This window comes from Ascidiella aspersa, chromosome 8 (genome assembly GCF_963924565.1).
Source record: "Ascidiella aspersa chromosome 8, kaAscAspe10.2, whole genome shotgun sequence".
Taxonomy (NCBI): domain Eukaryota; kingdom Metazoa; phylum Chordata; class Ascidiacea; order Phlebobranchia; family Ascidiidae; genus Ascidiella; species Ascidiella aspersa.
In genome coordinates this window covers 24,469,187-24,541,275 of record NC_139454.1, presented here as the reverse complement: position 1 = coordinate 24,541,275, position 72,089 = coordinate 24,469,187, and the positions used below count along the sequence as shown (strand labels likewise).

The following is a 72,089-nucleotide window of genomic DNA, read 5'->3' as shown; positions in this document are numbered from 1 at the left end:
TATTGCCGCCAAGTTCTGTCAATTTGACCCAATCAACCAGCGGCGGAAAGTCACAAATAACAGTTCAATGGACTGCTGTCGGTGGAGCTACATCTGGATATTCGGTGACTTGGACTCCAAATGGTGGATCCACCCAGTCTAGAAATATTGCAACTGGCACAACTACAACCACCATCGATGATTTAACACTTGGACAAACATACACCGTTTTAGTTATGGCTAAGAGTGTCACAGCAACTAGTGTCCCTACTACAGAAAGCATAACAACAGGTTAGTTTAAATTATAAATAAAATGTTTGACAGAGTCCGGTTTCCTTTTTGGGCTTTGCTGAAAGCCTAACAATGTTGTGCAAAATGTTCATTTCTGTCATTTTGACAAATAAGTTAATCTGTCTGCAGTGGACATATATATTATATATGAAATAATAAAAACACTTTAACTCCAAGTTGATGTAATATATTTTCCTTATAAGTCCACATTCTTCCGCTTTAAGCAATTAGTGACGTCACGTGGTGACGTTCGCGCCAGATGATCAGTGAACTTATTTTATTTACATCAAAAAGTTTAAATTCGCACGACAGGATGAAATACATTTGTACAGTATTTACAGATATTTGCAGTTTAACATTGGTGGCATTTTGACCAGATATAACGGCTGAGTTTAAAAATGATATTAATCAGAGGTATCGTCACCGCTTATTTCAACGACGGCTGCTTCAACGACGGAAGTTTACTTGGCCAACCAAACATTTGTAGCCGTTCCAGTGGGCATTTCCTGCGCTGTAATAGTCGTCATATGTGCTGCTGTTGCTGCCTTCATTAAAAGGTAAACATTAGACACCAGATAGAACTATTTTACTGCGTCTCATAATAATTTATCTTTTGATGCAGAAACCAAATGCTGGCGAGTTGTCGAAGAACTTCGAGCAACGATACGAATTCCGGATCAAATGCACACAAAGGTAAACACCAATTACCTGTGGGGCTTTTTTGGCTGAATGTATTGCTATTAAAACTTTCTCCGAACTTCTATGCCAGGGATGGCGAACCACTGACCCGCGGCTCTCAAAGAGACCTACCACAGTTTCTAATGACCCACTTGTCTCTCTACAAATACCGAAATGTTGTCAATCATTTTCAGGAAATGATAAATGTAAAAAACAATTCTTTGTTAGATAGCACTATACTGTTTAAATCAGGCCTGTCCAATCTATGGGTCGTGCAAAAGTGTTTTAGACGTGATGAGAAGGCCTTCATTAACTGCACTTCAACAAATGCCTGCAGAGAGAAGCAGACAACAAACAGCATTTTTTTATCGCTTTAAAGCGTAAGGGTGGACATCCTTTATGGAAAATTAAGAGCTCGGAGACACACAAAAAAAAATCTAAAAACCCTGCTTAAACCATGCGGAAAAGCTTTTTGCTGAACTCCTATAATCCCATGCAAAATGTCGCAGCATTTGTTAACTATCTAGGATTAGGTTCTTGAATTAAAACCAACCAATTCAATAACACTTTAAACGATTCAGCAGCAAAGTTTCGCATAAAATTATCATGTAACCAAAATGGCCCACTTGTGCATTTACTAAGGACTGAGGTCGTGTTTGTGACCCGCACGATAAAAGGTTCGCCATTCCTGTTCTATACTGTTATGATTTTTCACCTTTGGACGTTTGAAATGTAAGACTTTGCGAACACAAACATCACCCAATAAATTCCCTTTAAAGTGGATACATCTACAGCAATATAAACAACACACGTTTGAAGTGATCTGTAAAACTTATATTGTTTGATTTTAGCGAGTTTCGATTACCAAAATAACTTATCCAATCAAACCAGCTTTGAACATATCCACAGTTTTTCGATGTTCACATTTATTGCAGTCTACGACTACAATTCCAGCAAAGCTCAAAGTTCGCGTCACAACTACGTCAACACCAGCTTTGCAGCTTCCCCAAATGATGACGTCACCAAATCGCTCGCTAACGATCCCGATTACGTCACTCCAAATGCTTTGTCACCAAACAATGTCGCTTACGAAAACAGAAATATCCAAGCTGGAGGAGTTGGTGGAAGTGAAAACACAGCATACGAGCAATTTGGTAATAGTGATGCTGTTGTTGTGCAATCTGTGTACGAGAGAGTTAAATAGAATTTCGGGTTAAAATCTTGACGACGTTTTGATTTAAAAGAAAAATATACAACCCTTTGGACATGTAAATCAAGTTACTAAAAACGTAGCCAACATACTATTGTCCAGTTTCTGTTATTCCTTAAGACAGTGGTTTTTAACCTATTTTTCTTTCGTGGCCCATTTTCGTTGCACAAAAATTATGTGGCTCAATAAAATGTTAAAAAAAAAAATATAGGTTTACACCAAAAAACAGAAGAACATATTTCAAAACAGATTATATTCAAACGTGCATTAGTAAAAAGCTTGCTGCTGAACAATAAAGTTATTCCTTCTTAATTCCCCCTCTTGTGTTTATGTTGATATATAATAATCGTACTTATATTTTTACTTGTTTGTTGAACACATTTCATAGTTTAATATGTTCATTTTTGATGCTTTTAATATTTATAACCTGCAGTTCAGTTATAGGCCAATTCAGCTATGCTGTGTTATGTACTATTTCACCCTAAAGCACACACACAGACATGAACAAATTTACAAACCGTGTAATTGAGTAACTTTTAGGTTAAAAAACATTTATTTGCTAAACCGCATCGCCACTTTCTTATATATATAGAACAATTGTTTTATAGTTATTTTTCTTTAAACACTTGGCTAAACAATATTTCAAAACTGAGTAAAGAAACAGTTCTATAAATTACTGACTTTAATATTGTTTTATGAACTTTGTTTTCTTCGATTGCTTTCTCGTTTTGTTCGATTCAGGGTTTACACAAATGCCCATATCAAATAAAATTTACCAAGGTTACCCTTCGGCTTGAATGAAGCATCCAGATAAATACATTGCTATCTAAAATACTTGAGGAGAATGTTGCTATAGGTAAACTTTGGTAGCTTTTATTTTCTGGTTGTCTGGTATAAAGCTTTAATCAGTTTAGATTCAGTAAAACAAAAATGCAAAAGCCGACCTTCTGTTCACGGTTTAAATTAGCTTATGGTGGACAACTATTGTTAGTGTATAGTAGGTATGTCAGTCAACATGCAAATGTCGACCTTCTGTTGATAGTTGTTTATGTTCGCCTATAGTCCACAAGGTAGAACATGCATTTTGTAACTTTGTGTAATTCAGGCCAAACACAAACTTGATTACGAGTTAAACGCAGTAGGATCAAAACGGAAACAATAACTGAATTAAGTGAAACCTGATGCCCAACTTAATACACTAAGCTAGAGCTTTACTAATGCCACTTTAAAGAAATAAAAAATACGCACGGCTTGAAGAATGAAAAAATAAGAGTTCGTGAAATTTTACACCAGGATGGTAGTTTTCTTTGTTAGTAAACGCATTAAAAATGAATACAATTAGCAAATTCCTTTTTGTTGCGATCAACATTGTCTCAAAATTTTTTGACATATCATGTTAAGTTATGGTAAATTGCTATCCAAGTTTTATTGTATTACATTTGGTTTTCGACATGGTGTCTTAATTCAGAAAAAAGGTTCATAGTGAAACACTTTTTTTATTTACAAAATCGTGTTAATCATTTCAATTTTTGCACATAAAATAATTTGCCTGCTATATGTTGCGTTTTTTTATTTGAGTTATTGCTTATCAGACGAGTGTACTAATTTTAATAGTTTAACGTTTATTTTGTATGAAAAGGAATTGACTTGCTCTAATTATGATTTGACTGATAATTAACTTGTTATTTATTCAAATAGACTTGACTTGGACCTGTTATTTTACAGAGGATTGGATTGGGACTATTAAGTCCATTAGAAATGCCTGTTTAGAACACAGCTTTGCAAATCAATTTGGGGCAATAGCTTACATTGGAATACAATTGTAGTGTTACAGAAAACAAAAGTTATTCCACTAAACATTTCACCATTATTACTGGTATTGGATTTACTATAGAAACAACTTTCGCGGGTTGAGTCAATTTCAATCAAGGTGGTTGATCGATGCCTTCTAAGGCCAAAGCACCATTGGAAGTTCCCGGGTGTGCGATGACCACCAAAACCAATTATATTTCAACGACACTTGAACATTGTTAGTAACCAATTAGCGTATATAAGCTAGGCGAAGTCGCGCCATGCAAATATGCGTGTAATGGATTATTGTTTTTTCATGAAAAGTATAAACTTGCGATGAACACTTTTATTTAACGGCTGTATCAAATTATTGACAACCCGGGCCCAAAACTTTAGTCCACCGCGGGTCACACGTTACCCCTCTTCGTACAGTTTTAGCCCACAAACCATATTGTACTGCAAATTGCTTTGTGAAAACTTGGTTAAAAGTTAGAACAACCAAGCTATAAGTCCAGCATTTTCCGATTATTGCTTCAGTAATGTAAACAATAATATCGAGCAGTGGGACCTTAAACGCACAACCTTGGTTAAAAGGACTGTTGTTAACATGTTATGATGTTTCTTCCTCGCTTGGCACAGAAGTGATATTCGTGATAGTCCAAAATAAATAATAGCCGTAAAAAAAACGACGCAAAACTGAAGGCCTATATACAATCTCCCATGCTAAAAAATATATTAGAAGTAAATAAACCACTCCCACGTTTATCTAGCTTCCTTGCTGAGCTATTTAATCAGGACTTTCAGTGGGATGCATATTCAGTCCATTGCAGAAAATATATATTGTTTATTTTTTTCGCAAAGCTTAGAAACTCTGTTATATATCAGTTAGAATAATATAACGTTTTTAATGCAGGTATATTAGACTTTGTATAATGCTATAATGGACATATTAATATTTTGGTCTCTTCTTATCGGGATTGCAGAAATTGGTTTATCAGGTCAGTTTGTAAGTCGACCATTTAAGACAACACACTTTTATTTTGAGCAATTTATTTCGCATAACTCAAGTCAGCATATAATTTCAAACTATATGCCTTTATTCCAAAACTGTTGGCCTTTGAAAATCGTTTTTTTGGGTAAACCTCAAATAACATTTTGTTTAATCGGTCCAGCAACAGGGTGCTATATTTTACGTCATGGCTGTTGTGTTATGTCTTTTTCTCTTTTTTTGCTTGTTTACTTTATGTAACACTAATTCAATTAAAAGAAAAGCCCTTTAAGTAAATATTATCATTCCAATTTTAGTGTCATCTTTCGAATCAACCATGGGTGGAAAGTCACAAATTACAGCAAATTGGGAGGCTGTTGGTGAAGCTACATCTGGATATTCGGTGACGTGGACTCCAAATGGTGGATCGGCCCAGTCTAGGAATGATGCTGCTGAAACAACTTCAAACACCATCAGTGATTTAACACCTGGGCAAACATACACCGTTGATGTTAAGGCAAAAAGCGGAAAAGGAACTAGTGACCCTTCTTCAAAGAGCATAACAACAGGTTGGTTAGATGTATTGGTAATCGTATAGCTTCCATACTAAACTAAATATTTTTTTAGTATTTACTAGTTTATGATTTACATGTTACAACGTTATAGGTTGAGCTCGTACTTCGTTTTGCTTCAGATGGTCGTATATCTTTAATTTGATAACATTTTTGAACAGGTTTTACCGTGTCTTAGCCGCAAGTTTTGGTGCACATTTGCAATTAATTTTACAAGCTGTTTCTGTCTTATAGTTTAGTTATTTTTTTACCTCGTATGACGCATACTGAATTTCAGTAATCGGTTTACTCAGTATTTTCCAGGATATGCCGCATCTTGGATTTCCTTAAATTATTTTTTTTGTTCATTCCACAAACACCAAGTTATACGCATAAAAACAAAACTCAGATTTAACTTTTCGTAAAATTTTGCATATCCTATGTCCCATAACAACAAAAATTTAAAGCAATACAAACAGATAAAGAGACTGAACACACCTAGTCACTAATAATGCGTTTTAAAAGAAATATATTCAAAATAGATCAATGAAAAATTTTGAAGGTAAATTTGTCAATATATTTACTTTTTAGATCAAAATATTTATTTTTAGTAAAAAATACATTCATTTTTTCATTTTTCAAGTCGCTTTTTTAAACCCTTAGTTTTTGCCTATATGTTTGAATGTCAACCAAACAACGTAGTACATAAAGGTGGTATGTGCGAATGAAGCGGTCGCTATTACATATGGTTTACCATAGTGTAAGTTTGCTGAAGCCACGCTCGCAACCATTTAATTAAAATTTGTATTTGCCTAATTGTTTTGTAGCTTGTAGCCTTATGTTTTAGTTATATAAAAATACATTCGGTAAAGTACAAAAATATCTTTGCGTGTGGAAACGTTTGTTACTTGATTGGCTCGATATTAAAAGCAAAAGTTAATTGAATCTAGGACACTGAGCGAAAGTATTGCTTGAAACTGCTTAACAGTCTTCCTTTGCCTTAAAAGTTACATTATGTGCATTAAGGATCCGAGGCATTTGAAGTTATATTTAACCAAAAACACCACCGAGGTAATTATCGTTACAATGCGGTTCGGTAATGATTGAGTCTTAAGGACATTTTTAACGAATATCACTCTAAATAATGTTTTTGCCTAAATTATTCGTATTTCGCTGGAATACCAAAAACCAAACCAAGCGATTAGAATATATGTCGCTTGGAAGCGGCAACTATCGACTGGCGTGGTATTTATATAAATGGGCTACGTATTTCCAGTGCCAAATAGTTCAAGAAAAATGTGACCTGTGTTAATTGTGATTTATCACAACAATGCCGAAAAGTTCTTATCGTAAGGCACAATGAGAACTTTTATTTTATGTATGTTAATCTTTGTTATGTATGTTATGTCAAATGTTAAAAAACAGCGACGTTGTAGATATTCTCACAATATTCGACAGGTATACGTTCGACGAGCCATATATAAGGTCTACTAAAAACTTATAAAGGTAATTTAACGAAAATAATTCTGATGCGTATGGAAGTTTCGCACAATAACGCAGCACTTTGATAAAGCCCTGCGGATATGTGGTATAAATAGGCTCGGCACGCAGTATTCGTTAAACTGGTTTGACCTAATTCCATTGTCACATTGCCAAGGTATCTATATAAAAATAATTTTGAGAGGTCGTGTCAAATTTTGTCAAGTTGACTGGTGATTGAACTATACGTCAGGGACGCAAAGCACTAGAAGCATATATAATACTAAATTATTCCTAAAACAGTGATCCTAAAATGCTCGAACTTGGATATTTAGTTGTTCTCCCATTGATAATTCAACTATTGAACGTGAATTTACTATTCAAGCACTAGTACTGATTAGCTTACCTGAGAGTGGTTCTCAAAGGTGTTTCATATTCCTCCTTTACAAGCCCAAACAGTGTCAGTTACTTTGCAGCAAAAACGACGAAGTATACTACATTTTTTATTTAGCCTATAACTTGGATGTACCCTGCCGAAAAAAAAAATCAAGCGAACAGTAAAAGATGGACAAATTAAAAAAAATAAATAAATAGGTAAAACTACAATATACAAATATATGCCGAAAAGCCAAAACTTTTATTCGTAAAAAAATCTGTAAATAAGAATAATAAGCAACTGTAATGAAACAATAGACTTGGATTATGGGCATAATATACCTTTTACAATACCAATCATTAAAGTAAAATAAGTTTTTCAATGCGTACAACCGACAACCTTTTTTTACTACCAATAACTGTATATGGGATATTAACTTTGAAACTTTTAACGGAGTGTTGCTTATCAAGCAGTATTATATAATAGATCGACGTTTCGACGTGCCGTACAGAACGTTTTCATCAGGATAATGACGTATCATGTAAAACAAGATTACTTATAAATCGACAATAACAATTTGTGCTATTAAAAACTCGCACCAACGCTCACGCGCGATAGCTTATCAGCATTAGAACGTCAGTTTTGACGTTCATGGTGGTGGCGCGTGAATGGATATTCCACGACTCAAAAAGATTATATTTATTAGAGACTTCTACACCCTCTATTTCAACCCTACCTATTGCAACCACGAGTATTTCAACTCCAAACATTCCAACGTCAGAAGAACCGTCCAGTCCCAACGCTTCTGTGGGTGTACCAGTGGGTATTTCCTGCGCGGTAATAGTTGTCATATGTGGGGCTGTTGTCGTCTTCATTAAAAGGTAAATATCAATAATACATACAGAAGTGATTTGTATCATCCAGTAAACTTATCACGAGGCTATGTTATTGTAGAAACCACATTCGTTCAAGATTCGAAAAAGATCCAGGCAACGAAACGAATTCGGGAAGGAATGCAAACAAAGGTAGAAACGTATTATCAGTTGGGTTTATTTTGGTCTAAAATTTGAGGTGAAATTCTAAACTTTATCTCCTAAACTGAGGTTGTCGCGTAATTGTTCTTTATCTAGTTAAATGTTTTATCTACGAGTATAAATATACCTTAATTGATTCCCTTAATTTTACGTCCATCAATAACAGCAATATAGGCGCACGTTTAATGCATCTATTTAATTTTGTGATTGAAGTTATATCAAGCTTCGATTACAAATCTATCTTGTCATATCATTTATTTGTAAAAATGTTTTTGCAATGTCACTATTTATTGCAGGCAACGAACACAATTCCGACACTGACGATGCTCAATTTCAACGTCACAATTACGTCAACACCAGCTTTGCAGCTTCCCCGAATGCTGACGTCATCAAAGCATCCGGTGACGATCCCGATTACGTCACTCCGAATGCTGTGATGACAAACAATACCACTTACGAAAACGGCAATGTCCAAGCTGAAGGAGTTGGTGCAAGTGAAAACACAGCATACGAGCAGTTTGCTAATAATGATGACGCTGTTGTGCAATCTGTTTATGAAAGAGTTAAATAGAATTTCAAGTAAAAACCGCGACGTTTTGGTTTAAAAATTCAACCCTATGTAATGTAATCCAAGTAAAATTTTCCAGTTTTCTGTTATTCCTTAGGAGGGGTGTCCAATGTGGCACGCGGTCTAATAAAAAAGGCAATCAAGCCCCATCTAAAATACTTAATTTGTTAATCAGCCAATTTAAAAAAAAAATGCTAAATTTGTTAAACAGCCAATTGCCATTGGTTATTCACAATATTAAACAATTGCTACAATTACGACAACTATAAGAATTACGTCTGATATTAAAACATTATACTGTAGTGGAGGTTAGTATTCACATAATTAGCCTATATAAGCTTTTAGCAATATATGAATGGTTTGCTTGATTAAAAAAAAAAGTTTTTCATGTGCAAATAAACGTTTTAATTAATTGTAAAAAAGAGCTTTTAATATTCGAATTTAATTACTAAACTTTGGCACGGGAAGAAGTTATAAGATAAAAATTGGCACGCGGCATGTTTGAGTTGGGCACCCCTGCCTTAGAGAGATATGACGAATATAAACTTACCATTTAGTGGTGACAATAAAATACTGAAACCAAACGGAATTATGACTTTATGTGCAAGTGACGTATAGCTCCTTAATAATCCGTGCGTTCTAGTTCACTTCAGTTTTGTTGTGTCTCTACATTTTTACTTTTTTGGCGAGCAATTGGTAATGTCCTATTTCACACAAACATAGACGTGTAAAAATATATATATGCATTTTTAATTTGAATCAAGTAACTCAAAATTGAAAAAATATAGCAACTAAATTAAAACTTGTAAAGATTATTTTGTTGAGGCGAAATAGCCAGTTTTTGTTTAAAAAACAACAATACCTGCTGTAACTCTTTTCACTATTTTAAACGTTTGTATAATTGTCTTTAATATTGTTTTTTACACTTTGTTTGCTTCGATTATTTTCGTCTTTCGTTCGATTCGTGATTTAAACAAATGCAGTTTTATGAAAGCAACTGAAGTGCGTCAATAAAATTTACAGGGTTAGATTACTCTACTGCTTGACTGGAATACCCAGGTAAAGAAATTGTGGTCCCAAATACTTTAGGAAGATGTTGCTTGAGGCAAGAAATGGTTACACGTTTATCAACGTTTGTTGCGTGTCTGGTAGAAAGCTTTATACTCAGTTTATATTGAGTAAAACAACAAATTTGAAGGTCGAACTTCTGTTCATAGACTTAATTTGCTGATGGTGAAAAGCATTTGCGGCATATCGGTCAAAATGCAAACTAACTTGAATAGCGTGGAGACGCAGCATTTGCACAACGGAAACAATAAGAGCGATATGTGAAACCTGATCCACCACTTATTACACACGAGCTTTATTGTGGCCACAAGAATGAACGATAGGATTTGCTGATATTTTAAGGCTAGGCGATAATTTTTAGGTATTTAAGGTGCTTTATAAAACAGGAACCGCATATAGTTGATAATACTTTTATTGAAAAGTGAGTTTAACAAGTCTTGCTGAGCTGCATAGAAGACATTTGGCACAGCCCCGTTTGTATGGCGAATAACATAGTTCAATTTTTGAAAGTAAAAAAACATCTAATGCTTTAATTTAACAACGTGGCGATATATTTTTCTAAACTTTAAAAGCGCTATTGTTCGTATGTAATACAGTATGTATTTTAGACTGTTATCCTATGTGCTAAAGTTTTCACTAATTTATTTGCAACAACATCCTACGAGACCAACGCGTTCAACAAGTTGATATAAGCAAGATTTGGTCGAGAAGTTAACCTGTTTAACGTATATCAAGCAACAGCTTTTATCAGTTTAAGTATCAGTTTATAGTTAGGAAATCAGAAATTTAAATGTTCACCTTTGGTTGTTCAGCTTAAATTTACCTCTAGTAAACAACGACTAATTTTGTAAATTAGTGTGTATCAGGCAACGTGCGAATATCCACCATCTGTTGACAACTTAAGGTCGCTTATATGGTAGACAAAGGTAGATCATGTATTTTTATAACTTGGTGTAATTCAGGCAAGATTCAAACTTCTTGATTACGAGAAAACGCAGCAAGAGCAAAACGGAAGCTATAAATGCATTAAGTGATACCTGATCCACAACTAATGCACTAGACTAGCGCTTAGTAATGCCACTTGCAAGGTTTAAAGGATGAAAAATAAGGTTTCGTGAAATTTTACGTAAGGACGGTAGTTTTTTAATGTTTAAAATACTTAAAAACAGGAAGAGAAGAGTTAATTTCATTTTCAGCACGAGGTTTAGTATAAATACACTTATCACTTTCCTTTGATAAGTTTTTGCGGCGATCAAAATTTTATCAAAGATCCGCTTGGTCAAGTTTTTGACATATAATGTTAAGTTATGGCAAATTGCTATCCAGGTTTTATAGCAATACATTTGGTTTTTGGAAATTGGTTTCCTAATTCAGATTAAATGTGTATATATCACTTGATTTTAAAGAATAACAATAAGTCGGAAATATTGGTATAAATCTTAGTAGCTTCGTACGAACAGCAAACCAACGGTGAACGACTGAAGGTCTTTCAAACATAAATACAACTCGTTGCAGAAGAGATGTGGCGAAACATGTGACGTTGTGTGGCTGCATCGTTGTGAAATACATTGTTCATGTATCTCGGAATATTCGGTGCATCCATTTCAACTTGGTTGTAATATACTACGTGAATCAAGTAATTTAAAGAATGTGAGTACTCTTTGTAACTAGAAAAAATTCAACACATTCTTTTACTACTATTATTGTGCATCGTTTTCTAGTATATTGTGATTTACTTACTTTAAAAATATCCTAGTTTGAACATGTAACACAAAACGGTTGGTGTGGCATTGTGAAAAAGTGACACGAATTTAGCCCATGGTTTATATTGATAAGTATAATGCACTTTGTATATTTTTATCACTTGATGTCAGTAGAGAAAGGTATTCCCAAATTTTATGTAGGTTTACCTTACCTTAGCATTTTACCATTTTAACGTTTGAATGTCTTTATGAGGTTTCTTGTAACACCCTTCCACTGTTTTCTGACAAAGAGAAAACGCAAAACACACATATAGAAGTAAAATTCGCAATCGTCCCTTGATAAAGCGATGTGAGGCAAACAAGGCAATTGCGGTGGGCAAGTGCATTGGAATAATTATGGCGCGTGGCACAACTTACGCTTTTTGTGAAAGTTTTACGTCGATGTCATTGGAAAACACTTGCTTCAAATTAGGCCACTACTATTTCCCTAATATTTCCCGCATCGCATTTACTATATAGAGACAAACTTCCGCCGTTGAAGCCAATATCAATCAAAGGTGGTTGACCGACTTCTACTTAATAAAACAAAAAAATTGGAAGTTCCCGGATATGCGATGGCTAAAAAAGATTGCATAATTCGACGAGCCCTGTGTAGAAGAGGTTGGATGCTTAAGAAAACCAGTTAGCAACTTTGTACCAAGATATATCATACACCTTGTATTTTATAAGTGGTTGGAGTATTGTTTTATTGAGAACCTACTAATCATGTTAAGAATTATAAGCCAAGGGTTGGAAACCTTTTTTTAAATCGGAAAATAATCTGAATGAAGATTTGACCACAGGAAAACTGCTTTTCTTATCGACCAGATTTATCTTGAACTTTAAAATGCTGTCGACTTAACTAATATTCCCCAGGTATTTGTTAGTGGGTACTTTCGATAGGAATTCGTGAATCAAGTAGTTTGAAGAAAGCTCAGCGACGTAGTTTAAACATAGGCCAATGTTACAACCATGGAACTGCGAAACTATTTAAAGCAATAACAAAGTAAACGACAAGCTATCAAACAATATTAGTGCGCTCAATAGACTTGCTGGTATACATATTAAAATCCAAGTTTTCGGTTACATCGTTTGATTTAAATGTGCCATAAAGCGAAATTTATGGTTTTGCGATGTTTACATTGGAATCATACAGACTACGGCTGCTTGGTTCTTTGAAAAGTATTTGCAGTTCAACCAGTTTGAGCACCCCTGCAATAAGGTTTTGCAACGTCTGATTGTTACTTTAGTAATGCAAACAATGACAAAAGCACCGGGGCCTTTAAACGTAGAACTTAGGTAACAGTAACTGATATGATTAACAGTTTATCGTGTTTCTTGAATATCATCGCTTTGCACAATATTGATATTTCCTTATTGATCTACAACAACACCCCGCCATGATAAGAAGTAGATTAGAAGTAAACAATCTTCTCCCACGTATACCTAGCTTCCTTGCTGAGCTATTTAATCAGGGCTTTTAGTGAGTGGGATGTATATTCAGTCCATTGCAGAAAATAACTATCGTCCGTTCGCTTTACAAGGCTTGAGCAATTCTTTTATATATCAATTAGAATAATATAACGTTTTTAATGCAGGTATATTAGACTTTGTATAATGCTATAATGGACAGATTAATATTTTGGTCTCTTCTCATCGGGATTGCAGAAATTGGTTTATCAGGTGAGTTTGATTCGTTTACTGTCAAGGCACATTGAAACGCAGGCCATTTTGTCAACAAACCTTAATTTAAAGAAAATAATGTTCTAATGACTTAGATCAACACATAATTTTAAAGCAACCCCGTGTAAATATTTGATAAACGTTTCTATTACAGACGTCCTTTAATATTTCGTTCATTAATATTACACGATGCTACTTAAGTGCATTGATGCTGTTTTGTGTTTAATTTTATGTCCTACTATGAGTTGTGAAACAGCTAGAAATGTTTTTACAACCTACTAATTTATTAAACAATATTATAATGATTATTAGGTGCAAACCGTATAACTAAACGTAATATAAATTTACCGTGTTGCATTTGTTTCCACTCTTTTCTGAAAAACGTCCAGGTAATAATATCCATAATCCCTTGATAAAAAACGAATGAAATTATACTCTTTTTATACTGATAAACATCAAAATAAATTCAGGGAAAAATAAATATCACATTAAATAATTTTTGGTGGTATTTTATTCTTACACCGATATATGATTATTTGAACAAATGGACGACCGTATGACCTACCCCAAATAATGTCATTAAATATCAACATAGACAAAATTTTAGAAAATAAATTTAAAGTATTTTTCGAAATTATGATATCAACATTCAGTTAGGCGTATGTAAATACAGCACAATTTTCTAGTTGTGTATCGTTGTTATTGTGCTATATTTCAATAAGTAATGTTCAAACCGTTGAAATCATTGCATCAAATAGTAACTGTGGAACGTGCAATGTTGATTTGGTACAGATAGCACTTTACATCAAGTTCACGATCTTATTTCATTGAACATTCCTATAGTATACTCCCCCATTGAGTCTTCACTGGGTTAGCTGGCCAAACAATCCAAACCGAAACTTATTTTATGAAATTGCATGTTTCCAATTAACATTTTTGTATTAAAATCATATGCATTTTTGAATAGTCCTTTTTATTTATATCAAACTTATCAAAAGAAAATCTCGATTCAAAGATATATTTTGTGATACTTTTATTGATGTACAGTGTAATTCAAAGACGAGATTTTTCTAAAGATATAAATATATGACAAGTACATTAATTGGATTTTGTATATCGTTTTATACTTTGTTCCACGTTGTTAGACGCTGCAACATGCCAGGGAAGAAACTTTGTGCTTTCAAGCAGCAAAGCAATTCAAGCAACCGCCAAATCAGCTTGCAATAATGCAGGTGGTGTTTTGGCAAGTATTCCTGACGAAGCAACACAAAACCACCTCAGCACTCTCGCAAGCAACAAGGTTGGAAACGGGTGGACTGGAGGTTCAAACGTTTGTAAGTAACAAGAAAACTACAATGTGCTGAAAGTAATTTAAATACAATTGACAGGTTGTAAGTAAATATTTTATGTCAGACGCTTACATCGGCGGGGAACGAACTGGAAACGACTTTAAGTGGCCAGATGGAATAACATTTTCAACCTTATCAGGTTTGGATACGAATTCAAGTACTTGAATGTAACAAGTATAATAGGCGACAGCTACGTTACGTATGTCAAAGATCGCTAATGTAAACCACGTTAATTAAATGACTCGTTGCTACCGAGTAATTTGGTCAAATACATATTAATCAAATCTGTGTTTGGCGGTTTTTCCTAACTAGAAATATAATATTGTTCTTTGGCCTCCGCTAATGATTGTATATAGGGTTTAGTTTCATGGTAAAAATGATACAGTTTTCCAATCAATGAGCGCATCCTGGTTCAGGCCATGCCAAAAAAACTTAATTTCCTAATTTTACGTCACGCAATTGCATCACGTATACTTTAAATTGGAAAGTTTGCTAATGTAAACCAAACAAACGTATCTTTTTGGATTCCAACTACATATCATCGCTCGAGTTTGTTTAAGAACAGAACGTGTTTTTAACTTTAGTTATTTTATGCTCAACCTCTGAGACGTCATTCCTGAAACTTTTCATGAACCAATGTGGCGAATTGTGTTTTCACCATTTTCCTAACATACAACTTTACATAGAATCGAATGACCACTTTAAATAAAAATGCAAAATAAATTAACTTTTAGTTTTGTTTAAAATGTGTTTGTATTGCACTCCATCTTATCCGGATGGTCGTTTTTTGCAATAATGATCATTTCCCAACAAATGTTTAAAACAGGCGGTAGCTGGTCAACATCGGGATATAACGGATGGACAAGTGGAAGCGGACCTTCAGGCAGTGGAACATGTATGGTGTTTACTGGAACACGATCCGGCTCAGCAGGAAGTTACACTTGGAAGTGGGGAGATGCGTTGTGCACTGGACCATTCTACTACATATGTGAACACCAAGGTAACATAAATGAAATAAGTGTATAGTCATAGTGAAAAAAAATATTGCTGTAATTGATGTTAACCGTTGTATAGCTTTAGATGGTTCATACGCAAAATATAAAGATTATTGGCCTTGTTTTTCCGTTTTAACAGAAATTAAGCTTTGTTGTTTGCGAGTTCAGGTATAGGCATATTTTTCGTACAATTTTGCAAAAAAATATTCAAACATTTTTTTGTTATGTAGAAGCATTTAGAAAAATATAAAAAACTTAGAAGTCACGATATGTATGCAGAGAACGTTATAAAAAGTGATGTTATATTATTTACTTTTTTACGGTTACCAAGGGCGTTGTAACACGGTTTAGTCCAGTGATGCTAAATATGTAAAGCGTAATTTATGTTTGATAAAATTGATAGTAATCTATCGCATATGGCATTGTTTGCGTAATATCGCCACTGCAGTTTATAAATTAACAACACTATGTAGGCTAATTGCCTCCCAGAGCTAAAAGAGGCGTTTATAGGGATTCTATCAGTCTAAATGGTTATACAAAGGGCCTACACATCATGAAAGATTTAGAACCACTTTGCTGAAATCTATTTATTCGACGTTGCCTAAAAGTTTTACATAAACGCATTGTAAAACGTTTAAGAAACAAATATGATTAATTTGAATAGCAGCTTTCTTCCATGTTAGGAATCGACTTACTGCCAAATTTTCATGTGAAATTACTAAAATGTAACCTGTAAATCACGAAGTGCCATATTGTCGTTTAAAGTAAAAGATCTGTTGTGCATTGAAAATTTAAAAAAGGTTTTTAAAGTGGTTGGAATCACTAGAAATTTGGCAAAGCATGGGAAACGCAGAGTCGCAGATCGTGGGAGCATTTCCGTAAGGCTGGGGACATTTATTGTGCTTCCAGTCAGAACGTCGTAAAACTTGTCTAAACTTGCACCAACGTTTGTTAGTTTAATTTTAGCTAGAAATATTCACTGCGATCACTATTGCTGCCAGTGCTTTGTAACCAAGTCAAAGTCGCAGTCGGCTTGTTTGATTTTACACAGGCGGATATGTCGGTCTCTTTTACATTCGTCATTAACTACTTTATTTTAAAATTTTAAGATAACTGCAAAACCAACGCAAATGATATAAACCTTGTAACTGGTTAATAAACTGCATAGAATTAACTGTTTGCATATTTTTCTTATAAAAGAAATTAAATTGACGAACTTTGTGTTTTATTTCCTATCAACGCAGTGGACCGGAACTTGGCTGTGACGTCATCAACCAGCACACCAACATTGGGAAGCAGTTTGACATTCACAGGAACCATCTCTGGCTTTTACAACGAACCTCTTAACGTGGTTGTTACTCATGGTGGAACAAACACCAACGTTAAAAGTAATTTCGTTGGAACGAGCTTTACTTACGTCATCAACTTCGTCACCTCGTCACACAACGGAGATTTCGTGTTCACTGCAAGCAATAATGCTGGAACTTGTTCTGATTCAACAACTGTTCAACTTACAGTCGGTAAATCACTTTCTTTAAATTAAATAAATAAAACCTTGGACATTAAAAAGCCTCATAGGACAACCACAATTAAACAGTTTGAAATGCAAAGAGAACATATAACGGTAGTAATAGGTGTACAGTATTTTATTGATTAAATGTGTTGACCGAATTATGTTAAACTGTTTCCATAGCAAACATCAATTTAAAAGTTTTGAGAAATTTCCTAGAAAAGAGAAAATATTTTAAGTTAGCCATTTTTGATTATTATTAGTTTTTATATTCCTTACTACTTAATAAAAAGGACACCAATTTAGTATAAATTGGATAGATTGTTTCTCCTTTACTCTTTTGTTTGTGCATTTTTCACTGAACACAAGGCAACCCTACGAAGCCGAGTTCCGTGACATTGACCCCTTCAACCACTGGTGGAACTTCAAAAATAAAAATTACTTGGACGGCTGTTACCGGTGTGACGGGGTACAGGGTTTACTGGAACCATGGTAGTGCTCAGCAAAGAGACGTTACCCCTGGCACAACTACAACAACCACCATCACTGGCTTAACACCTGGACAAACGTACACCGTTGAAGTTCGATCTAAAAGTGGATCGATTGTAAGTGGGTCAGCTTCCAGTACAACAACAACAGGTTAGTTTAGCATGTATAGAGTGGAAATCATGTAATTATTATACTCAGGTGGCGTACGAAAATCAGAAAAAAACAGTTTGGAGGGCGGGTACAAAAGGTTGACAAATACACAATGTGAATTAAAATTATATTTGTTTATAAAGATAATAGCTTCAACAGCATTGTGTCAGAGGCACATTCAGGATAGTTATTTTAGTTGGGCAGTATATTTTTATAGATGACGTCAAAAGTTACGTCACATAACTAGTAACCCAAAACCTATTATGCGCATATGCGCAACATAAATCGGCTTTATTAATTCAATTAAAAAAACACTTTTGAGTGAAAGTTTAAGGGAGAAGTTTCTTGCACAGAAAAATGTTACAACAGCAAAGCTGTTTGTTAGGGAAACGCGGTGCGCATTATTATGCACATCTTAAAAATAATGGTCTTTATGCTGGCAATAATGGCTTGCAAAAAACTGCACAAAAAAGGCTGCACAAAAAAGCAAAACCTTTGCGCGAAGCACAACAATAAATACGGCTCGTCTATTTTGTTTAATTTTATAGTTTGACATGTGATGTGCTTGTAATAGAATGTCATATTGCGGAGAGGTAGTATTAGCTTTGTGCAATACACGTTGCTTTAACACTTATTAGGTTCATTAAACTTATAGGCCAACACAACGTCTAATAAGGGTCGTTATGATATATTTGAATATGGCCGGTATAGTCTCAGATGTTTTGACTAATTGATTAACTAATATATTAGCCTGGAATGCAAATCAACGTTGAGAGACGTTTGTACATACTGCGCCTTTTGTGAAAAAAATCACCTAGATATAGGCTGAAAAAAATTAGTTTTTGCCAACAGAGTAATAACATCCTAAAGTTTATAGCCTATTTAGATATCTTTTAATAACCCTCACAGTATATAAAGTGAGGTTGTATAACAAGTTTACACTGGACAATGTTTCTTATCCTTTACTGTTTTGTTTATACTTTTTTTATGAACCCAAGTGCCCACGCAACCGACTTCCGTGACATTAACCCCTTTAACAACTGGTGGATCTTCACAAATACAAGTGGCTTGGACGGCTGTTACCGGTGTGACGGGTTACAGGGTGAACTGGAACCATGGTGGTGCTCAGCAAAGAGACATTGGCTCTGGCACAACTACAACCATCATCACTGGTTTAACACCTGGACAAACATACACCGTTCAAGTTCGATCTAAAAGTGGAACTGTTTTAAGTGGTGCTACTTCACAAACCACAACAACAGGTTAGTTTAACGTGTATAAAGTGTAAATCAGGGCGCAATTATTTTATTAAAGTGGTCGTACGAAAAACAGACAACCGTGAGGCGCAAATAACAGACACAAAAAAAGTAGCTTAAACAGCTCAGAGGTGCATTCAGGATTTTTATTTCGGTTGAGCAATACATTTTTTTTATAAACGACGTCAAAAGGTAGGTCAAAAAACTATTAAACCAAAACATGTTGTTCTCAATCAAACTACGAAAAAAAGTAAAATCAACTTCATTACTTTTAGGTAAAAGGCGGCCTTTGAGGAAAATTTTGAGGGAGTGGTTTCTCGCACAGATTAAAAAAATGTTACAACAGCAAAGCTGTTAATTAGGTAAACGCGGTGCGCATTATTATGCACATCTTAAAAATAATGGTCTTTATTCTGGCAATAATGGCTTGCAAAAACTGCACAAAAAAGGCTGCTTTTGTACATGCTGCGCCTTTTGTTAAAAAAATCACCTAAATATAGAGTGAAAAAATGCATTTAAGTACGGTAGTTAAACTTTGGAAAACGTTTGGCCTTTGCAAATGAAGGTAAACAAAACCTGTAGGTCTGCTCTTATACCATATTAATTCCATTTAGAAGCATGCTACGAAAGCTTTTCAAGATGCGTTGTCAAATTGGTGCAAAATTTAAAAAAAGCCCGGCCATGATGATATTGAAAGCCGGCCCGCCGGACGTTTCTTTCAGGTCTGGTGTATAACTCTGGCGCTTCGTTATAAAGTTATGAACAGACACTTTATTTACAATTGTCACTTTTTTCTGGCTATAGTTGTTATTGCATACGACTGTACCGTTTACTAACTTTTAATGAAGTTTAAATTATAGAAAATCTGTATTTGTTAACCGTTTTAACACTTTGAAAAAGTGCGGTACATCAACATTATTAGGTAATGCAGTTATGAGCCAACGGCTCTTCAGAAAATTATCGTTAGTCCATGCGTTTGTAAAAAAAAGCAGTTGTAAAAACTTTTCTGATAGACGATAGCTATCTTGTCTTTCTTGAGCGATTTTTATTTACTTTTTCTTCCCAATATGTTTTTTATATGAAATGGAAAGCTTTATTTATATAAGAACGTGTTGTTTGCTAATTGTAATGTAGTTTGCAATAAAACGCATATACTACCGCACCCGGGTAAAAAAAAACGTGTTTTCTGTGTCCTTATTATTGCAAAAAAATAATTATAAGCCGGGAAGCTTTACTGGTGGTTTTCGACCCTCAAAAAATTTTTTTCCCAATAATCGCATAGGGGAAGTCCCTATATGAGCTCTAAGTTTTTAACAATTACCGGTTTTGATTTGAAAAGGAGCGTTTATGTTATTTTCTGCATTGTTTAATTTTAGTAACCAGCTCTGGATGCTTACGTGTTTAATGAAAATTATTTGTCATCTTCTACGTGCTCGTCCTAATTTGCACATTTGCAAGAAATCACCAGTTAAGAAATGCCGCCTATAATAATAACCGCGACCGAATAATCTGTTTATTTTATCGCATTCCTACGAACCGCCTTATATTAGAAAATAGTTGGTTGAACGTTTGCTTGTAAAACACTAAGGACAATCGTTCGTATAATCTGCATATTTCTTTTCAGCACCATCACCTCCGAATTCCTTAACATTGGCGCCGTCAACAACTGGTGCAAGTTCTCAGGTCGCAATTAGCTGGAGCGCTGTTGCTGGGAATGTAGTGACAGGATACAGAGTGACTTGGAATTCAACTGATGGTTCACCCACACAACCTTTAGATGTTGCTTCAACTTTTAGAACCACAACCGTCAGTTCTTTAACTCCTGGTCAAACTTACACGTTTGAAGTTCAAGCAATAAGCGGATCAGCTTTAAGTAACCCAACTTCGAAAAGCACAACAACAGGTAATCGGCTTTAAATTCTCTTATAACATTCCTTTTGACTCAAGTGCAATACAATGAGAACTGCATTTACCAATCTATAACGTATGGGTTACTTATTTCACAGAAGATTTTATTTACTTTTATTGCTTTTACTGCTTTACCATTTAGTTTGCCACTGACTGCATGGCCTTAACTACTGTATAATACAAAATATTTTGCTTTTTCATTAAATAAAACATGATGTAACATAATAGTTTAAAATCCTACAAAAATAACACCGATATTTTCCATATGAGCAAAAATATAATTTTGGACTAAACTAATACATTTCTTGTTGGTTATTAAAAATTCGAGTAGGTCCATTACACAAATACCACATCAACTATAATTGAATTATTTTCGATATGCAAATTATAAATTCAACCCAAAAGCTTCTTTAGAGCGCATATTTTTTTCCATGCTAAACTAAATATATATTTTTAGTATTTACTTGTTCATAGTTTACATGTTAAAACGTTATAGGTTGAGCTCGTACTTCGTTTTGCTTCAGATGGTCGTATATCTTTAATTTGATTTTGAACAGGTTTTAGCCGCAAATTTTGGCGTACATTTGCAATTGATTTTACAAGCTGTTTCTGTCTTATAGTTTAGTTATTTTTTTACCTCGTATGACGCATACTGAATTTCAGTAAACGGTTTACTTAGTATTTTTCAGGATATGCCGCATCTTGGATTTCCTTAAATTATTTTGTTGTTCATTCCACAAACACCAAGTTATGCGCATAAAAACAAAATTCAGATTTAGGTTTCCGTAAGAGTTTTGCATATCCTATATCCGATAACAACAAAAATTGAAAGCGAAATAAACAAACACAGAGACTGAACACATCTAGACACTAATAAGGCGTTTTAAAAGAAACATATTTAAATAGATCAAGGAAAAATTTTCAAGGTAAATTTGTCAATATATTTACTTTTTAGATCAAAATATTTCTCTTTTGGTCAAAGAGAAACTTTAGCATTGTTGCAAGCCGCTTTTTTATGCTCTTAGTTTTTACCTATATGTTTCAGTATCAACCAAACAACGTTGTATATAAAGGTGATTTGTGCGAATGAAGCCGTCACTATTACATACGTTTTACCATCGTGCAAGTTTGCTAAAGCCGCGCTTGCAAAAGTTGTATCTCAGCATGTAGTGATATGTGCGAATGAAAGGTGATATGTGCGAATGAACCAGTCGCTATTACATATGGCAGGGGTCGGCAACTTTTCGTATGCAGTGTGCCAGTTTATGAATAATTTCAAAAATCAACAACTCGCGTGCCAAAGAAAAAATTCTATGTTTGTTTTGCACAAAACAAGTTAAACAAACCCGAGTCCAAACTCCGGCCAAATGTGTAATTTCATCGAGTTCTGAGTCCAACTCAGACTCTATAGCCTGAATTTCACCTATTTACGTAACTAAAATAAGATGGGTATTCAGCAATCCACTCATAGGGATCATAGAAAATATACCACCATATGCTATTTCATCTTAATAATTTACAGTCTGCTGCCTTATCGGTTTCGAAATTTGGTACTGCGCATGCACACGTCGGACTTGGGTCTTTTTTTTTTTTTGAGAGTCCGACTCTTCAGCGCTGCTGTGATTTGACGCATCCTGGAAGACGCCGGTAAACCTAATTTCAGAAGTTAAATTCTTTAAAAATACCCTAACCTTGCTGAAAAAAACGAACTGTCACGAATACAACAGTGTGCCCGCTATTTTGGAATATACTTCGACGCTTTTCAGCTGATACCTCGAAGTGTTAACTATCAGTTTCGCTTTTAGCTTGGTTTCTCAATCGCACAAAAACACACGTGCTTACTTTTAATGTAGAACGCTCTGCTTTAACGCAGTAAACATCGCGCCAATTTTAGGGTATTTGTGACGTAATACGAACGGTTAACCGTGCACAACAAGTTTAACGCACACAAAAAATAATGTTAAATACAACAGTTATGATACTAATTTGTGACTTGATCTGGAAATGTGTGCAACCATTTAGTTAGCGCTAGGGTTGGTGATGTAATAATAATGTTAATGATGTAATACTGGTAATGGTTGCACTTTCTTAAGGTGATATATAACGTGCGCGTTAAATCATTTGGCGTGCCCTGAAAAATCATCTCGCGTGCCACTTTTGGCGCGCGTGCCAGGGGTTGCCGACCCCTGACATATGGTTTACCATAGTGTAACTTTGCTAAAGCCGCGCTCGCAGCCATTTAATTGAAACTTGTATTTGTCTTCTTTTGTAGCTTGTAACCTTATGTTTTAGTTATATAAAGCTATCTTCGGTAAAGTACAAAAATATATTTGCGTGTAGAAACGTTTGTTACTTGATTGGCTCGATATTAACAACAAAAGTTAATTGAATCTAGGACACTGAGCGAAAGTATTGCTTGAAACTGCTTAACAGTCTTCCTTTGCCTTAAAAGTTACATTATGTGCATTAAGGATCCGATGCATTTGAAGTTATATTTAACCAAAAACAACACCGAGATAATTATCGTTACAATGCGGTTCGGTAGTGATTGAGTCTTAAGGACATTTTTAACGAATAAGACTATAAATAATGTTTTTGCCTAAATTGTTCGTATTTCGCTGGAATACCAAAAACCAAACCAAGCGATTAGAATATATGTCGCTTGGAAGCGGCAACTATCGACTGGCGTGGTATTTATACAAATAGGCCACGTATTTCCAGTGCCTGATAGTTCAAGAAAAATGTGACCTGTGTTAATTGATAGCGATTGATCACAACAATGCCGAGAAATGCTTAACGTAAGGGACAATGAGAACTCCGATTTTTATTGGATGTGGGTTAGGTATAATGTTAAAAACAGCGACGTTGCAGGTATTCTCACAATATTCGACAGCCATACGTGAGACAAACCATATATATAAGGTCTACTAAAAGCTTATGAAGGTAATTTAACGAAAATAATTCTAATCTGTATTAAAGATATCGTCGGTTCAAGAGCCTCGAATATTAACGCAGCAGTTTGATAAAGTCCTGCGGGTATGTTGTACATTAATAGGCCCGGGACGCAGTAGTCGTTAAACTGGCAAACGTAATAAAACAATAGACTAGGATTATGGGCATAATATACTTTTTACAATACCAATCATTACAGTAAAATAAGTTTTTCATTGCATACAACCGACAACCATTTTTTACTCTCCAATCCGTTCCTGGAAGAAATTTCCTGCCAAATTTAAAAATCCCCCCTTTATGGGCCGAGCTTCCATTAAAAACACTGCCTTTGACCATTTTTTTTAACCAAAGTATTTTGTATGTCAATGATTATATTTTTATTTCTGCAGCTCCCTCGCCTCCTAACACTGTGACGTTGACACCTTCACAAACACAAATCACAATTAGCTGGACAAACGTTCCTGGGGAAGTTGTAACTTCATACCATGTTTACTGGACAAAAACAACAACTACTGTAGGATCTGGTGCTACTACAGTCAATTCACTTCAAACGAGTTATACGATCACTGGGTTGACTTCTATGATAAATTATAAAGTACAAATTAGGAGTTGGAGTGGTTCAGCTAGCAGCACAATAGTTTCATTGACGACTTCAACAGGTATATTTTCAGTCGAATTAAGTTGTTTAAAACAAGGAGTCGAATTGTAGCCGAAGCGGAACTTTACGAACCGGTTCTTAGCTAATTTTATTTCGAAACGTAACCAACCTGAACCACGCCACCAAACTTTAAATAGCAGTTGACATTCGATATTAAACCCTACATTTATTGACCCACATTTGTAGGTTTAACACAAATAACATTACATTCGAACTGGAACTTTATAAACCGGTTTTCAGAATAAATTTAGTCGAACCGGAACTATTAAATTGCCCCGAACCGAAATCGGAACTGAACTGGATTTCGAAAAAAATCTTGAACCCGAACCGAACCTGAACCGGAAAAGTTAAATGGTTCGACTCCCTTGTTTGAAATAAATTACAATAATAAGTTAGGGAGCTTTACTCTTCTGCTCATTTATATTACGTCGATTGTGTTAAAATATTTAACTTTTAACTTAACTTGTGCAATCATTTTACTGTCACAGTGTTTCACATATATACCTGAGTTTGAATTGGATTTCAGGTTCAGTTGCTGTCAGTTTTCCCGTCACTTCACCTCTAACAGTTGATTTTGAAGCGGCCACATTTGTAACTTGCAAGTGTTCGGGATATTACGAGCCACAATGCAAATGGTTCAGGTATCACTGATTTTAAGTGCATTATTACATGTTGCAAATTCATCGTACGACTGTTAATAGCATGAATGTTTTCTATATTTTAATTTTTAAATCGAAGCAAGTGAAATAGTTATCAAAACAAAATTAAACCTATCATTTGTCAAATTAGCACAATTTGTGATGCCAAACAAATGACGCTCTAAATAGAAAATGGCTGTCTCATTTGAAAACCAGAGTGTAGTAAAACACACATTTTGTTTAATTACAACAGAAACAACATCGAACAAACTACAGTTACTTCTGCACAAGTTTACCAAACCTCCACCACAGCAAGTGGAAGTACGCCAGGAACATCTACACTTCACATCAACATTGCAGATCCAAGTTACGCGGGTCATTACGAATGTAAGGCGACCAACTGGGATGGAAGTGGAACGAAAACTAAAACTCTAACCATCCATGGTGAGTAGTAGAAACTAATATCAAGTTTGTTTGGTTGTCACGAAACATTTGTTTAAAACGTGCTTGATTTTTTCACACAGTAAGGCCAACTATTGCAACAAGTAGATCCTCTATTGATTTTACTTCATACAACACTCCACAACAAGTTTACTGCGAATCACGAGGGCACCCCAAGCCTACAGTTGATTGGACGAGGTATTGTATAACCAGTGCAGTCTTAATCGCAGCAAAACGGAAGTTATTAAAGAAAACGTTTGCCGGTTTTTAGGTCTGGCTCTTCGGTTGCTACAAGTAACGGTCTGAAAATCCGTCAATATGAAGCGAGCTCAACTGGTTTCTACGTAAAACAAACCCTCGACATCAGTCTTGAGAATGTTCTCGAATGCGGGGAGTACGTTTGCAAAGTTACAAGCTCAGTTGGAAGCCAACAAAAGTCCGTAACTGTAACAGGTAAGTTTTAAACAGTCGGTATTATGTGAGAACATTTGTCAATCGTTTTCCGCATTTTATAAATTAATTATTGAACCTCTTGAAATTTGTTTACTTATTCGTCGTCCATTTCAAGGAAAATACCCTGAAAAAGAAAACGTTAATATGTTAAGCTGAAAATCGAAAAAAAGTATAAAAGCAAGAATAAATAAATGTATCCAAAATAAAGTAAAGTTTAATAAACCACGTTTTACTTGTAACTGCTTTTCAATCAATTGTCCTATGTTGGGTTTGGTTTAGGGACTATAAACTTTTAATCGTAGCACCATAACTTGCTTTTTTACTAAACCAATTTTGGGCATCCATACTGTTGATATTGTCAAAGTGGCTGTTTAGTTATTATATGACGTAGTGTTATATCGGAAAAAGGAAGCTCATTGAAACGCCCTGGTCGCCCTCTGCCGTACAGCGCCATTAGTGCCACAACCTATACGTGGGCTTTTATAACTTGATCAGTGAACGGTTTGGTAGATTCCTTCGCAGGTTTACAATTTCACTAAACAACGTTTTTTGCATTTCTTAATGGAATACAGTTCAACCGAAGGTAACATTATCACCCACTGGGTTGACTGCAAACCATGGAGAATCAAAAACTGTTACTTGTACCAGCTACGGATTTCCAATGCCGAACATCACGTGGAAAAAGTATGTATCGAGTTTTGTCATATGTCGTCGCGCAGTGTTGAGAAGTTCGGGCCGAGCAATACTTCATCTATAGCTAGTTTGTTAACCTGTGCTGTTTACTTAGATAAGTTTATTCCTAATGCTTTAGGTCATACCGGGGCTTACTAAACATTTTCGTTATGCGACTCATTATAAGTTATTAAAACCCTTAACGTCAGTAGTACATAGAAAAATCCTTGTGGCCTGCTTTTGAACATGTTTGTTTAAAAACGTTTGTAACTCATTTGATTTAGTTTTTACATTTGCTTTTGACAACCACTGCTAAGAAGGGCAGCGACCCTTTAGATTAGTAGGTTCTGGATAATATAACGTATAACTTTCAGGAAATGGCGCCTGATATATTTTTCTGTGGCCAGCTGATACATTTTTAGTACGATATTGTTATCCAATATTTTCTAAATGTTTGAAAACGTTTTGCGTTGCCAACTGACGTCATTACTGTTTTGAAACAAGCAAAATAGATGAAGTTGAAACGCAAATGTTATTTTTACTAGGTTTGTAGACCAAAATTTGCTTACATGTAAGGACCTCTAGAGACCTTTGTTTTAACCTAATATTGTTTTGATAAATTTACCGTTCGTGCTAGAAATCGTTTGGTTGATTTGCAAATCATTGCTGTAATTCAGAAATCTATTCTGTATCGGATCGGTAGCGATGCCAATATAGATGGGAAGAGTATAGTCTACCGATGATCCCACTTGGAAGTTTGTATTGCCTACGCTCCGATAACATCCAACATATCTTTTTTTCCTTAGACCTGAATCTTGATTTGTTAACTGCTTAGGATATTATTATTATTTTTTACCAAAGTAGTTTGAACCTGAAATACCTTGGTTAAATAAGAGCGAAATATCACAACTATAGTCTATCACTGCTAATAAAAATTACAAAACCTATGTTAATATTTACTTTTAGGTCAACCCTGTTGGTTTCCTCCGACACTAGCCAACAATATTATCAGACCATTTCCACCGACAGCACAAATTATCGGAAAATAGCAAATCTACATCTAACAAATATTGGCGTTGGTTTAGCAGGGCGATATCATTGCGAAGCAAATAACACAGGAGCAGTTCATAGTGAAACATTGCAACTTCTGGGTATGTATATACTTCTGTACTGGGTATGATTATTTTTTAAATACATCAGGAGCCTTTAAAAGGTTAACGAATTAGTAGATCTGTTGAAGGCTCCTATAGTGCGTAAACCGTTATAGTTCATCAAAAATCGTTGTACTTCAATGTGTATACTGCATCTTTATATTCTTAAAATAATTATATTTTTAGTTCGAGCAAATATAGCTCTTTCACCATCATCGACTTGGAGAGTTACACAATTTCCTGAGTCATTCTACGTCGACTGCGTGTCTTTCGGATGGCGCCAGCCTAACGTTGACTGGTTAAGGTACAGTTGATATGATGACTACTCAATTGACACATATGAACCTTTTGATAGTTGAATGAGAGTCTTGGTACATTTTAAAATTGGCCAAATGTTTAATAGAATTAGAGAGTGAATTTCGCTTGCAAGTCGACTATGGAACGATAATAAAAGACTTGGTGCTTACCAAACATAATTTAAAGCATTTTATCGTATAGTCAAATAAAACTAAACTTCAGCACCTGAACCTTTCAATATTTTAGTCGGTATGCTTATATCAACAGTTTTCTAAAATAGCTATTTTTTAATAAATGTTGAAGTTTTAAACTAAACGCGCATTTATTCATACAGAAATGGCCACACAATAACCAATATATTGGCGTCGGTTGAAGTGCACCAAGTTGCTACAGCAGTTTCCCACACCCAAGTGAAGTCGCGTCTCCACTTCACAGCCACGAGCATCGAACAAGTTGGAGCTTACAAATGCACAGCAAGCAACAACAATCCCCCTTCCGCTGTTAACACCACGTTCTATTTACAAGGTAGTTCGAAAAGTGATGATTTTCAGTTTGACTTGGTAAGAATTTCGTATGTTTCGAACACTCCAAATGCAGTGACGTTTTTATTTTTCGCAGCAAAATTTATTGCGAAATATCACTGTCTGGATATACAGTGCAGATTATTATCCATCGTAATTTAACCCACATATGACAAAATACTGATAGCGATTTAACGAAAAATATAGACTACTGGTTTGCGTTTATAGTTTGACTTTATAAAGGTTTTGTATTATCCAAAAAGTCTATTTATTACTTCTTTAAGTTACCTAGAATTTATTGCGCAATAACACCGCTATGATCATAACTGTTTATGCATGAATTGCTTGTAGATATGGATAAACAAAATTTTAATAGGCAGTTATGTTGGTTTAATGTTATACAACAAAAAAATTATTCAGAATGTTGGTTTACAAAAAGGCAGGTGTAACGTAATGGCTTAAGGCTGGCGTTAACAGTAGGTTTGTGTCTATTTTACCGACATTATATAGTGCGACTGCTGTCGCCTATTTGATGCTGCTTAGTATAAACAATATACATAACGAAATCAATGCTTAGTATATACGTAAAAAAAAATAAAAATCTTTCAGTCTATACTTAAATGTCCGCACCTAAAATGCAAGATTAGAAAAGTGTATGCTCAAGGCAAAATTAAAACTTTTACTCAACGGACATTGCTTTAAATACAGCATCTATTTTTACTTAAAGATTATTTACCTGTTCAAAACATTTGTAAACAACAAGTGTCATAAATCGAATGCAAGTTAAACCATCATTTAAGTTTAATTTGTTTAAAACGTTTGCTTGTTGTCTTTGTTGCAGCAAAGGCCAACATTTCCTTATCGAAGACAACGGTGTCGGTGACACATGGCGCAAGGTCACAAGTTAATTGCACATCGTTCGGATTTCCACAATCAGAAGTATATTGGACAAAGTAAGGCACCCTTAAACTTTGCAGCAAATAGATAACGAGATTAACATACAATAAAACTAAATTGTGATTTAAACAGAAATTCGTTGAACATGTCAACCAATACTGGCGATGGTATATACCAAACAGTCCACAAAGAGACAGCCTACAAGATTGTGGCGTCTTTGGAATTTTTGAAGCCTTCGCCCAATACAACAGGAAGTTTCGTATGTCACGCCAGCAACACAGTCGGTGAAAACAACTTAACCTCACTGCAAGAAACTTTAACGGTTGCTTGTAAGTTGTACATAATACACACTTTAGCCTCAACCTAATTAAGTGGATATTATGCAGCCGGAATCTTCACGAACGACACTTGAATTAATATGTGTATATTGCAGGTAAACTAGTTTTGCAAACACCGCGCTGTTTAGCTTTCACAATATTAAAAACATTCAAAAGAAATTCCGTGAGCCTCTAAATACAACGTCCCAAGTGTGTTTTTAGGTTATTTAGCCACAATTTGCCTTAAAGTTACCTTCAGTTGTTATATTAAAATTAGTTTTTATAAATGTACCGCTTGAGATAGAAATCACGGCGTTTGATCGCAAATTACGACCGAAATTTCGATATCAAGTTGATATCGGATCGACACCGACTAGTACCGATACTACCAGTTGGCATAGGTATCGTCCTCGATCCGATGTTTTATCGGCCCTGTCTAACAACCATATACAAGTCAGATAGGATGCTCTCGGCCACAACAAGTTTACCGGCTTACCAAGGATTTCCGTTCAAGCAAGGTCAGCTCAGAATAACTAGGCTTCACTTATTGTGAGATTCAAACTCACTACCTGGTACGAGCATGAACAGGTTGCAACAGACAACGGTGATATAAAATGTCAGTGTCTTGCATTTAACCTGCGTTTACCTAGTTAGTTTGGAGTTCTCAACCTGTTGGACCACACACGAGCAGTTTTCCAGTCACATACGATGGTAGAATACAACCGACGCAGGCGTAGCCGTAATACTGTTGCGGCCATATTAAGCTGTAATCAAAATCCAAAACTCCTAGTTCAGTGATTCTTGAACTGTGCGCCTCGATAGATTCTCAAGTGTGTCGTGAATTTGTTTGTAAGTAAGGAATGTAATCTGTTGAACTTAAAAATAGACACTAAGACAAGTATGCGACACTTGGAACACACTTTAAAGTAGAAAAATGATCACAATATTTTATTTACGTGATGCCTTGTCGTGTATTAAAAGCGAGTTTCGAGTTATGTTATGACAGATTTATAAAGTAAGTCGCAAATTGTTTTGTATTTTTGTTGTGTCCCACAAGCTGAAAAAGCTTGAGAAACACTGCTCGAGGTGGTACCCAGTCAACAAAAGGTTTTATATTCAGTCGTTATCCCAGTTTTATTGAATTAAATATATCCTGTTGTCATATACCTAACTTTATTGAAATACTTGATGCTGCTCCGTTTAATACGGATGCCATTTTTAAACATTTCAGTTGCCCCAAGGTTTCTTAACGCGTCATCACCAGCTGCAGAATTTAGCCAATTACAAACGTTGAATTGCACGTTTACCGCCGACCAGTCGACCACCTTTCACTGGACCATAAACGACCAAAACGTCACAATCAACAGCGACGCGTCGCCAACCTACGTCACGAACCACAGGACAGACAACATAGTGACGTCACAATTAATCGTCAATGCATCCGTGATATTTGGCGCCAACGCAACTGCGAAGTGCTGGGCAAAAAATAAAGCTGGAACATCAGAAAATGCGACCATAGTCTTAAACACAGGTAGCGTGTTAGCATCATTTTCTTTCCAATTAAAGAATCATCCTGAATTCGATTGGTGAAAAACGATTTTGATTGCACGTTAATTGATAAAGATCTAACTAAGTGCAAGACTCAGAAAACCGATTACGTTTCCTTGCTTTACGATTTTGTTTCGTGTTTTGGTACTGATGATGCTCATAAAAATTTAATATATTTATTGCGTAACTTTATAACAGACTAATGTTCGGTTTTAAGTGTTTTACATTTTTTGTTCTCTTATGGGTGGCATACTAGCATTTAACTACTTGCATCTATTTTAGCTACAAAAAATGCATATTATGATACTTTACCGCTGTAGTCGTGCTCTTTATTAACATTTTGCCTATTACACGTTGTTTCACGTAGATATTCAATTTCTTGGCGGTCATTATTACAACACTCACCAAAGCGAGCTCGACTACCCGAATGCAGAAAAGTACTGCACAGATCACGGCGGGGAACTACCATCAGCTACCTACGTCACAAACAACTTTCTCCCTTCCATCATTGCTGCTCTTCCAAATGGAGTTTGGGTTCAAGGTATACGAATCGGGAAGCTAGTCTGTAAACCACCAAACACACAGCGTATGCTATACTTAAACGCCGTGGCTGTTAAAATAGTTGAATTCGCATATGTATTACCCTTTGAGTTTGTCAATTGTCTAGTGGCGTTACCCCTTTATCTGAAAATATACCCCTTTCTGAAAATGGTAAAGGTATAACCTGCAATTAACTATTAGATAAACAGTGTATGATAACCGAATAGTTTTCTTTTCAATATTCATTTAAACTTAATGATTTAACAGTATGCTATACTTTTTTTATTTTCGGCGATAAAAGATCAGATCCAAGAGTACTATCGAACTTACCCCATTAAAATTTTTAAATTACCCCACTAAGATTATTTTACCATTAAGAACCACTGCTTTTACTGAAAGTGTGTCGTTTTGGACTGAGGTAACCTGTTGGCTGTAAGTTGCAAAAACCGTTTTGAGGCAAAATATGTACTGGACATGAATTTCCTTAAAGCAGGACAAATATAGTTTGAGGTGTAATCAATATTTTGCGTGCGTTGTCGATTAGGAACATATTTTCGCTAAAACCAAACCGAAAAAAAGCAGAATTTTTTTTTTCAAATGCTTAGTTTGATCTATGCTGTTCTAAACTTGACTTAAATTGTCAGGGAACGACTCAGTGACAAATCACACACCTTGCCTTAAAGCCGATAACACCTCAATTTACCCAGCAGCGTGCATTGGAAATGCTTCGTTCGCCTGCGTTTTTCCAGGTAAAAGTTACTCATAACGTATAAGTCAATGTGACAGATTTTTTTAGCGTATTTAATCGATTCTTGTCATAATTGCAATTTCTTGCTTGAGTTTCTTCTATTGTGTTACAATTTACGATACAGCAACTACTTAATAATGGTATCGCTCCGAGTTGACATTATTTTTTTTATCATGCCCATTTATGACATAAAATGTCCATTTTATACGAATCTATTAGTTCTGAATTTCTTGGCTCGAAATATTTTTATTCATCTGTGACTCGTATGTTGTGTATGTTTCGTTGAATGATATGGCACTACAAATCCCTTTTAATGTGAAGTTGCTTGTACTAACAGATTGTAGCAAGTTATGGCATCATGGTTGTTTATCGAGCTCCGTAGGTAGAGCAACGGTCCCTCTATGGCCGCAACCTCACTGCAGGCTAGGTTTTGTTCTAGCCTTTAATAAGCAATTTGTGACTGCAGTTTTTTGTTTATTCGGTTATATGAGGATATAATATGTATGATGGTATGATGATTCATGCCATCGCCAAAATATCAATTTCTTGTTTTTTAAGCTGACATTGGTGCAAGTTTGCTGTGTTTTCTTAAGCACAGTATTTTAAAGCAAAGCAATGTTTTCAGTTATTGAGATTTTGGAGGTAAGCAACTGCCATCCAGACAGCATCGAAGTGAAATGGAAAGATAAAGCGAAGCTCCAAGGCGGCATTCCTTACCGCTTTACTGCTAACAACACTGGAGAATCCCACATTGACATGAATACCACTGAATACTCTCCAACCAATTCGTACTCAGCCAAAATTGGAGGCTTAACATCTGACGTTCAATACACATTACAGGTCAGTGCAACAAAATATATAGTTTTTCAATTAGTAATTCAATAGGCTCATTAGGGCAACTACAGGTTAAGCCCAATTTTTTATCAAATATAAATGTTGATGTTTAGCCGATTATTAAATCAAATAGAAAGTTTTCGAGATTCGTATAACAGATAAGGGCTGTTGATGTTAACTCCAAACCCTTAAATTTCTTGGTTTGCCTTCTTTCCTTAAAACGAGCTATTTTCCGCTTAGTTGGAGCTGTTTACTGCCATATCGAAACTTCCAGAAGCTTCAGCGATAAACGGTTCTACTTCAAGCATATTCCAAAGTGTCACTAGCGAAATGAATATTCAAGGAGACGAGTGTGTTGTCACAATCACAATTCCTGACAAGCTTCTCACCGATATTACAGATATCAAGGTCAGAACAAGTTATAGAAAACAATTAGGGCTATAATTTAGTTTGTTTGACGTATTACAACCACTATAGGATGAACGGTCTGACCGTTTTAACCTCAGGGGATATTTATTTTTATTTCATTGGTCCTTACACTAAATTAAGTGTACAGTAATAAGCTCAACATATAATAGAGATTGTTGTGCTATGTTCATGCATATAAATCAAATCATAAAAACATAAATTGATATTAAGACCTATAAAAGCACTTAAAAACCCACAAAAGTTATATAAATCATTTTTACTTTACAGCTGGTTATTGAAGGGCCTAGTGCCGAACCCCCCGGAAATGTAACTCAAATTTCCAAATCTGCCGCGTCCTCTGTGGTGCACAAGGTCAAGTTGAACGAAGGAGAGTCTGTCAAGGTCAAATTTCAGCCGGTTACTTCACAATGTCAAGCAACCAACTTGCAAGTATCTGGAACTTGCCAAAGAGGTGAGTTGCACAGAGAACAAGACATAATTTCCCATATAGTAAGAAAAATGATGGCAAGTAGTAGTTGTTTAAAGTTTAAATTCGTTTTCAATGATTTTGGTTGATATTAAGATGAAATATATTGTCCAAGTGTTGTTGTAAACAAGTTACTTCAAAATGACTTAAGTCGGGCCATTTAAAAAACAACTAAAGTTAAGTCGTTTGCTGAAATACCACGTCAAGTCCCCCCGCAATTGGTTTTGATAGCAAGTCAACTTCAATGCATATAATTGACATAAAAATAAAACGTTAAACGATTAAATTGGGAAATTCGCCCGAGTATGTGAAATAGCTTAACTAAGAATAGCTAAACGCGATATACAGCAAGAAATTTGTATTTCACATGCAGACATTGAGATAAAAATCCATTTTTGGTCATTTAAGTCAAATGACTTAAGTGCAGTTAAATGAAGTTATTTTACTTAAGTCAATACTAATATCTCCAACACAGAAAGCTAAGGAATATTTCCTAAGGCAAATGGTTTGGAATAAAACAATAAAAGAACAACGCTAAATAAATCTTTGCATATATGATTCTCTACTGATTTTACATGCACCATAGCATAAGGTTAAACTAATACGTCCAACCCTTAAGAAAACCTGTGGTTATTTGTTGAGGCATAATGTTTAATTTATTAACTTAGGAAACGCTGTGAGTCATTATTCGTTGCAGTAGCGCTTATTCATGCTTGGCGGCAATTATATAGCGCTGTACCAAACCACAGGCCGGCTTATTTCCTTTATTACACTCCCACACTGCTTTAGTTCCTTGCTCCATTGGTTTTACGCTTTATGCATTCGCTTTTAAATTGGAATCATAGCCGAATAGACTGAATTAAAACAGATCTTTCCCAAAAGGGTTCGGAGAATCTCTATAGGTTCAAGCAAAGAGCTTGGGTTTCACGAGTAGGCCTAGATCAATTTGACACAACGTGCTACATTTATATAAATCCTGTGTGTTTTTATGTTAAAGCGTGCAGTGCAATAGACTTAAATGATGCAAACAATGTTTATCAACGATGTCCCGCGATAAAATGTTTAATTATTTTGCTGTTCAGACATTAAAGTTTTCGAAAAAACGTATGCATTTCAATTAGTTCATTCAAAAAAATTGTGATAAAATTCCTTTACTGAGCATTTGTTGCCCGTCCGCTACAAAATTTCAGTTTTAAACCGGTTCGCAGTGCAAAAAAGGGTTGCCGACTCCTGTAAAATCACTTATCAATTCAAAGTTGAACCGTCCGAGTGCAATATTGAATATGTGTTTGTGTACAACTGTACAACAATTTTACGACAAGAAAAAATATAGAATACACTTTTTCTATCTTACAACAACACAGTTTTTACAGCACGGTTTATTTTGGTTTGGGAATACCGGTATTGCATTCGACCCATATTTGTTAGAAATGATAAAAAAAAAGGTTTACTGTATTTTTCTTATTATTTTCAGCAATTTCGGTGACGACCACCACTTACCAGACTAATCCACCAAGCAGCTTACCATTAGGCGCCATAGGTGGAGGTGCAGGAGCCTTTGTGTTACTTATCATCGTAGTCGTAGCATTGCTCGTGTTTAACAGGTATGTAGGACTTTTAAATAAACACATCACTAATGGATTTGAAAAAACACAATATATTATAAAAGAAATACATCAGTACCGGTAATGGTTTTGATCAACGCACTATAAGAGACCTAAGCCAAAATTGGCAGCATTCCTTGGTTTAATTTAGTGAGAGAGAAGATGTTGTTGTCAAAAGAGCCACATATGGCTTAAGTTCCCATGTGCGGCTGTGGACCAATACCGCCCAGGGTTTATAAATTCAATTAAACCAAGGAACGTTTTAAAAAGGGACAAACAAAACGTATGCAGCCAGTATATTAGACTAATAAAACATCAAAACTGGTTAAATAAGCATTTCCGCTGCGAGTTTTCACAGATATTTTTCTCTTTGCACACACAAAGGCTTGGTATATTATCATGTTGTTTTGCCTTGTGTTAAATTTAATACCTTGTCACCTGCTTAATGTGTAATGTTTCTATTAATTATGTGAACAAATGCATTGGTTGTTAGCTTATTAAGTTATTGACACTGGTGCTTTGTCTTTGCTTAATGTGGGTAGGCTACATTACAACACACCGAACAATTTAATAAGATGAATATTATGTCATTAAAACAGGTCTACCGTTAGATCGTGGTCAATTCGACGAAGGAAAACTCACGATAATGAAATGCAGCCAATTCAAGGTACTTTATACGCAAATGTATTTTAATTGCTTTAAGTTTTAAGCGGATTCACGGGTAAAATTAATACTATATAAATGCATACATAACCTTGGACGGTTTGATCTGTATCATAATTGAAAACACAGTTGTTCATTGTATGCAGCTGAATTGTGTTCAGTATATTGGAGTGGTATAACATTAGAAGTCAATAACTTGAACTTGCACTTAAGTAACTGTTTTAAAATGACACGACTTGCGTTAAGTAATTTGGGTACTATGACTTACATTGAACTTAAATGTTTTTTACCTGAACTAAAGTCATTTTGTCTTAAATGATTGAAAGGGTTAAGTTACTTCCAAAAAACTTCTTTTCACCTCTACGGTATAGTGGTGTGTTATTATTGGATCATCCCTGCCCAGATTACACTTTATGCGTACACATTACATTGCGCAAACATCCCAAACATAACAAGTGGATGTCGCGACCGGGGTATCTTGTTGTATTAATAACTATTGCGTGTTAACTATGGCGAGGCGTTTCCGCTCTTGTATTGCCGCGTGCACCACCCACAACTCTTCCAGTTAGTTGCTGTGCATAGTACAGACTTGGACAACTAGATAATTCGAGTTTTCTTATTCATTGAATGAGAGCAAAATGCGGCTAATTCTAATTCGAATCTAATTCGGATTTTACCAAAAATGCTACTTTGTCCAACGGCATTTTTAGTCTCTCAGTTCAAACACAGAAATTCAATTACATTTTTTGGTTGGAACGACTTGTATGTAATTTTTACACTCTAAAAAGCATAATAAGACATAAAAATTAGAAACCACAACAATAAATTGCGATTAAAATTTAAATTGGTTGTAAAAAATTATATGTGATTCTTGTTCAAATTCTAGTTAAAATTTGTTTTTTTAGGAATTCGGTAATTCTACTCTAGTTTGAGAAAATTCAAAACGATCTAATTGTAATTCTAATCTAATTTGGAGAAACTAAAATGCTCTAATTTTAATTCTAATCTAGTTTTGAAAAGCTATAATAAATCTAGTTGTCCAAGTCTGACATAGGATTGAACAAGTTGAGTTTTTAACTTTCATCTTCAATATGCTTCATCTGTAAAAACATAATAGTAACAAGTGTGGTAAATAAGTCATTTTTAAATAACCTTAGTCCCAGCTAAGGCATTTGTAAAATAACTTAATTGTTTAAGTCAAGACGTTAATATTCGTTTTCCATAACCGTGAACAGTAATCTAGTTGACCAAAAATCGTTTTGACCAAAAATGTGTTATATTTCAACAGCAAAGATGAATTGCTTAATACAAAATGTTACTTGATAATAAATTGTTAAGCCAAAAAGTTCGAGTAGATCGACATCATCTTGATTAAGACGTTTCGATACGAGCTTGTATCGTCTTCAGTTAATGTCATTAACGAAAAGTTTCAATAATAAATCAAGCCTAAGTCATTTTTTATGATTTTCAGAGTTTTTGCTTAAGTCACTCCTTGTTATAGAAAAAGTGCTTAGGTCACCTTTAGGTCATTTTTTTGGCTTTTATTAATTAATTTATTATTAAGCTACATTACACATCCGTGCACAGTGTACAAAAATTATTCCCTGTATTTCAAAAAGTATTGTATCTCCCAAACAAACTGTTCACGTTTTCCTGTACAGCGAGACGCGAATCCGTCAACAGCTTCAGCGAAGAGGAAAACCCCTACGGTGACGTAGGCGTTGTTAAGGCCCCTGATGACGACACAACCCGCATAGCGGTGACGTCACTGAAGGAAGCGTACCTCGACAGCATCGATTCGAATCACGCGAACCTGAACCAGCAGTTTTCGGTAAGTTTAGGCAGCTCGCCTTTACCTTTAAGTGTAATGCCTTAATCCAGGGATGTTCAACTAAAACACGTCGACGTGTCAGTTTTTATCTTATAACTTCATCCCGTGCCAAAGTTTAGTAACTAATTCTTTCTAATGTTAAAAGCGCTTTTTTACAAAAAATAAAACGGTTTATTTACACAGGAAAATCATTTGTTTATTTAATCAAGCAAACCATTTATGATTGACCAAAACTGCTTCTTTGCAAACGTCTGTTTTCAGCCACACTGTGAAGATTGGCCTTAACTGTGTAGTAGCAATGCGCATTACTTCATCTAAGGTCCGTCGGTGAGCTGAATTTTGCTTCATACCAAGCCACATAAATATGTGAATGTTAGCCTCCACTACAGTATAATGCTTGCGTGCCATTTTTGTTAGGTCGCCTGCCACATTTGGACACCACTGCCCTAATCTAATGGTATTTCAAACGTGATCCCATTGTAAAAGTGTGTTGATCTTGCGACGCACCCAGCGATAGGAATTTTATTATTTTGTGTTATAAACACGCACAAGTACTATAGGTTAAGCAGTGGGGTAACCAGCTGAAAATTGAGGGGGGGGTGGCAAAAAGTTTAAACGTTTTTGTTTAGATTCTGCCATTGTATGAACTGTCGTATCGAACAAAAATAAATATGCTAGCAAACCGTTTCGAACAGCAACTGACTGAGTTTTAACGCAATACAAAAAAAACATTCAAATAGCAAAATCAAAATGACAAAAAGTCGTAAAACTATATCAATAAGTATAGAAAACTTAATAATACCTACATTGTTTGTTACGTAACAGTGCATGACAATTGAAGATGTGACATGGGGTTACGAAACACTGACTTAACGTATCATGTGACGCAACTACAAGCAAAACAGGGTGAACAGATTAAATCAACAGATAACTGTTTATACTACATTGTATTTCATTGAGCCACAGGGTCAAGCAAAATACGTGAATCAGTTACATCAACATTACAGTTGGAATTCAGGATGCTTGTAGGTTAAAAGGCTGTCCAACCATTTACTTACTGCGGGCTAATGCTTTGCTAAAAGCCTACGCGGGCCACAATTTACTTTAAGGCAGTCCACGGCGTTTCAATAGTAATTTCTAGTTATGTTATATTATTTTCAAGTTACCTAGCCAGAATGCTAACGATGCGACCCATAAATGAATTAATCGGCTTTGCTGTTCCGTTAGTTGTTATGTCCCCAATAGGCGAAAATAATTGTTTTAAACCGAAATAATAATTGCCAACCATCTGTTACTTAATTACGCTTAAACAAGCCAAATCATTTTCTCGGAATCTTTCACTTTATTTAACGCTGTACATGACTTTTTGTTAGCGTATCGTAGATTTTTATGTATATTTTTCTCAGTGTCCAATATTGATTGAGTTATTACGTGTTTTTCCTTAAAACCGTTTGTTACTTGTTGTAATTGGTGCCACGACAAATTTGTTTCTTCAGTCGTAAGACTTGTCGTTTAATCATTAAAAAAGCAGAAAAAACAAGCCAAATTCCAGTTTTTAAACTAGTGCTTGTTTGGAACACAATTAGCTCATTTGGTATCGCATCAATTTATCACCTACCGGTATTCTTGCAATCTCTTGCTCAGGGGTGGCCAACCAATCAGATACCAAGAGCCGATTTTTTGTTACTTGGTTAACCGTTAAGAGCCACACCTTACACAAATGGAACGACATGAATGGCCTATCACTCCATTTCTTAATCGCTACACGAAGCGATCGCGCGAAGTGCGAAAAAAGTGCCTCTATTTCGTTAAATAGTCAAAATTCTAATTTTAAAAAAAAGTACACATTTCTCGATATAATGTCGTATACCAATATTATCTGGGCATAATTTTTGGTTTAATCTTGTTTCAAAAGTGTTACTAAAAATACAATAGCCTGAGGCAAACAGTGTGAGTCGAAACCGACAATAATCCATAACTTAACCAAAGGAAATCGAAACCATGATAAGGCAACATGAAGGTAAGAGGCGCATATAACTGGGTGAAGAGCCGCATGCGGTTCGCCAGCCTCGTGTTGGTCATCCCTGCTCTAGCCGACCGAATTTATGATTTGCATTATGCTTCAATGTACAGGTGATCAAAACCTCAACAGTTGATCTCTCTAGCAAATCAGTCGCAAAAAAAGAGGAAAACGCCAAGCGAAATCGGTACAAGAACATCATTCCGTGTATGTAACATATTGCCATTTTTCAATTTGGATTATTTTAGATGTTTTTAAATCTCATATATTTTTCGCAGATGACAACAACTTCGTACACCTGCAAAATACTGACAACTCTTACATAAACGGTTCTTTCATAAAGGTGAGGCATTGTTTATCCATATTTCGGTTGCAATGACAGTCAACACTGATTGTTATTGTGCTTGGAACTCGCCTGGCAAAAGCGTTTCCTAAAACATGTATTTACCCTATATATTTTTAATTAGCACCACGTGATAATGCAGCTTTAAAAGCATGCCGCCACCGCGACACAATTGAAAAACCAATGGAACTTAGAAAAAATGGATATATCAGACGATACGCTTAAATTAGGCAAGAAATGAATTTTACCAGGTGGTCATTTATTGCCAGCAAAGCAAATGTTGCATCGTGATCTAAAAATATGTTTTGTTTTCCAGAAGAATATTCACGCAAATTGACAAAAAAACAGCATGTTTTTCCCTAAAGCAAAAAAGGGTTGGGAAAAAATATATTTTAAACCATACCTCTAGCTTTGTGTAGGGCAATGCGTGTATAGGCAAAATCTTTTGTATAACTACCTTTGTTCCTTACTCTTGTATTCCCCCTTATATAAGTTAGTTTTTCTAAATCTTTTTTCGAATTGTCCCGAATATTAATCATAAATGAATATAATATAAGCGAACAAAACATAAGACAAATAGCATAAATAATTCGAATTTAATTATTATGAGCCATTTCTTCATGTTTCTCCAACAACAGTTCTCTAAAAAGTAAAGAGTTTATTGTATCTCAATAAATCTAACCATATGTGAACTACTGCAATCCAAACAAATTAAATAGCCTCCCAATTTTGGATCACGGCCCATGGGTTAAAAACAGCGATTTAAGCAATACGACGTAACTAGTTTACTTCACCAATATGGCCTGTACCCCGTATAACCAGTTAACCACCTACAATGAATGTCGCATTTTCCAAATAAAAATTTACCATTTTATTCTGCTTGTTTTAGGATTACCAAAAAAGGAATAAATGGATTGCTACCCAAGGCCCGACTCAAAACACAGTGAATGACTTTTGGATGATGATTTGGCAACAAAATACTGGAGTTATTGTCATGTTAGCTAATCTCTTCGAAAAGGGGAAAGTAAGTGTGATACTTAATATTTCAGTTCTGTTTAACCGTGTGAGCTAAATAAACTATTTTAAAACGTCCTTTTTACGAGGTATTCTCAATACTGATCACTCATTATATGAAGCAGCTTCTGTCAGAGTTGTAATATTTGTTTGTGGGAATGGCGCCTATTAGCATGATTTGTTTGCTGTTTAGCTTCAAATCTAAATAATAACCTAAAATAAGACCATATCTTGGTCAACAGCACAAGTTTAATACTTCTTTTTTTCAAGAAAAACAGTTGACCGTTATTTGAAATGTTATATAAATTCATAGATTTTAGTCCCTCCATATTCTTTGTTGAATTCAAGTTTTGTTATGCAGCCAAATGCCACGAATCATATTATACTTTTCTAAAAAATTAAGTTAAAAAAATCATTCTGAGCAATGTTAAAACAGTTTCATCATTCTTTGCAGAGTAAATGTGCTCAATACTGGCCTGATCTCGGCGAATCCAGCGAATTCGGGGAATTCACCGTCAAAACTACTGACGTCATCAACAAGGGCTGTTACGTCATCAGAAGGATAACCCTTGAGCAGTCGGAAAACGCCTATGCAAATGTAAGAAGTTTTAACTGTTCGCTGTTTTGTGATTGTTTGGAACTGATCAACCATAAAAAATTGACAGAGTGTAAATATAAAAATAATTGGACATAAGGATTCGATAATATTGCAGCGAAAACGATATACAATTTTCAGTTGTACTATCAATACTCGTTCGATCCTCGGGCCATCTCACTACCGATCCGAACTGTTTAAATTAAAGCATTTAAACTGTATTATTTGCGATCTATGAGCGTTTGCAATTTTGAAAGGTATTTGGGTACACCATGCACGGATTTGTAATGTATCTTGATGATGAATTGCAGAGCAAGATAGGTCGAGTAGATCGACATCCTCTTGATTAAGACGTTTCGATACGAGCTTGTATCATCTCCAGTTAATGTGACTGAGAAGCAATTCAAACATTACCTATAAAAGGTTCGTTTATAAGTGAAGCTTGAATTACTTTTTAGTCACATTAACTGAAGATTATAAACGGTAATTGTTTTTATGAAATTGCATAAAGTCAAAGTTTTCAAAGCATTTTTTCTTAACAACCCGGAAAATTTCACGTTTACAAATATGATTTAATTAGCGGTATCAAAATACATGAAACGTCCGCATTCAGTCCATAAATTTGTTAGTATTTACAGCCATTTTAAAGCTAATTGAAAAAAAAGTGTCAGTAATGTGCATGCTCCAATAGTAATCTTTGCCTTCCGACAGTTTTAAGCAGTGTTTTAATGACTCGGAGTGTTTTAATGACTTGACTTATGTGCAATTAAGTCACTGTTTTTAAATGACTTGACTTAAGTCTTTCGGGAAAATTACTTGATATGACTGAAGTCTTTTTCGGGGGTTTAAATGAAGGGTTTTCAGTGGGCATTTTTTTACAAAATTTGATTGCTTGTCTAAAAATGTAGGACAGAACAGGAAACAACTTTTTGTTCGGAGATGTCTGATATAGGAATTTGCATAGTGCTCCTAATATTGTTCCCAATTTCGTTCCGCGAAAACAAAGTTTTTTCGATTTCTCATGATATAAACCTGTGGTAAAACCAATTCCTACTTTACTGCAGGAACTTCGCACAATCACCCAGTTCCACTTCACAGCCTGGCCTGACCACGGGGTACCAGCCACGACCAGTGGATTACTGCGTCTTCACCAAGACGTCAATGACCAGTTGAAGGACTTTGAAGAGATTCGGCCGACCGCCGTACATTGCAGGTTAACTGCTGGAGAGCGCGTACAGTCGTATAGTCATAGTAGTCTGCTATTTTTATAAAGGAAACGCCCACGGGACCCATGGTCTGTTTTTAACTGGATATACGAACTACGTTTGTGAATCGTCGGCAGTTGCTGATGGCTGTATTTCCGTACAACCATAAAGCCTACTCTGCGATTAACTTTTTTGCTGCGTTGTAGGTGGGATAGGCAGGACAATAGGACATGTCCACCACCTCTTTATTAATAACGCCTACTACCTTTAATTAAACTTTTTTGTCTTTGGGCGTCAGACAACAATATATTGCAAACCTCTTACTCACAATGTTAGGTGGTTTACTGTAATGTCACAAACAAATAATTGCACACCTAATGTGCACGCTGTTATATATTGTTTGATTTATTGGACTCTTACTTTAGAAATCAAGCTTTGCAATAAGAAGCACTTCTTTCTATTATTGCTTGCGTCTACAAGGACAATAGCGAACGTACAATTTTCGCACGGTACAAATCAAAACAGTAGAGAAATCGGTGCAGGTTTTCTGTAAGGCGAAAGAGGAAATTGTTTAGCGTAAAATACTTCATAGACAAACAAAAAAGGTTACGAAATAAAACATACCAAAGTTTGATGTCTGGCGTGTATAGTGTCTTCAGTAATGATGCTGGTGGTGACTGCACCAAGCACCGCAAAACAAAATTTTTATATATCAACTAAATTGGCCCCAAAGGCTAGAAGCTAGTTGCATTCTTTACGTGAGAGGCGCGCACTACCACGCCTAATTAAGTGAGTGTGCGTATGCGATGCGTCGCGCCATTATGCGCGCGCAAAAACAAGAAATGGAGCAATAGCGAAAGGCAAAAAACTAACACCTACCATACAACAAAACAACAATATATATGAGCTGAACAACTAAATTAGAATCTTGAAGACCAAAAATCATAGTTTGCAATCCTTGTCCGTTAGAAACAGTTGGTAACCATTGCCCTAAGGAAATATATAAATTGCAACTTTAGTTTACCAAGGCGTTAAAATTAATTTTTTTTATAAAACTATTTTTCTCGTGAGTACAAGACTAACAACAACATCCAAGGGAATTTTAATATATCTGCAAGGAAAATTCCGTTTGGCAAAAATAAAACTACTTTATTTAACATTTTATTTTGCAAATGCTTCATAAAGCCGCGGTATCGTTGCTGATGACATGTTTCCCATAAACCTACGCTTTACTGCTGATTAATCGAAATTGGGCTCTGCAGTGCATCTTGTGGTCATTTTAACCAGATTCTGTAGGATAACTTATAACTCGTAAAACAGAAAATGCCTGAAGTGTGGGCTGAAAAGTGTTACGACAGTTGTCAGCAGTGTTCTATTGACTTAATTCAATGACTTGACGTAGGGATCTGGGGCAATATACTAGGTCTAGTATATACATTACACAAGAATGTTATTGACGATATGTTTTTATTTTCTAAATAATGTGTAAATTCGTAATTTGCAGTTATCTAAAAGTATAAAAATTGTGTAGTTTACTCCTGTTCAGATTTTTAATTGCCAAAATATATACTGCGCCACGGAATTCTTGCATGTGCTTTGTGGGTCTTAGAAAACACTGAAGTTTTTTTAAACCATTTTAAAAGTGGATTGTTGCTTATTTTCTTCCAGTGCCGGAGCGGGGAGAACAGGGACCTTCATCGGACTCGATTACTTGCTGGAGGAGATGAAGACCACATCAAGCATCGACGTCTACCAAGCTGTCTTGGAAATGAGAGATCAGAGGATGGAAATGGTTCAGACTGTGGTAAGATATTCACTTGAGCTTGAATACGAAAACATAGTAACCGAAAACTAGTCTAAATCCTACAGTGGGAAGCTGTAGATAGATTGAGTTTCTCGTGCTAAAAATGTCCTATTTTCACTCTAAAAGCAAACAAATCGCAGCAAAAATAGCTTATTCATTAATGTCATATTCATTTTATAAAAGTTAAATAAAACTAGACTAAGATTTGAACTCACGACCTTTGCCAATTTGATACCGTTACGTTATTAAATTTGCATTTCAAGCTAAGTGGTGACGGATAACCAACCTTTGTGTATGTCTTCTCTTTCATGTCAGCAGGGTGAAGATAAAAAATAACTAAGATTTAAACCTACACCAAGCATTTGCTGCAGGTGAATTATTATGCTTTAATTAGCATTGATTAATGAACTTCAAAAACGCAAAAACACAGATATACAGTTACTCGCATTAGTCCACCCACAAATAGCCTAAATATATATTTGTGTTGACCTTAGACTGTAAACAAAAAGCTGCAAAATTATTTGAAGGACGTATGATAGATTTCATTTCAAAAGTATGCTTACAAATGTTATGCTGTTTTTTTCGGCTTGTTGGTTTCAAAATAATACAGCTTTCAACCAAATAAAAGAAATACCTTTTAATTTCAATGAGACTCCAGATCAACACTTGACAGTGCATTTAACTTCAAATTAAATGTTATTACTAGCTTGTTTCTTTTTCAGCTTCAGTACGTCTTTCTGCACAAGCTTCTCTACGAAACCCAAGTGCTGGGAGTTTCCGACAAGGATGTACCTGCCTTTATGGAAGAATACAACGAAGTGGAAGAGTAATTTGTATAGGACATGAAATATAATAATTACTTAAATTTAAATAACATATGAGTGAGGCAACAGCCAAGCCTAGTACACATAGAAGTTTAAATTCGTTTAAATTGGGTGATGCACGATATGAACCTTTGTTTTTTTAGTTTTTTTTTTGTAGATCAAATTATATTTAATTATTTTAATGTTGTTTCCACGTAACGAATTTGGACCATGAGTTCAACATTTTAAAGTAATTTGTGAGCCTGTGTGATACTCCATATTTTTATCATATTTACGAGACACCTAAATCGACGCTTTACATATAGTTCAAATCCTACTTTGGTTCGCTAATGTTGCTTGACATGTTTCATAGTGAACGTTATTTCGTATTTTGCCTACTAAAAATCACCTAAACTGCTTTATTTGGCAGTAAACTGGACACCCATGCCGTTCATTCAATTCGTTTTCCATTTAAAGTTGCAAATGCTTTTTACTTATTACACAGATCGCTGAAAAACAACGCGATCGACAACGAATTTAAGAAGCTTGAATTGGCCAAGAGCGACCGCCCAAACCAGCCACTCTTAGTGAAGAATCAGCGCCTTGCCCGATGTAAGTAAAGGACTTTTACACTACAGCTGCGCTGAGCTAAGCTGGTTGTTAAAATTGCGTTTTTACTATGGCTGCGTTGAGCCTATTGTTTACAATAGTCACATGATTTATCAGCTGTTTATTTTAACTTTTAATTTGATTGTAGCCTGGTACATTAAATATTAAAATAACTGGCATAGGAAATAAACAACCGTCCAAACTCCAAACCAAACCATATCAGTAACGTATTAGCGCCTTTCCTGATGTAAGTAGGACAACGTTTATTAGGGTCGCCTTTATTTCACTAAACATTCTTCGGTTACACTGTTAATGAAAAAGTTCAGTGTTTTTTAAACACAACATGTTACTAGTGTTTAGTGTTTTTTGTTTATATCGTTTGGTTGCCTATAGCATTCTACAGAAGTTTCACCATGAAACATTAGCCGTGAAAAGCACAGCAAACATGTATTTCGGTAGGAGAGTAAGCTGTGTAGATGTGCCCAGAGCATTCCTTAGGTTCCAAAGTAATACATATTATACAGGTTTTGGCCCTAAAGTGTCAATATAGATTGGGCGAAAGCCGACACCCTTCTCCGGGGATTGTGTATTGTTTGGCTTTGCTTTCAGTGAAACTTCATTTGATTGGTTTCAGCCTATTGTAAATCAGGCATATTCTATAGCTAATGGTGATTGAAAGCGAAAATTGGAGTTTTATTCTCAGTTTCTTACTATTCTAAATGTTGTTAATTGAAGGCAACGTTATTCATTAAAGGACTTTTTGTTTCCCAAATTAATATTTTACATTCTACTGCTAAAGGTATTTCAGTAAAACAATATAGGACTTTTACTTTTACTTATGTGCTATTCTTAATGGCTTAGTTAAATCTTAAATGGTTTAGCAAAATAAAAAAGCAACTTCATTCGTAGTAACACTGACACCGTGCGACAAAAGCAGTTCAACAAATTTTCACTTTCGTTTTCGTGTTTTCCGGAAAGATAATTTAATGATATGTTCCTATAATGCTAGTTAACAAACATTTTAAAATCCACCATTAAATATAAACCCTTCTGTCACAGATGCACCGAACGCAGACGTCCTTTCTGCATATGCTGTCGAGGTAAGAATTAAGCGGTTACTCACCTAAATCAATGTTGTATAGTGACTCAAGTGAATGAATTGACTTAGGTGCACTTAAATCAATGTTCGTAAATACTGTGACTTGGTTCAAGTCTTTCCCCAGAATTATGTCACTTCGACTTAAATCATTGTGTCAAACGCCTTGTATGTATATATACTTCAGTGATTTGATTTAATTATGGTTAACTTTTAGGTAGTTATCTCTTAATTCCTGCTTGTAAAACTGAGTTATATTAAAGTTAACTATTATATAATTTGATATGATTTGTTGCAAATAACTTATGACTTGTTTGGAATGCGTGAATTTTGAATCATAAACTTTACCTGTTAACAATTTCAGGCGTACAACAGTGTGGACGAACTCATCGTTTCAACTCAGCCCAACAAGGAAACAGCGGAGGAATTCTGGTCGATGATAGTCGAGAAGAAAATATCGACTATCATTATGTTGAAATCAAAGGTGTATTTTTCACTGAGATGCCCTTTATTTTTTGTGTTTCAATCTTAACAATTGATATTTTTTATTCTTGTGTAATGAAGAGGATATATCATCTCTATGGTAAACATACATAAGCGTTTTTTTTTTCAAAATATTTATTTCGGTTTAATGTTCTGGAAAAGCAGTAAGCCCAATTCACTAATTTAGCATTGTTGGTGGTCTACGTGACACTTGTCCGGTAACTTTAGTAAACGATACATGAAGTAAATGATAAACTACATTATACTAGCTGTTTATTTTTAGGCTCTTTCGGCTTGTGTTAGAGCCATAAGGGGTTGCCAAATAAGGGAAATAATTATTCAAATCACTAAGCTAACAATTTTGAAGGCACCAATGATGCTACGCGAGGCTTAGATGACACATACGCCTCAAAAATTGTTTTTCTCCAGTTTTGATTTTCACGGAAAGGCTTGAATTCAAAGCAAATTTCAATCGTGGGCCAAAAATTAATAGTTTTATGAAAAAGCTTATTTTTTCTGTAAAATAAATCTTTAACCCAGTCGTAATTTGCAGAACGATTACTGCTACTGGCCCACGTCGTTGGACGAGGAAGATTACGGCGACATGGGGGTCGCAAAAACTTCGGAGAACGTCGGACATCCGGTAACACAAAGAAACTTCACCATAGGTTCAAAACGTGGTTCTTTCAAGGTAAAATTATTTACTGAATAAAATTATTCTGAATTCTTTTGCATACTTATGTACATTTTTATGTAGAAAAAGGTCGCGCGAAGGCTTTCTGTTTTTACAGGGTTTGCAACCTACCGCCCACAGAGCGAAAATTCAAACCCAGCGATACCCTCTATTTTAGATCCGTGACTCACAGGGCAGGATAGACAGGGACAGGGCCCTAAGCACTTTTAAGACTTTGGTGCCGCATGTGTGTCAATCAAAATATAAACACAATCACAAAGATATTATCCATCTGAATAAATTAAAACTAACAGTAAGAAATAAAAACCGGGTCTTTTTTAGAGGTTTGAGTGGTCTGATGACCAACTCGAATTATTTCATTGAATCATAATAAAATCACCATTGAAAATTCAAGTGGTGCCCTCTTTCCTTGGTTCCCTAAGCTCATAGTTATCTTGCTTTATGATAAATTCAGACCTGCTGACACGAATATTCTGGCTGGTAGTTTTCAGGCCTATTTTTTTTTAAACGAAGTAAGCGAATTAGTAGGTAAGATTATAATCCAAGATATTTTGCAAATACACCGCGAAGAATGACACTTTACTAATGGTGTTTGATAGGCGGTCGCTCAGTTCAAAACTGCTTAGATATATGGCCCTTGTGACTATTTGTTATTTGTTTAGGTTTTTCAACTGGAATTAAGTGACTGGTCAGAGAATGACGTGCCGAAAGAAGATTTAATCACTGAACTATTATCGGTCATCGACCTACATCTGACCGATAGCACGAACAAGAATATGGTGGTACTAGCCAAGTAAGTATAATAGGTATACTTGTAGACTAAGTAGATACTCTACTTGCATTAAAATAGAAACAGGAATCATTGCAATGCACTGTGTTTCACATCTTAGATGTTCTGTCAGTAGGCCTAATGCAATTTCAAGCAGTTTGGTGCAGTTGTACAAAATTATAGGCTCTTGTAAATAGCGAACTCTAAATAAAATGTTACAGTCGACCTAAAATAAAATTAGGTATTCATACATAAACACATTTAAGTTAATTTTCGGCGCTCTCGCATAAGGGGCGGACCCAGGATTTTTTTGCGGGCCTATTAGTCACAGGGCGCATGAATCCATAGTAAGCACATAACGCCTTTGGGCTAATTGTTTTTTTTAAACGGACAAAAACATTAAAGCACACAATAAGAATCGCGCTTTGACCAGTTGACAAATATAGTCTAGGGCTGCATGGCCCCACGGTACTGTCCGTACTCACCTCTTTCTACCCTTTATTTAAATGGTATTAACGATCTTGTGTTGTATTTTCTGTGCGTAGATCTGATCTCACTCGTCCTGCCATGTTTTGTATCTACTGGAACTTGGTGGCTAGGTACAAAGCTGAGATGATGGTGGACGTTTATCGGGCATTCAAAGACACTAAGGATTGCTTGCCGGGAGTTGATTTTACAAAGGTAAAAAAACTGTAACGTTTTTGACATAGTGCGGGGAAAAATGTAATTTCGATACCTATCCTCTGGACCGGATTATACTTTGTTGAGGGTGCTCTATAATATCATTCCTACAAACACTTAGAGGAGTTTAAAGATGATACTTGACAAAGAAAACCAGACACATTAACCAGATCTTAAAACCAGATCTTAAAAGATATATAATATCTTTTAAGATCTGGTTAATGTGTCTGACCTGAATAGTTAGCTTTGCTAGATTATTTTGCTGTTACTGATCAGAAATTAAGGTCGACATTTATCTTGCAAGGGTCAAGGTGATTTCTATTACTCACATATTTAGTGCAACATTGACATAGAAAATATGCAAAAGTTTATTTCGACTGGCCCGTTATTTAGGTCTGAGTCTGGCCTATAGTTGAAGTATTTCATTAAACACTGCATTTAGAAAAAAAATGCATTAGAAAATTCGGCTATGAAAATTTCTATGTTGCCTCCCTTCGATCGGTGTCCTAAGCACGTGCTTGTTTTACCTAATTGTTAATCCAGCTCTGTCTATACCTTATACTTTGAGTTCAAAATTATAGCTGACATGTTAAATACCGAATGGCGTCAATACTGTGGTCATATACGAGTATCTGTTTTAAAACCAAACGTTTCAAGGTCACACCTCACCGCGTATAATGCCAAATTTTGCTCACTACGTTCTATCGTTCCTATAGCTGCCTTAAATCGTTATATGCCATTTTTCAAAATTTGAAGTTTAAGGCAGAAACGCACCTTAAAATCACAAGGTTTTACTGAAATGCCTAATTTTGTCAGTTCAGTTTCGCATAGACATAGCACCGGCAGCATTGTAGTATTAGACGAATATACCGATACTCTCACCCACGATTTACATTTAATAATATCGAACATATACCGTAATTGCGAGTAGCAGATTTCATGGTTCCAACAAACAAACGTTGTTTTTCTCCAAAATCAATTATAAATAATACGGTATTAAAATTCAAAATTACTTTTCTAGTCTTAAAACGACCTTCACCATTAAACCTTTTTTCAATCAAAAGGAAAGGCGTAAGTACGATATGTGTTCCATTTTCCTTGTGTTAAACATGAGGAAATAACAAACAGCTTTACGTAGAAGCATAAACGCAGTGATTTAATAAATTTTAATGCTACTTATTGTGGGTCATTTTAATGACATTGTTTTGTTGTTCAGGCTCTTTACAAATCCAGCTACGATTTGATGAAGCATTACATCGGCTTATTTTCCAACTACGCCAATGTTACCAATTAAAACTGGGGTTTGGTAACGGTTAATAAATGTCCATTTTGCGTGGTTAATTCTAAAGAAAACAATTATTCTTTTTATATTGTCAATTTTTTGCTGAGATGTTTGTATCACATGTATGTGTGGATTAAAGTATTTTGCTTTTTATTTTATTATTTTTACGTAAGATATTACTTGTGTTGTTTCATTTGTGTTTTTAAAATTAGTAGTTTGAAGTTGATTTTTTTAAAGACTAGGGCTTTATAACTTGGTGTTCATGGACCCCTAACTGTCCATATAAAAGGTTCATACGATTTTCGTATAAAATATTGCTTGTTATTCTGAGCCGTGATAAAAGTCATGCTGTTTATAAAACAGCTAATGTTTATTACCTTGCTTGTCTATAAATCAATATGCAGTTTTGGTATTCGCATAAGCCTACATATGTTGCTCTGGGTATATTGGTTCTATTTCGATATGTTGTGATTTAAGTAGGCCGACAGGGTTATATCTGACCCAACTTGGCGACCCACGAATGATAATTTTAGTTGATATATCCCTGCACTATATATCAATAATAGTTTTTTTTGTCGTATTTAATGAAATTTGCTTTAGGCTATGTGCTGCTTTATTACTCTTGAATTCTTTAAACATTGTTTTAAAACGTAGCTTGTTGAATCTCAGGTTCCGAAGTTATAATTCCATTACTTGCACTTAGCTTAATTGCCAGCTGTCATTTATTCCCCAAAATTACCTTTATATTCGCTACTTTAGATTGTAAAGGTCTATGCACTTGTTTTTTTAGAAATTTGTTTGATTTTTAGCACACATCCTATACAAGTTTTGGCGAATATGTTCGCTTTGAAAACCACTGTTATTTTGCTACTTTATAAATGCTCTTCTTAAATTTGTGTTATTTAGCGCCTTTTGTGAGTTATATACACAAAATGCAATCAAAATTATATTAAAAAAAATGTTTTGCTAAAAACACGCATCCACTTAAGTACTTAATACTAAAATATCAAACTATGAACTTTACACGATTAAAAAAATATTCCACGGTCCATTGAACAGTTGCTACGTTCCAGTTTAAGGGAAGCCACTTGATAAAATTAACTTTAAAGTATTTTGTTTGTTGATGCTAATTGCGTTCTTTACCAATTATAGTCTTGGCTTACACGCTACGAAGCTCTTAATTATGGTTTTGCAGAAATAAACCTTTGTGTGTCAGTGCTAGCAGATGTGTGTACTAAATATTGTTATCCAAAAACAAAAATAGCGATTTCTTTTAGGAAAGGAAATTTGACCGAAACGCTCTTTTACGCTTGCTGAAAAAACACGTGATAATTTATTGATTACGGTTAGGTTCGGGGTGTTGTTTTATTCGAGTTTTACGGAATTACCTTTGAATTACTTTGTTAGCCGGGTAAATAGCCTCTGTGGTATGCATGTCAGTGTTGTCCTACTTAACTAAGCGTTTGTAAAATAATTAATCAGACTTTACTCGTTCAAACAAATGACTTTACCTGGACTTAAGTCTTAGGGGTGTCGTGATTTCGTTAAATCATTACATTTTTGGTAAAATTCAGTAGGATTTCAATCAGATAGCTGCAACCTTGACAAACAAATTGTCGCTGAATTACAAGTCATTCACAAATGACTTATTTACAATATCAATATTTCCATCCTGTGTGACACATACACATGTTAAACAATTTATGTTGATTTGTTGGGGTTAAAGTTTGGGTGGACATAATTATTAAATTAAACTTTCCGAGTTGAAACTAATTTGTTAGTTCTCATTTATCTCTTCAGTGAGAAAGAAGACATTTTATTTGTGTTAAATTGATAGGTTGAGTTGTTATTAAAAAGACAAAGACTAGTAAAACTAGTTTGACTTGGCCAATTGAGTTAGTTTCGCTTGTTTATTTAATGATGGATATTTGTTACACAATTACTATTACTTAATTTAAACTTAATTGATTTTCCTTCATTTCATTTTACAAATGAAAGGTTTAGTTGAATTTCATTTGACTTTAATTTCCAATCATAAGTGATGGAATTTCAAAGTAGTAGAGAGTGTTTAAAGAAAAACAGTCAATCTGTACGAAGATCTTCAAAACTGCCACTAAATGAAGAGGGTAAAAAAAGACCAATTAGCAAGAAAGAAAAGGTAATTTTACTTAAACATGTTAACTGCCAAGCCTATCTAAAAATTTACCAGGTAAAATCGTGATGCTTTAATCAAGTGTATTTTAGATGCAAAACATTTGGTTAAATTGCCTTTGTAGACTGCTCACTATCAAGTCAAAAACTTGTGTTTTTTTCGTCAAAATTCATTTGTTAAGTACTTTAGACAATCTTTTAGAAATCTCTAGCAGAGTGATACAGTTTTTAGACAAATAATAACCTTTTTTCTAAAAATGACTTGCTAAATCAACTGTAATTTCATGGCGGCTAAATGTTTAGTGTAGTGGCTCGGATAAATATTATGGACTTTCATGCACGGAATACAAAAAATGGCAATATTACTGTGTAGTAATTGAATGGCTAATAGTATTAGTACTAGTCCGATGGGATTGTGGTATCGGAGCCAATCTGATGCCAATAATTTGTACATTCAAGCTTTGTATTAATTAAAGGTATTTTAAATGCATTGCATTTAATTATAGACTGCTTACTGTAAAGTCAAAAACTTATTTTACATTAAAATTACTTTTTTTGTACATAAGACACTTATCGGAAAGCTTCAGTAGTTGGCATATGTTTAGGTTGATATAATACAGATTTTAGACAAATAATAACTGGTTTTCTGAACAAAATTTTCTAAAAAAGAAAGCTTATTTGTATTGATACATGCTTTTATATTTTCTAGGCTACTGCAGACATCAAATCATTGATAAAATCCCGTCAGCAAGCCGTCTACCATAAATCTGGGTTTACTGTTTCAAGCCTGAATGAAACAAACCAAGTAGCTGCCATATGTAAGCCGTATATAATATTTATTGTAGAATTTATTTATTAAACATTACTTTTTATTATATTGATCTTTGTCAGGCTTTAACATTAGCAAATCATAAATAGTTGGTTTAACCCAGTGGTTCCCAAACTGGATACTGCAATATAAAATTAAAAAAACAGTGGTTTTGTCAAACATAGAGCACAGCATAGATATTGTGACTTTATGCTAAACTTACTATACTATATTTAGGTCACAGTGTTTTAGTTTTGATTGTAGTTTTGCGTTATGTACTAAACAAGGCCTGAATTGAATTTTTGTTTTAGAGTGTAAATGCATCATATTGACCTTTTAAATGTTGGTTCATATTAAACAAAATGATATGTCAGTATAAACCCTATGCTATAGTATATTGGCAAACTTAAGGCGCATAAAACTATTATTCTCACCCTTGAAACTTGAAAGCAAATGTTGGCTTTTCTTTGTTACATTTCAAAAATGGCTGGCGTTAATATTAACAAGTACAGTAATTCAACATAATTTAAATGTTATCAATTCCGCATTTGTTTTTATCTTAAAAGCGTTTTAGTTAGTTGATCCATGACATTTTTTTAACATCATTCAGTTGAAATGTTGCTAATTCTGCAGGTGAAGAGTCAACAATGTGTCGTATTTGCCAATCGACCGGTGACTCATTGGACAACCAGCAGGTTACACCGTGTGCGTGTTCCGGATCACTACGTTTTGTTCATATGCAGTGCCTCAGACAATGGAGACAAACAAAAAAAGCTAAGGGTGAGTTTGTATTTATAATTATAGTGCTAACTGACCTTTTTCCAAAAGAATTTAATTTTTTTACATGGAAATAGCATCCATTTTTGTCTCTTTTTATTTGTATTGAAACTTTGTACACATATAAATGTAATATTACCAAGTTTTATTAAGTTGGGCTTGTTTAGGGACCGCAAAGAAATTTTATCGTAAATCTAGCTGCCATTTCTCTGCCGTAGTTGCACAAGTAGGCTATATTTTTGAAGACCGTTGGAAAAAAGCTTATAGACTGTTTGTTTCCTCATATTGTCTTGAAATTCACTGTTTTTTACCACATGCAGCTAAGTCTTTAAAGTTGTTTTTCTGTGTTTTTAAAGTTGTTTTTCTGTGTTTTAAAGTTGTTTTTCTGTGCCAGGTGCTGATGTTTCATGTTGCGAGCTCTGTAAGCAGCCTTACAATGTACAACTACTTGGTTCAACAGATGTTACTGCAGACAGAATTTTAAAGGTACTACATAACGGCTTTCTACTACTTATATTAGGGGACAGCTTGAATTTGTAATATTAAAGCAGTTGTTGATTTGTAGACTATTTTCTTATGACCAATTTTTAAAAGTAGTGTTAAATAGAAAACACATTTTGGCTTAAAAACCTACGAAAATATTTAGGAAAGTTTCAATTTCATGTTGTTTTGCTTGGTTCTACTTTTGGTCCGAAGTTTTGGGGATCTTTATTAAAATAAAATGTCAAGTGTCGGTCATCGTGGTATGAACGTGTGATTTCTCAGATGCAGGAAGACTTACGCCAACTTGTGCGTTCCGGCATTTACCTCATGCTTTTGATGCGGTCTTGGAAGAATGAGATGACACAGAGCAGCAATCCACAGCCACCGGGTGTTAGCAAAATATCTACGGCGAACAACAAGTGTAAGTTTTAACTGTGATTACAGGGCCTCTAAATGTTTAGTTTGTTTAGTTTTCTCGGATAAATTTGATTCAGAATAAAAAAGGGAAACACACAAAGAGACCTAAAAAGCAGCAATACCTAAAGCAGAAAAATCTATAAAACCATAGTATTAAGACCGACGACATAATACAGCCAAATGCGCAGTAATATCCAGTACAGCGGAAGATCTTCTGATCAAGACCTAACTCTATCAAAATAAGGCCTAAATTCATCGAAATAAGGCCAAAATTTATCGGAATAAGTCCTAAATTGACCGGAAGATGACCTAAATGGCCAAAATTGCCCCTGGACCTATCGGTAGAGGGTATGGGACGATTGGGGGCCATTGGTCTGGCATCAGCTGTCCAAAAAAAGCTCAATGTGGATATATAATATAATTGTATCATCACTCGTCCGAAACAACAGTGGTATTGGTGCCGATCCGATGCCAAAAAGTTTGTGTATCCCAGCCTTTGACTTTTTTTCCAGCGTATATTACATTCAATATCAAAGATAGAGTTCAAGCGCAGAAGCAAATTTTCATAGAATAATTAAATGTATACGAATATCATAATGTAGACACAATTCATATGAAGCCGGAGATTAAAATATCAAAGTTATTTACACATTGTAAATGACAGAGACTAAATTTAAAGTTTTACTGTGAATTCTATATTTTGCTAAATCTATACTGATTTTAGAAATGCAATTGACTCCACCCAGCATTAAAGTTTTATTGTACAATTACCAAAGAAAATTGTAGTATTTGCAAAATGCAATTTCAGCCAATCTTGAAGGAATCAATCCAAGAATAACATTGCGAGAAGTATCCAGCAGTTCTTCTTGCGACGGTAAGTAGAAATTTAAAATTAAGTTATTATTAAAATTTCACAAAAACTACATGTTGCAGTCCGATTATGAGCAATACCCCAACTAAAAATAAATCGCAATATACCGAATAAAAATGGTTTTATGTGAAAAATTTAGGACAAATAACCTAAATTAATCAAAGAATTTGCCTAATAAAAAACACTTAATTTCACCCAAGTCATTTCTCTAAAAGACTCAAGTCAAGTAATTTACAAACAGATACATTTTTGTTTTAGGTGCATTTAGTTTAATTCATGTTAAGTAATTACAACACCTTTTGTGTATCCTTCCTATACTTTTCGTTATTTTGATTTAATCAGAAAGCAGCAGCGAAAATGACGAGTACGTTTCGCGCCAGAGCCTCAAGCAAAAAAGCAAATCTTTAAAGGCGAGGAGGATCAAAAAGTCTTGAAGGAAGCAACCTACTTTATACTTATATACTTGTGCCATTTCAACTGCACGAAATTTTACATATTTTTTTTCGAAAAAATAATTTCGTCTTTTATTACCTATCTTCTATTGCTGCGTGCAATGGTTTTGTGCCTATGTAGTAAATGTGCATAATATTTATTAGGCCTTTTCATATTCCTGATGTATAGCCTAGTTCAAGTTCCAATTTGATCGCTTAACTCTGTACACTAGTCAAAGTAATCGGCTGCGCTTATGTAATTACTAGTGTTTGTGTTTAACGTTAAGGTAAAGTATACTTAATGTTTGGTGTTACTTTCAACCTCTGCAAAAAATTACGAAACCCAATGAGAATTGCCCTTTACAGAAATATAATTTGTCGGTGCCAACCAAAAACAAACTTTGTGTGGTTTATTAAACGCAAAAATATAGTCTCTGTTTCTATTCTTTATCTTAAGGTTTAAGAATAGGCTGCATGTTGATTCCTTAAATGCGTACGTTGACAAGATTTCATAGACTCGGTATTCTTTAGTTATAGTAACCAGCATTATTGCGTTAACAAATTAAAAATGGTTAGCAAACAATGTTTCGGCAACACGTCCTTTTTTACTTTACTAAAAAAATCTCATTGTGATGGACACTGCACAAAATTTCAGGGCACAACCTTGTAGCTATCTTATCCATATTTAACAAACACCAATTCCGCCAAATGTTGATGGGATGCAGTTTTTCTATTATTTGATTTGTTAAGCCTCTTCACCAATGGTCGTTTCATTCCTCTCTTTCCCTATAGGCCTTTGCAACCCTTCGCCACAGTATTATCACTATATTTGCTTTTATGCGGTTCCATATAAGGTATGTCACTTCGTTGTTGAAAGATTTTCCATAAAATACATTACCGACAGTGTTGTAAATACGTCAAAATGAAATCGGTAAAGTCCCAATAAAGTATTTCTAAAATAACTGTAGTTTAGGTCAAATCATTTATAGCCTACTGCGACCCAACCAGTGACCGTAAATGAAAGTGTCTCATCTGGATCAAGAAAAATGATGGGGATCTTTCGTCCAATCTTAACGAATAGTATGTAGCCTACTACTTTGCAATTTAAGTTTCGGGTTTTTGGAAAGTTTTAGTTCTTTTCTTGTATTACGTACTGCACGTTTTATTAAAAGTAAAGTTGTTTTGTGATTGATAGCTATAATAAAACTATTGTTTACGTTCGGCCGGGTTGCAGAAATGAACAAAACAAACAGTATTTAAAATGTTTTTCATTCCGCCCTCCTATTTAAAATTAGTTCGCATCCTTCTAACATCTACCAACGTAATGAGACTTCTGTTACAATTATAGGAATGCCATACCAATATAGAACATTGTGTTTGTCTTGTACAATATGTGGGATGTCTAACGGTATGCCAGTATGAAGCCTGCAAAGCCTATTTGTATCCCTGGTACCGTTTCTGTATGACTATTTTATAAGTCACAGACCTATGTGAAGTAATATACCAACGAAAACAAAACATGGGTTTTTCCTAATTTTAATGTTCCTTTATCAAATTTATTTATTTTTCATGCCAACTAATTGATTTTGCTTAAACTTATATCGATAAAGTAACTCGTTAGTATATAGGATGTCAGATACTTTACTTAGACCTATAATTGCGCATAAGCAAATCAGCCAGATGATGTGGTGTCATCAGTGTTGTATAAAATAGCAATGCCAGAAAGTATATGTTGCTTTATCTCGTTTTTCTAGGAAGTTAAATATTTTCATCCAGTTTAGTCTCTAAATTTGTTCCCATTTATTAAATGGCCATCCTTCATAACGCTTTTACCGACCAACAGTTCGACAAACACTGTATAATTCTAGAGGAAGGGCTACGGAGTTAAGACTACCGAGTCCCACGTGGGACGTGCGCATGCGCAGTACCAAATGTCGTAACTAAAACGACCACAAACTCCTAATTGTAAAAGTGGAATAGGAAATTTTGGAAAATTTTCCGACCATGTATTGTGAATGGATGAATGATATGACACTCCTATAAGTGAATTGCATAGTATCCACCTTGTAGTTACGTAAATAATTGTAGTGCAGTCTGTATAGTCGGAGTCGCACACTGGCTATAAGTATCACATTTGATTATCGTTTAGTTATTACATCCGCGCAATAGTTGTGTATAGGATTATAGGATACCCATACTTTATATGTATAAAAAGTCATAATAAGTAACTGATATTAAAATTATACGAGGGGCAACTACTTGGACGCCGTTCTTCGGTTTTGTTCGGGTCATACAAGACACTTTAAAACACTTCTATTTAAAACGCCTCGTTTGTCCACCTACGTAACACCACCTGCTATATGCTTGGCCCACATTAACCGATAGTCAGAAGTTTAGTTTGTTTCCGATCTGCAAGGATAGCAGCGCTTAAAGAATTCAAGTTTTCTCTTTAAAAGTTTCCTTCATGTTTTACCCGATGTTTATCTTATCTTTGATATTGTTAACTGCCGTTGGAGTCGACAAAACAGGTTTGTATTTTTGGATTTTTACCAAAGTTTTGAACATTTTACTAAGTATTCATTTATCACAGTTGCAAGTTTAATTCAGAGTGAAAACTGTAGAACAAGGGATATGGGACGATCGGGGGTCATCGATATGCATCAGATGTTTTGCTGTCGACGTTTCGGAGCTTTAATTTGGATGCCGTTGGGCGCAGCTTTTTTGCATTGGGTTGTTTGCCCTTGTTTTGGGCTAGTGTTGGGAAAAGTGTGGGGTTAGAAATTAAGTTAGGGTTGATACATTGGGGTATTTTGTCAAAATACCGGCAGCTTTAATCATAATTAGCTACTTTTTTCTGAGCAGCCTAGGATGCTACATTTGTTGTCTATTGTCGATCGTCATAAAGTGTGCCGCCGAATTTTTATAGTATTGTTGGTTTGCCGCAAGTGATAAAAGGTTGCGGAGCACTTGTTTGTCGGTCAATATGCTGCAATTGTATTGTAATATTTGTGGCTTGTTTTTTATATTGCGCGCATTTTGTTGATGGTTTTGTCAAATAGCATCACATTTTTTTACAATCTTTGAACTTAATTTTGGTTAAAACCTTCTATATATAATTAGATTCGGTTGAAAAATAAACGCAAATCCAAAGAGCATTATGTGTTGTTATAGGCGCTGCAACATGCAGGGGAAAGAACTTCGTGCTTTCAAGTACCAAGGCACCTCAAGCAACCGCCAAGTCGGCTTGCATTGTTGGAGGTGGTAACTTGGCAAGTATTCCTGACGAAGCAACACAATACCACCTCAGCACTATCGCAAGCAGCAAGGTTGGAAACGGGTGGTCTGGAGGTTTAAACGTTTGTAAGTATATAACAAAGTTTGCTATTGTGCCTAAATTGTTTATTGCAAATGTTAAAGTAAATATTTCAGATGCTTTCATCGGTGGGGAACGAAGTGGAAACGACTTTAAGTGGCCAGATGGAACAACATTTTCAACATTATCAGGTAGGTTCATTGAAAAATATAACCCGCAATTGTTGCACCTTTTATTTTGTAGCATTTAATTGTTGAACAGGTTACATATATTTTTAGCACTGTTCAGCATGTTGCACATTGATGTTATTGTTGTGTTTTGCATAAAAGCGTGACATAATGTATTTTTTTTTATGTTTACATTACTTGACATTGCCTAAATAGCTGATTTGGTAAGTACTTTTTAATATTCAAAGTTTTGACAACCTATTCAGGTCGCCTTTGTCAGGGTGAAATAATTTCAATACCGGTAGGCTACTTGAATATACAGTGTGTAGGATGTCAAAACCTTGAACAAAAATAACTACCAGGGGAGTTATTCTGAGTAATAATTTATGCATATAGCAAAATAGTTACATATAACATATCATAGGTGGTCGTCGTAACTATCAGTTTTATTACAGGAAAATTTGCATGCTAAAAAATATATGTGTTTTGATGTAATATGGTTGATTGGTTGTGCATAGCCGAGGTCTGGAACGTTTCGGTAAACGAAGTAGGGCCTACGTCGAAGTTATTTACTGTTATGTGAACGGTTCGTCATATACCGTAGGCGTAGTACATCAACAAAGACATTGCCGACGCACATCACATTGATCTTTATGTTTAAAGCTATATAACACTCAGAATTTATATGCATCAAATGCTGGAAACTTGCAGTTTGGACCGGCATTTTAATGTCCGCGTCATTTTGCGAAAATAAATCTAAGATACGGTTGTACCATTGTCGGATGCAAATTCAAACTATTTAAAAGAACTATTGAACTGAACGAAAATTTCATAGGATTCATGACATTTTTTATTAATAAAAATTTTATAGTTTCTTTGATGAACAAAAACTAAATTAATGACGTTGGAACAAAATTATATTCGGCCCTCGTTAGTCAGGCATTACAGTTCTCCAAAAAAGTGTGATGATCCTAATGCTAACCTGTCGTTCTTTAAAAGTGGGCATTTGTTTTCCTTTTCAGTCTTTCTATCTTCTTTATTTTGGCTTAGCAAAATAAGGAAGCGATGGTGGTAAGAACTCATGAGTGTCAACGGTTTTTCTTTGTAAACATAATTCTGTCAAAAACAAAAGAAACACAAATTTACACAAAGACAAAAAATTTATTTTTCGACCAATTTTTTTAAGCAGGAAGCACCTGGTCAACACCAGGATACAATGGATGGATAAGTGGAAGCGGACCTCCAGGCAGTGGAACTTGCATGGTGTTTGTTGGAACACGATCCGGCTCACCAGGCAGTTATACTTACACTTGGAAGTGGGGAAATGCGGCGTGTGTTGGCACATACTACTACATCTGTGAATATCCAGGTGAATTGCTCTGATCGGCTTAACTGTACTAAGTGAAGATTAAAGTATCTGTTGCACAATCTATTTTGGAATTTAGTAGGCCTCTATCATTTTGCGTGACGGCAAAAATGGCTTTATCTTTTCACTTGTATACGTTCGGTGTGTAATTTAACAACATCAATACTGGAAAACAATAAAACAGTTTTGACGAGTAATTAGTTTCAACTTTAATAAAATTTTGCCAGAAATAAAATCGTACAATTAGAACCATGTCTGGAAGCAACAGCATATTCAATTAGTTTCAAGTTATTGACTAGCTTGATTTAAGATGGCCTGGAAGTAATAAACTGTCAGCTCATCAAGACTATTTATTTCTGTATACGACGGTGGTTCTAAATAAAGTAGCCTTTAGGCCAGTGGTCGGCAAACTTCTTTTGTCACTGCCCAAAGTACTATTTTCAGAGCTATTAACGGCTTACGACATAAAACCACTACGAAAACAGTGGCGGATTCAGGATATTCGATTTTAAAGTGAAATAGTACACAGCGCCTTGATTGCAAATACACTGCCATGCCTTATGAAAAAACATACTATAGAACAGGGGCGGGCAACAAACGGCGCGCGGGCCGGAGCGGCCCGCGATAGGATTTTGAGCCCGCAGACAGTTTCCGGTTTTACATGATAATGTGGCCCGCGGCCACAGTCTACCGCAATCCCCAATTACTTTCTTTGTATGTCAAATAATAGTGATTGTTAGTTATTCTTTAGTTTTTGTTTTGGGTTAAAATTAGTGGACTCAAGCCATAACATTAAAATAAAACAACATCAACACCACACAGCTCGGAAATAAAACACACAGTACCGGTACGGGATGAGACCAAAATAGGACTAATATCAAATAGTCCTATAACCGTCAAAATCGGAATAAGTGATAAACCCGTCGGAATAAGACCTAAATCAGGCCTATAAAACATTTTACCTAAAACCTCACCCCCAAGTATCACTAACTCCACTAATAATTTCAACCCTAACCCATTTTCTAACCCCACTCATTACCCACCAGCCACCAATTACCCCAAAAAGGCCAGAAAATCAGAAAACAGGGGCTTCAAACCAAAACAGGGGCTTCAAACCAGGGCGCCCAAAATTTAAAACCAAAGCGGCCAATGCAATGCCCCCATCGTCCCATACCTCCTCCCCACAGTTTCAGGCGTGATTTTAGTCATAGAGGCCTTGTTCCAAAGAATTTAGGACTTATTTCGACAGATTGGTATCTTATTTAGACGATGTAGTTATTATTCTGTCGTAGATATTACTGCGTGTTTGGCTTTATTATGTCGTTGGTGTCAATACCATTGTATTTTTGATTTTTCTGCCTTAGGTATTGTTGATTTTTAGATCTTATTGTGTTCCAAATTTAGATTTAGATTTAACATCAATATGATTCCTTGGATTTTGCCGAAAAACGTAAAGTTTAAAAAAGATTGGATGCCGAAGTTCCTTTTCATGTAAGCAATTAAAAAAATAGTTGTTTACAGGGCAATGAAAGTGTTTCCGTGTTTCAAGAGTAGAACATTAGCCACCATTATGCGACAAAACATGTATACTATGGCAGTACAATTAATATATCGATCAGGAATCCGGCCCGCCAAGTACTTCAATTTCCCACATCGGGCCCGCCGACTGGAGAAGTTGCCCGTCCCTGCTATAGAACGAAGGATATACGCGCGATGCGCGAAAAATTTTGGGTTTACATATAGTTAAAGTTGGCAAAAAATATAGTTTGACACAATCCACAGGCTCACAGGATCACATTTGGTACGTGGGCCTTTTCAAGCTGAGCCAATTTAAAAATTCTATGACACATCGACTTTTAAAATAAAGTACAATGAATGTACGGCTATCACGCTGCCCACGACTACATGATAACACTAAGCTATTAATAGGTAACTCGCGGCCGACTATAATGGGCTCTTCGGCCCGCATTTCGAGCGCGGCACACAGTTTGCCGACCACTGCTTTCGGCCCTCATCCAAATAGAAGGGTCGCTAAGGGTAAATTTGGGTCGCGCAGGTTCAATTTAAATTTGACAAATATTTGACTGTTGTAAATTTATATATAATTGCATTAAACACACTTCTTTGGTTTCGTCTTTATGAACTGAATTGTTGCATCATTAATAGTTTTGGGGTATTCAAGTCTCTTTCTTTAATAAATCATGTATGTATTGAAATACCGTTATTGTTCATTAAAGGGAAATATTTGTTTTAGACCAAATTCAATGTAAATCAGTATAATTTATAGTATGTTTCCGTGTCTTAATTGGGTCTCGGGTGTTCCCTAAATTTAAATTTATGTCGCACGTTAAACAGTTTGGGAACCTCTGATTTATGATATAGACGTTTTTTGAAGCGATGGTAGTTAAGATTCATTTTCCGAATGCCATCGATTCTGCAAGGGCAAATTTGGATTGCCCTGAGTTTTACAGTCCATTTAAAATACATTCTGTTCGTCAATTCCATATCATAGAAAATAAAAACAAAAATTATGGTAAAGAGAAACTTTATTATGATGAAATACTATTTAAACGACGCAGTTCCCCGCAACTTGACTGTGACGTCATCAACCAGCACACCAACATTGGGAAGCAGTTTGACATTTACAGGAACCATCTCTGGCTTTTACAACGAACCTCTGAAAGTGGTTGTTGCTCATGGTGGAACAAACACCAACGTTGAAAGTAATTTCGTTGGAACGAGCTTTACTTACGTCATCAATCCTGTCGCCTTGTCACACAACGGAGATTTCGTGTTCACTGCAAGCAATAATGCTGGAAGCTGTTCTATTGTGGCTTCAGTCAAGCTTGTAGTTGGTAATAAAATTTATATAATTATGGCATATTTAAAAAAACTAAAATAAGCTATTCTGTACTCAAAGTTACAATATAATCTTTATAGGCACGCATTTGTTAATCAGTATAGTTGGTGTGTAATAGATTCCGTGTAAGTTGTTGGGTAGTTTCCTGTTTGCAATTTATTTTTGCTTTAGGTTCCTCTGCATTGCATCTCACATCTACAACACTGGTAATGAGCATAAACTCAATGACATCTGTGAGATGCACATGCTCGGGGTATTACCAGCCTCAGTGCAGATGGTTCAGGTAGGGTAGGCATTATATGTGACTTCGTTTTGTTTTGAAGGTTTTTAAACACATGCAATTGAGCATGTTGTAACGGTATGACCAACAAATCTTCCTTTTAATTGTTGGTGTTTTTACCATTCCAATTTAAATAAGTAATTAAAATGAAAATAATTATTAATGTAAAAGTATTTTTATAAACAATATTTCTTTTTGTGTGAGATTAGGGATACCTTTTCAAGTCCGAGTATTTGGAACTATCAACTTTAAGTTAAACAAGAAAAAACAAAGGTTAAATATTTTGGAAAATCAAAATATGTCCTACAAAGCCTACATCTACATAATAGTGAAAAACAATAATGTTAATTTTCAGAAGACAACCTCGTCCTATAAAACGAATAATAAAACAAACTAATGAAATACCAAAATATATATTATAAATTAAACTGTATACCATAGGCAAAAAAAGAAACAGTTTTACCATAGGCGCAATTCATCAAAAAATAAACATAAAAAAGTGCTCATTATTGTACGTCCTTATACTTTCAAGGAACAACGCGGAGGTATCTTCCAGTTCATCAAGTTTAGTTCATCAAGTATCAACCACAACAAGCGGAGGATCAACTGGCAACTCTGATCTTCACATTAGAATCAACAACGACGCTGGGAACGGGGGTTTGTACGAATGTAGGACGACCAACTGGGCTGGAAGTGACGTGAAAAGCAAGACTCTTACTATTCGTGGTAAGTAGAAACTAGCAATTTTTTGTAGAGTGAAATGAAATACAAATTAAATACCATACAGTTGCTAATATTCGATAATCTCACTACAATAGAAGCCTCCGATACTATATTACCTATAACGCCTTGACAGTTCTAACTTAGAACTTCTAAGTGCAAAGTACTGTTCATCCACTGAAGAAGCCGCAGGTAATGTATCGAATATTTTGCCCTTTTTGGTTTAAAATGTACAGTTATATTTGAGCAACAAGCTGATAGGTAGATTTTAATTTTCTGTTCTAGCGACCACGTTTTATATGGGCATTGTCTTTGACATCTTTAGAAATTTTCCTTTGTAACATCGACTAACCTCACTTAGTGGCCTTCAATTTAATACTTTCCGGTTTCAGTAACGGCAACGATAGCAATTTCACCCACAACTGTTGACCTTGCTCATGGAACAACACAACAAGTTATTTGCGAATCGAGAGGAAACCCAAAACCACAAGTTGATTGGATGAGGTTGGTTTAATATGATTGCTGCAGTTTATTTTTAATGGAAAACTGTATTGTAAGTTTGGGATTGACACATATATTGAGTAATACTGCCAAAAGTCCATTTGACTGCTTAAAGTTTTGTTATTTTAGGTTTTTTAAAAAGTGCAGCCATAGGCGCCAAACGTGGGTGTGCAGGGCGTTTTTCGACGCTCTGAATTTCTGGCAGGACTTCAAAACACCTTTTGATCTGGCCAAGTTACCAGCGCATTTAGTGTGCAAAATTACTTCATATAGGTCAGATAGGTCAGTTGGCCAAAATTGTTCCCTCTATGGGACAGTGCGTATGTGTATCCAGTTTAAGGTTATGTTTACCATCTCAACATTAATATTATATATATTATATTTGAAATTAGAGTAGGTCGGTTTATACGGATTCAACCCGCCACGTTTGAGATTTACACATATATTAAGTAATACTGCCAAAGGTCCATTTGACTGCGTAAAGGTTTGTTATTTAACTATTTAAAACGTTTTTTATTCCTCCTAAATAGAGCGTGTAACCATAGGCGCCGAGGCACGGCTTGGCACTGCCTCACTTCGCGTATTCAATGATTTTTACCGCGTGAACGCTTGATATTAATAACGCAGCAGAATTAGAAGAAAAAAATAAAGCACGCTTTAGGTACAGAAACGTAAAATTTGCGGTAGAGATTAACTGATATAGCTTTTGCTTGATATATCTTCTGCTTTGTCAGTTGTTGGTAGGTGAGGCAGTGCCTCACCTGCCTCCCATGACTGCACGTCCCTGGTCCAAAGAATATTTAGTTTTTTATTAATAATCATTTTTAATTATTAAAAAAAAACGCCCTGCAATTGTGAAAGTTCGACACTTTTGCGTGTAACGCCGTCAATAGTTGTCAAAGTAGGTTTGTATATCCTATTTAGAGTTACGTTACTTTCTCAATGTTAATATTTTATAATTATTCTACTTTGGTTTAGAGGTAACTCTTTAGTTACTACGGACGCCACCCGCCAGGTTTACCAATCCACATCTTCGAGTGGGTATTACGTGAGACGAACCCTGCACATCAGGCTTGTGAACGTTCATGATGGTGGAAGCTACGTTTGTAAAGTTGCGGCGAACTCAGCTGGAGGTGAACAAACACGAACGTTAACTGTTACAGGTGATGAGCGTAATTTTTCGCGAAATTTATAACAGTTCAATGGTTTATGGCTGAAGCAAAAGTTTATTTGTTCAAAAATATAGTTAAACATAGCTTTTCTTCGCACTGCAATCCAAAAAAAGTTAATAGGCTGCTTAAACCTAACAACCCATATTTAGAAAAATCTTTAGTTTTACGCATGTTCTTTGTTTTATGTCAATTCCTCTGTAAACAACTTTGCAGTGCAACCGAACATTACATTATCAACATCGAACGTAATCACCGCAAATTATGGCGAAAAATCGATTACATCAATCTGCGCCAGTTATGGTTATCCCACGCCCAACGTATATTGGAAGAGGTTGGTTTCGATTTGTTAGTCCTCTATCAAACTGAAGTGTTGGTCTGTATTAATGGAACTAAATTTACGGACACAATTAAATTTAGAACAAGCGGTGCGATTGTTTCCTCCAACAACAACGATCTGTATTATCAAACTAATTTGACCGAAATTGCGAAATACAAATCTACTGCAACACTACAAATTTCAAAAGCAATGGTTGAAGTGGCAGGAAGATTTAATTGCACCGCTCAAAACGGAGGAAAAGTGAAGTTTACTATTCTGGACCTGTTAAGTAAGTAATCGTACTGAAAATACTGAATACCAAAAAAATACTGTGTATGGCACTTTTTTATCATAAGTATATTAATCGTAAACTTGTCATTGGGCATACCAAATTTTAAAATTAAGGATTTTCAACATAGCGGTTCATAATGCTTTAATACATTACAGTGGCTTAGCCAAAAGCATTTAGTGGACAATAATTAAAACCTTGCCATCTTTTTGCATAAGGTATATATAAATCAATACAAATCAACTGTTTTTGTTGTCGCTGGAACAAAATTGCACCAGCGTTTCCAGTTGACAATATTTAAGATATTGGCAATTTCAACATTTGAAATATTTTCAGTTAGAGCCAACGTTTCACTTTCCCCGTCATCGCCTTGGAAGATCGCAATGTTTCCAGCTAGTTTCCATGTGGATTGCATGTCTTATGGAAGGCGGTTACCAACAGTTACCTGGAGCAGGTAATTGTATATTTAACTAATATATTGTTGCTGCAAAAATTGTAATTATTTGTTTTTTACAGAAACACTGAAACCGTCGGCTCAAATACGGCATCTCAAGTATATCAAGCAACAATCAGCAGTACACATAAACAGCGGGTTGGTCGTCTCCAGTTTACCGCATCAAGCATCGAACACGTTGGAGTTTACAAATGCACAGCAAGCAACAACAACGACAACGTTAATGCTGTTCATACCACATTTCAACTGCAAGGTATGCGTTATAAATTAGGACACAGTAGCAACAAGGTAAGTTGCACTCGCTAATATGATTTATCATATTCTTAGCGAAGGCCAACATATTTCTTTCGTCCTCAACAACTTCCTTAAATGATGCCCAACAGCAACAAATCAACTGCACATCGTACGGCTTTCCAACGCCAGAAGTTTACTGGACAAAGTGAGCAAAAATGCCCTGTTTTAATCGGGCGCTATATATTTAAATTAAACGCAATTGATCATGTGAATGATAAGATTAAAAATAAATTTCACTACGGTTAACAAAAGCACAGTCCGCGTCCCAAATTCTACTCCGGTCAAATTAACAGAATCCATCGAAGACTGTGACCGGTCAAACATGTATTCAGCCTACCCATATATAAAATAATGTAGATATGCATCAATTCTCAAAGGAGAATCATGCGTACCACCAACCCACATACCGTGGTTTTAAAATATACCATTCTTTGCTGTTCCGCCTTTACGATTTCCAGAGTACGGCCTTATCGGTTTCAAACGTGCAAGTGAGCAGGCTTGCGATGGACTAGGAAGTATAGACTTACTCGAGTCCCGAGTCCGGCCCCGACTCCACAGGACTGCTTCTAAAGTAAACAAGATGATTTAAAACATTTTGTTTGATGCTTGAAAACGTCTAATGACTACTTTAAAAGTTAATTGCTGCTTGATCTCAAAATTGTTTTAAAGCGTAATTTCTCAAAACAATATAATTTGTTTATGGTGTTCCCGTAATTCAAAATTCTTTATAAAAAAGTTTTCAAAAATAACTCGATATAAGACTTCTTACAACTACCTGAGTCCCAAGTCCGACGTGCGCTTTACTAAATTTCGAAACTGACAGGACCGCAAACTATAAATTGTAAAAGTGGAATAGCAAACGGTTAAAAAACTTCCAATAATGTATTGCGGGTGGAAGAATTTTATGGCTGTGGACTTTTAAATATATTACTGAGCAATGGCAAGTACATATGCCGTGGGCGTGTGTTATTTTGAATTTATTTACAGAGCTTTACAAAATGTATCGACAAGCAGTGGTGCTAAAGTACATCAGAGAGTATTTCATGAGATGATCTACAAGACTGTGGCTGTTATAACATTCAAAGCAATTTATTCACCAGCGGACGGTGGAAGTTACGTTTGCCATGCAAGCAACAGAGTGGGCGACGGCGTAATAACCCCAGTAGAAAAGACACTGCTAATTAGAGGTAAGATCCCAAACATAACAAATATATTTTGATGGTTAAACTTTTTAAATAAAGAAACAAAGTAGGAAGACTTGTTGGTTTACGCTAAGATTCTAAGATTACTTTATTTAAAAAATTGGTTAACATAACATGGCTTTTCTTCCCACCTAAATACGAAAAAAGAGAATCGGCTTTGTGAATACAAAGCAAACGCACAAAAGCAATGTTGGGCTCAACAACTACTTTGATAAAAGTCCTATTAGATGCAATGTTAAAAAGACGTTCTGATCAAACCTATACCATCTTAAAAAAAATCTTTAGTTTTACGCATGTTCTTTGTTTTATGTCAATTCCTCTGTAAACAACTTTGCAGTGCAACCGAACATGACATTATCAACACCGAGCCAAATCACAGCGAACTACGGCGATAAATCGATCACATCAAGATGCACCAGTTATGGTTATCCCACACCCAACGTATATTGGAAGAGGTTGGTTTCAGTTTGCTAGTGTTGGTCTGTATTATGAAACCAAATATACTGACGCAATTAAATTTAGATCGAACGTTATTATTTCTTCCAACAACAACGATCCGTATTATCAAACTAATTTGACTGAAGTTACTAAATACAAATCAACTGCAACACTCCACATTCCAATTGCAATGGTTGAAGTGGGAGGAAGATACAATTGCACCGCTCAAAACGGAGGAAAAGTGAAGTTTACTGTTCTGGAAATGTTAAGTAAGTCATCCTACCGTACTGATAATATTAAATACCAAGAAATACTGTATTCATGGAATATTTCGTAAGTGTAAAAATCGTAAGCAGTAGAAAATGTGAGAAACTAATTATTGATGTGAAAACGTATTAAACACCAAACTGTTATTCGTTAATGCCTGTTGTGATGTTTATAAATCAACGGTTTTGTTGTTCAAACAGTAATAATTTCATCGAAGTTCGCAGTTGACAATGTTCCAAGTATTGGCAAGTTAAACATTTGAAATATTTTCAGTTAGAGCCAACGTTTCACTTTCCCCGTCATCGCCTTGGAAGATCGCAATGTTTCCAGCTAGTTTCCATGTGGATTGCATGTCTTAT

At 35.2% G+C, this 72,089-nt stretch overlaps 2 protein-coding genes across 3 annotated transcripts; both read left to right on the top strand.

Annotated features, from left to right (window-relative positions):
• Positions 1-13,380: 13,380 nt before the first annotated feature.
• LOC146136990 (uncharacterized) lies at positions 13,381-53,071 on the top strand. The gene is made up of 41 exons (XM_083396308.1): positions 13,381-13,438; positions 14,584-14,772; positions 15,614-15,787; positions 17,027-17,302; positions 17,662-17,931; positions 18,930-19,193; positions 20,812-21,090; positions 24,437-24,706; positions 25,232-25,346; positions 25,597-25,787; positions 25,868-25,982; positions 26,056-26,237; positions 26,810-26,921; positions 27,876-28,060; positions 28,247-28,364; positions 28,692-28,882; positions 29,720-29,831; positions 29,908-30,104; positions 31,324-31,623; positions 32,008-32,181; positions 32,825-32,929; positions 33,554-33,768; positions 34,003-34,170; positions 34,459-34,642; positions 36,132-36,261; positions 36,861-36,928; positions 38,586-38,755; positions 40,889-40,982; positions 41,054-41,118; positions 42,008-42,142; positions 42,587-42,730; positions 43,792-43,940; positions 45,601-45,736; positions 46,459-46,562; positions 47,045-47,151; positions 48,208-48,248; positions 48,609-48,728; positions 49,281-49,418; positions 50,084-50,214; positions 50,736-50,871; positions 52,088-53,071. Exons 1-41 carry the CDS (start codon positions 13,381-13,383, stop codon positions 52,163-52,165), a joined length of 6,390 nt encoding a protein of 2,129 aa, XP_083252434.1. The 3' UTR covers positions 52,166-53,071.
• A 1,091-nt stretch (positions 53,072-54,162) lies between these two features.
• Positions 54,163-58,443, top strand: LOC146136989 (uncharacterized). 2 transcript variants are annotated; one of them, XM_083395161.1, is made up of 7 exons: positions 54,163-54,311; positions 55,014-55,122; positions 55,746-55,892; positions 56,284-56,375; positions 56,661-56,793; positions 57,598-57,663; positions 58,003-58,443. In XM_083395161.1, the coding sequence occupies exons 1-7, from the start codon at positions 54,195-54,197 to the stop codon at positions 58,092-58,094; spliced, it is 756 nt and encodes a 251-aa protein (XP_083251287.1). In that variant the 5' UTR covers positions 54,163-54,194; the 3' UTR covers positions 58,095-58,443. The 2 variants fall into 2 exon arrangements, with proteins under 2 accessions (XP_083251287.1, XP_083251286.1); XM_083395160.1 differs by having other exon boundaries at positions 56,655-56,793.
• The last annotated feature ends 13,646 nt before the right edge of the window (positions 58,444-72,089 follow it).

Excerpts from the sequence above, each read along its gene's own strand:
- LOC146136989 (XM_083395160.1), top strand. The coding sequence starts at position 54,195 with ATGGAATTTCAAAGTAGTAGAGAGTGTTTAAAGAAAAACAGTCAATCT. Across the intron at positions 56,376-56,654 it reads CTGCAGACAGAATTTTAAAG|ATGCAGGAAGACTTACGCCA; the intron begins GTACTACATAAC and ends GTGATTTCTCAG. Across the intron at positions 56,794-57,597 it reads ATCTACGGCGAACAACAAGT|CCAATCTTGAAGGAATCAAT; the intron begins GTAAGTTTTAAC and ends ATGCAATTTCAG.
- LOC146136990 (XM_083396308.1), top strand. The coding sequence starts at position 13,381 with ATGGACAGATTAATATTTTGGTCTCTTCTCATCGGGATTGCAGAAATT. Across the intron at positions 19,194-20,811 it reads TTCACAAACCACAACAACAG|CACCATCACCTCCGAATTCC; the intron begins GTTAGTTTAACG and ends ATTTCTTTTCAG. Across the intron at positions 26,238-26,809 it reads AAAGTCCGTAACTGTAACAG|TTCAACCGAAGGTAACATTA; the intron begins GTAAGTTTTAAA and ends AATGGAATACAG.